General features: G+C 43.7%; 1 long non-coding RNA gene across 1 annotated transcript; it reads right to left on the reverse strand.

Moving 5' to 3' along the window:
• Positions 1-12,297: 12,297 nt before the first annotated feature.
• LOC129182680 (uncharacterized) lies at positions 12,298-45,263 on the reverse strand. The gene is made up of 5 exons (XR_008570680.1): positions 45,038-45,263; positions 26,932-27,091; positions 24,409-24,640; positions 18,600-18,770; positions 12,298-12,984 (listed from the first exon to the last, which is right to left on the reverse strand). It is a non-coding gene; the product is annotated as an uncharacterized LOC129182680 (long non-coding RNA).
• Positions 45,264-72,089: the final 26,826 nt, after the last annotated feature.

Consider the following 72,089-nt stretch of genomic DNA (forward strand, 5'->3'; position numbering starts at 1 on the left):
CAATCACCAAACGGTCGCTGGAGATAAGACAGATAATCGGTGAAGTAGTGGTGACTGTGGGGTTGGGAAACACATTTGCTCCACAACTGGTCTGTGTTGCGAATTTTGAGGACTGCATTCTTGGATTGGCCAGTTCTGATGCAATGTCTTGCTGGCCATGTTACCCTCTGCCCAGCATTAGAGCTGGAAATTTGGACGCCAGCTTAGTAAATGGTGGGTAGATCCCCTGAAACGCCGGGTGGACCAAGAGTCGAATGCACCAGAAAACTACAAAACCGTATGGAGACAGCTCATGACTTTGCTAGGAAACAACTGCAGGATGCTGGGCTGAGACAAAAGAATAACTATGACGTGCATGAAAAAAAGCTTTCACTGCTGGAGAGCTGGGGTGGGTGTACAACCCCCAACGGGTGAAGGGCAGATGCTCCAAAGCTAGACTGTGAAAGGATGGGGCCTTGAGTGTTGAACGCACTGGGAGATGTTGTGTACAGGGTCCAACTCCTACCTTGGAGTTGGAAAAACAAGCTGGCCCCGTACTGGAGCACCGGCCCCCCTGTAGGAGTGTAGTGGCTCAGGAGGTAGAGCGGGTCATCCTCCCAGTCACTGCTGTTGTTTCCTTGGGCAAGACACTCACCTTGCACCCAGAAACCCCCAGCTCAGCTTTGTTGACCAAAATGCTGATCTACAACCTGAATCTGGTCCTCGGGTGCTACATGATGGGTTCAAGGCAGAATATGCATCCTTAACATTTTGCTGTATATTGTACATGTGACAAATAATATAATAACAAGCCGTAAACCAAGACGTGGAGGTACGAGAGTGAGTGGACATTAGTCCAGAACCCTGTCAGTCTTTTCCATCCCTTCTTGGGATCTCGTCCTGCCTTTCATAAGATGCAGTGCTTCCCCAAGCAGAGGCCGCACTGTTACCTCCACAAGACCGTGGAGGCTGAGGTGACAAGGGCACGTGAGGATGTTGTAGTCCCCTTCGAGGGTGAGGTGCTTTGAAGGCGGGGCATAATGTAACGAGCTGCACGTGTTTTAATGGTGATGTACAAGATTCCTGAATGCACCTCACTGTGAGCGTGAAGGCACAGGGAAATTGTTCACAGGGAAAACTTTAGGAACAACTTTTTTTTTTCAAACAAAAGGCGTAGCACATTAGCTAGATGAATATTGTCTGTGCATGTGCAGATTGATTCAGGAACACGGTGGCAAAAACAAAGTTGTTGGTGCGGTGTGGAGGAAGATGAAGCAGAGTTACCCTAGGGGAGAAGGCGAAAGGAAAGTAAACAGTTTTTTATAAAACTACTGAAGGTGTCAGCCTTTTTCACAGTCTCAAGTACAAATGTAGACACATGACAACAAGAGACAGACGCTCTTGACAGTAGCACTGCTGTCCGCATCAGCCACATGAAGCTGAGCCTGGGAGTGACACAAAATGAAGTCTTTGGAGTGGTCTAGTCCAAGTCCTGACCTGAATCCTATTGAGATGCTGTGGCATGACCTTAAAAAGGCGCTTCATGCTGGAAAAGCCTCCAATGTGGCTGAATGACAACAATTCTGCAAAGATGAGTGGGCCAAAATTCTTCCCCAGCGCTGTAAGAGACTCATTGCCTCAAGTTATCACAAACGCTTGATTGCAGTTGTTGCTGCTAAGGGGGGCCCAACCACTTATTAGCTTTAGGGGGGAATTGCTTTTTCACACAGCTTTGGATATTTTTTTTCCCTTAATCAAAAATGTTAATTTAAAAACGGCATTTTGTGTTCAGTTGTGTTGTCACTGACTAATATTTAAATTTGTTTGATGATCTGAAACATTTAAGTGTGACATGCAAAACAATAAAAATCAGGGAGGGGGCAAACACCTTTTCACACCACTCTATGTATGCTGTAATTTTTTTCGTATTAGCATTAGTTTACTGACTTATGGTGAATGAAATAAAAATAAAATACATATTCTTGTGAATTTGCGAGGCCATGAATGCTGAATGGGGTATGTGTGGGGATCAAACGAAAGGCCTGCTTTGTAAAGACAAACTAATTATTCATAGATCAGTTTGTGTAGCTCTTCCAAGGCACAAATTCTCTTTCAAATTCATTTTGAAGCAATAAATCATCACATACTGACATATACAATCATGAATTATACAGTAGTTATGCTCACTGAATAAATCTGCTTGCAGACACAAAGACACACAAGGATCAAATATGATTCACACTGTGAAACTATTGACGTCACAGTCTTCGTTTCACATCTAGACTTCAAACACATTCTTTCTTGTTTTTTTATCGCTGAATATCAGCGAAGTTATTGTCCGAGGAGAAAGGCATCTTCCTATCGGCTTTGTGCCCAGTACAATTTAACCGCCATCCCCTGTAAATAGGCCCACTATTACCCTCATGCATTATTTACTGAGGAAGTGTGCCACACCAGCCCTGTCGTCACTGAAAACAATGCAACTCACTGTGAGGACGACAATGGACAGTCGAGCTGGTGCAAGCAGTGGAATCACTATGATGCGTGATGTCATGGACATCAGACCCAGACACTGCCAAACACCAGCAGTGGTGTCATCGGGTCAACATGGAGGGCGGACAGCTGGGTGGCAAGGGTCTGGCGGACGTGAATAGAGAATGTGTTTGCATTCATAGCGCTGATGAAAGAAAAGGCAATAATGGGAAAAAAAGGATTGAATGAGAAGGGCTAAAAAAGACCAGAGGCTTTGAGCAACACGGAAGATCAGTTCCATCACTTGGCCCCCTAGTGGCACTTAACTAAAACGTGCGCTTCAATGGTTGAAAGGCATTTTTTGCCCAACGAGTGTGGTGTTATTTGGTTCCAGTAAGTACCAGCCTACTTACACAATTACTCATATTTATGGTGAGAGGTGGTTATGAGGTTTTAGATGACAATCTTACCATAAGAACCCAGACCATTTAGTGTTTTTGGGGGATAGACAACGACCAAGTGGAACACAGACACACCTGATCAAAATTTTTAGATTTTGCACTGTTGGATCTTAAAGGAAAACTGCACTTTTTAAAAAAACGTCGCCCATTATCCACAGTCCTTATGTGAAACATTAACACACGTCTTTCCCTTTTCCGTGCATTCTAACGAGAGGAAAAAAGCTATCATGAAGCAGCTAACAATGCACTTATTCCACCTCTAAAGCCCTTTTAAAAAAACTCCCCAAAATGCCAAAAGTGTTTCATTGACTTAACATGACTTAACATGACCTGCACATTCCCTCACACTTGAACAAGACCCCGAGCTACTTAAAGGGTTACCGACACGGTTCATCAACTTTGCTTAAATATGTTATATACTGTATTGTTTGTAATTATGCTCTCTTGTTCCATACTTTGAAAGCCAACAGCAAATTCGCAAAAATTACGTTTATCGTTCATAGCGCCACCCATGACAAAATAGCTCGCGGCTCAGCCCCATTTACAGACGAGACGTCATCAGGGTGACACCTCTCAAATAAAGCAGAGTAAACAAACGCTTCTCGAGGTAGATTGTCGACTTGGTTGAGTATATTTCTTCAAAATAGTAGTCATAACAAAATGCATTATGCTTGTTATATAAACATTTATTCACATATACAATCAAACAGGTTATAACAACTCCTTTACTTTCATTAAGAAGCCGATTTAAAACACTGATTGAAGGATAAGCAACTCCAGAGTAATTTACATTTACCATTTTGTGTTTCGAAATCTCCATGTCTTAAGGCTTAAGTCCATGTTCTGCAAGTTCATTATTTCATCTCCAAATGTTTCTTCCTCCTCAAAAACTATTGACACATCACTCAAATCTTTGCTATAATCACTGCAAACATCCTCTGTCTCGTACACCTCATATATTTGTTTACCTGAGCGATAGTGTCACTTCTGGAAATGAGGCTGAACTGCGAGAGCTAGCTCATCATGTGTGGCGCTATGAACTATAAATGTCATTTTTGCGTATTTACCATTCGCTTTCAAAAATCGAACAATGTCGAACATAATTACAAACAACATATAGCATATTTAAGCAAAGTTGGTTAATCATGTCAAGGTCCCTTTAAACTCCTCCATAAAATTGGAGGTGTTTTAAAAGAGGGCTGTGCAGGCAAGCTCGGTGAATCCCATTACGTGCATTGTTATCTGCCTCATGCTAAACAGTTTTTCCTCTATTAAGAACGCAGACCCGACCCAACTGACCCAACGCCGCCCTGTCGTCGTCACGTGACCAGAAGTGAGGCATGACTCACCCAAGTCAACACTGATATTTTCTATTTTCTATTTTTATTGTCTTATACTCCATAATGACTTGCAGAAGTAATTCCACTTCTTGTAAGTCTAAATGAGCCTTGGAAAACGGAAGACGACGGACTGATGCGCATGCCTTCTTTCTTCTTCTATGGTTTGGTGTGTCACGTGGTTCCGTCTGTGTGTCAAAGACAATCATGTGTATTATATCGTTTTCACTGAGTGATCCGTTCCCGTCTGAATACAACTATTTACTAATTCGGGACAGTGTGGACGCAATTGTTTTTCAACCCGCCAAAAAAAAAAAAAAAAATCTTAGAAGGGTTCCCGTATGGGGCATAAGAATGAATTCACAGTTCCCACATGGCTCAGTTTACGATCAGCCATCATTTCGACAGGATGAATGAGCAGCGTGCGGATCATTTAGACAAGATCTCAATTATTTACCATCATTTCCGGTGTATAGGCCGCTATTTTTTCTAAACTCAGAACCCTGCGGCTTATACAGCGGTGTGGCTAATTTATGGCTAAATTCTAATCTCCTAACATCTCCTTTATTTTAGAACTACTAATTGTTTAAATACTGTGCCACTTGTGAGTCAGTGAGGAAACGGTAGCTCTTTCTTTGACAGAAGCCAATCACGAGCTATCAGTGCACTCACAACGAGCTTGTCAACCCGTTGCAGGAGGTCGTTACTCAATATAACAGTCTGACTCACGGAGTCATCTTACAAAGAACACTAAACTCATTACATATCAACACTCAAAAGGTGTACAAACATGTACCGATACGAGTTTAAAATGGAAAAAAAAAACTACTCTTAAAGTTTTCCCATAATGCATGCATGCATTCATTGGTGTCTACTGGGGTGCTGCAATGACATCAGCCTCCCTCTGTGGACTCCTCTAGCTACCTTTGGTGGACAGAGGCAGCATTTTAGCGCCATCCATCGATTTTACATGCTGCTTGTCCTACAATGAAATGCTTTGCTCAGACAAAATGCATTATTGGAACACTTTTAAAATGTTTTTTTTTCATTTTAAACTTGTATTGGTACATGTTTGTATATTTATTCAGTATATCTTTTGAGTGTTAAGTTGCTGTGTGGTGAGTTTAGTGTCTTTTGTAAAAATGACATTGTGAGTACGAGTAATGACCTCCTCCAATTTCCAATGGGTTGACAAGCTCGTTGTGAGTTTTTTCATAGCTCATAATTGGCTGCTGTCAAATAATGGCCTGCCTGGTCCTCACGGACACAATACGTCATTTTATGACGCGGACATGTGCAGCTTATTGTCTGGTGTGGCTCATATATGTACAAATCTGTTTTTCCTCTAAATTTAGTGGTTGTGAAGCATACACCAGAATGTTAATTCCTGTTAATGATACACATTGCCTCAAATGACTGAAGTATCAAAGTGATTTGAGAATCAATCATAGAGCATAAAGATCTGGTATCTGAGGTATTGTTACTTCTGTATCGGTCCCTAACAGACACCCCTGTTTGGTTGGTCTGGTGTGAAGATTGTTAACAGCTTGAGATATGCAGAAATTCAGTTTGAAATGAATGTTTTGGCTTCCCTCCATATTTGTGTAAAGTACAAGTAAAGAACTGGAAACCAACTTGCTCTGTATCTGTGGCAACTTTTCCCCTTTTCTGTTTCATGTGGATACTGGAACAACAATGTATATTCACAGAGCAAGGCCTTTGATGTTGCTACATTCACAGAGCCGTCTCAAACCAGAGGAGAGAAGAGAGGGCAAAAAAGACATCGGAAAGATGCTTTTGCTCTTTTTCTTCCTCGCTCACCACCGCTCTCGCTCACTGGCAACGCATCTGACGTCTTTCGGCAAAAGACAAATTCGGTTTCGCTTGTTAAATCGCCAGTCACAGCTGCATTTTCTTCTCTCTCTCTCTCGCTTTCTCCCTCTTTGTGACTGAGCTTCATTTCTGCGGATGTGGGTGTTGTGATGGTCGCTTCCATGCTTTGCAAATAACAGTTCACCCTTCGCAAACACCCTAAGTTTCCGCTTTGCCAGAGCCTTGCACATGCCAGCACATCCTTTAGAAAGCCTTGAACTGACAACAAACGCAAAGCATTCTCACTGCTGAGAGAAAAGAGGGGCCAATTCGCAAGCCGCAGCGTAATCAAACTACATCTGACACTGTTTGTTTCTCTTAGTGAGAAGGGAGTGTCTTTATCTCAGAAGACAATATTCTTTCCAGCAGTGGCCTGCACAGAAAAAAAAGGCGAACAAAATGAAGTACAGGCACTTCAACTTTTAAAGTGACATGTGGATGCCAGCAATGTGAGGACAAGCCTTGGTTCAACATCCTCTGACTTTCAGAATGTCATCTAGTCTATTCTAGGTGAGGTAAAGGTGAATTAAAACTCTCTCCATCTCATGGACACACACAGTAAGGCGGAATGGATAAACGGAATGGTTCCCCCTACTGGTGAAAAATCATTTTTATGTTTTCCATGACTGTAACTGAAAACGTTGTCATAATAAATACATAAACAACCCTGAACTAACTCAAGAAATAAAAATAATGTAAATCCAATTCATCCGTTCCAGAAAGCCAAAAATCCATCCATCCTTTTTCTATGCCGCTTATCCTCATTAGGGTCGCGGGCATGCTGGAGCCTATCCCAGCTGACTCCGGGCGAGAGGCAGGGAACACCCTGGACTGGACGGCAGCCAGTCGTAGGGCACAAAACAACCATTCATAGCTATGGACCAATTAGAGTCTCCAATTAACCTAACATGCATATTTTTGAAATCCTAACTATGCGGCCAACATGCTAACTATGAAATGATAAATGAAAAGGATAAATTAAGTATTTTAAGGGTCCCTGATATGATTCATCAACTTTGTTTAAATATGTTATATATTGTTTGTAATTATGATCTACATTCAACACGAAGCGAAAGGTAAATTCGCAATAATTACATTTATATTTCATGGCGCCAGCTCTCGCAGTTCAGCCTCATTTCCAGAAGTGACATCTTTTGGGTAAACAAACATGTCGGTGTACGAGACGGAGGATGTTTACAGTGATTATAGCAAAGATTTGAACGATGTGTCAATAGTTTTCGGAGATAGAAACATTTGGAGATGAAATAATGAACCTGCAGAACAGACTTAAGCCTTAAGACATGAAGATGAAGATTGGCCGCTTTCAAAACACAGAATGGTAAGTATAAATTACTCATCACTCACACGAGTTGCTCATCCTTCAATTATTGCTTTAAGTAGACTTCTTATTGAGCGTTAAGGGTTTTTATAGTCTGTTTTATTTATTTATGTAGCTACACGTTGAGGATGAATGTGTGCCGCCGTCACCCCCCACAGTAAACATACGCCTGTCAAAAGATGCCTTTATAACATGTATCATGCTTTGTAGCCTTGTCGCTATTATGGAATAGTTTTAAGACATTATGTAAACAAGACATGACTTACTCGCTTGTGCCAACTTTTGACATAGTGGTCCTTCTTTGTGGTCTTGTTTTTTTCCTGGCGGAATAGCATCCTTTTTTAAAATGCGTTTATACCGTAATTTCAAGCCAAAAGCTTCTTGTACAGTTTGTTCCTGATCACTGCAAAGGGCAGAACTTGAGGTGGGCGTCCATCTGTCTCTCTTTCTCTGCACTTGCCTTGTCTTAAAATAAACTTACAGCGTCACTCGGATTCTATGAACGTCCAGCAGCAACACAACATTTTGACAAGCCGCGTGCCACAATGTATGCGAACAGGAGAATGCACACAAACCACGGCAAACATTGTGGCATTATTTTTTTACTTTTAACTGAAAAACACGCTAACCGGGGCGGACGCTAACCAAGATTCCACAGTATGTGGAAAATATGCGCATTTATTGAAAATGATGGAAGTGTGCAGCAGGGATTTGTGTGTCTTTATGGATGTAAGGCTTGGTGTCAACACAAAAACACCTTATTTGTCTGACTTTTATCTGTTGTTGGAATACTGGGAGGCTTCAAAGGTGAGTGTTGTTAATGTCTATATTTGCAACTAGTCATTTGTGTTCACATAGCCAGCAATTATAATTGTAACCTGGAATGCGGCATTCATTCGATTCATTCGAATCTCAGAGAAATGAGCTTCCCAGCGATGTTTAACATGCTTTTCTGTGCAAAAAGGGGACGGTGTAAAACTCTAGTTTTATCATGTTAAAAGTGCTATCCCCCGTTGGCTCCAAATAACACGTTTTTTTCACCCAAAAATATAAGCACACCACTACTGGCTAGAATATGTTACCAATAGTGGTTTCAGAGAACAGGCTGTACAAAAAAGAAATGCAAAAAAACCCGCTGCTGCAGTCCGCAGGCAATCGCTTCACCTCCACCCCTGCTTTTCCCGCTTATTGCGACGGCAGGAGGAGAACATTAAAGGCACAATCAAACACAAGTCACCAGAGCTGTCGCTGGTGCCTGCAGAAGGCAACTGAATCTGAGTGCTGTCCTTCCCACGGGCAAAGTTTTTCTTTCAACTCTCCTTTCAGCAACGTGCAACAAAAATAGCTGCCGACCACAACATCTTCAGACGTGGCCAGGTGTTTAAATTTTCAGACTAATTACTATGTTTCGAGTCGTATAATATCTGGATTTTTTTTTGTGAGTAAAGTGAAATTACACTAAATTTACATGACATTCAACTGAAAATGGAAAACATGTACTGTTTAGGATGCAAGCAATATTTGGAATGTTTGACAACAGGTCTCAAAGTGGAATTTTGTGAAAACACGATACAGTGGAACTTCGGTTAGCGTCCGCCCCGGTTAACATGCTTTTTGGTTAAAGTCGAAAATGTATGCCACCATTTTGCCACGGCTTGCGTGCATTCTCCGGTGTTAGCGTACAGATGTTGTGTTATTAATACACTGTGTGACTCCATCTGCATTCTTAATACAGCCGTCCCTCGCTATATCACGTTTTTACAAAAAATTATTTAATAAATCATCGATGTTTAGTGGTTGACTACGGCATATTATTCATCAAAAAAATATTGAAAGACAAGCTATTTGTAGCATTGTGGTCAATAGGCATCAGTAATGTTATGAGACATGACTTCACACTGCATGGACACTGGCTACTGAGCCAGCAGAGCCGAGCCGACATGCTACGGCTCAGACGCACATGCCATGGCTGCGATCGAATGAAAAAAAGGTTCTCCTCTCCTTCCGTGTGGAAGTGGTAAGATTTTGCCTTCTTTGTCCTTCTTCCCCACTCCTTTTGGAACACTCTCTTGAGCTTAGAAGTAAATTGGTAAGGAAGGAAGTAAATTGGAGAGGCTAACTAGTTAGCTCGCTAGCTTGCTATGCTAGAACCGGCTGTCTGTTACAGTATGTCCCTGAAGTGATGTCCCTGCAATGTCATGTAAACAAGGAATAATATATATTAATAATAATGAGCGTAAAAGTGACTAATATGGTGTTTAATGTCTAGAGGGCTCAAATAATGTTAAAAGTCGTATTTAGAAAGTCATAAACAGGTTTTGTATGCTCTAGCTATGAAAATATTACATTTATTAATATTGACTCCTCCTTGTGAACATGTACTAGCCCTTTCATGCTTGAAAGAAGCCATCTATTGCGTCCAACTTAAAAAGCCCTCTCTGAACAAGGAAGGAGGTTTACGCCATCACCTACTGTCTGCTTATGATCATGTCCTAACATCTCCCCCTGGAAAATTGTCAAGTTCTATGGGAACTATGGCCACTAACAAGCTGTTTTGCCACCAGGCAGGTGAACGTTCTATCGCTATGCAAGAGGGTCGCCCACGGGCCACACACCCACCAGGGACATACAGTATAAAGAAGGGTACCACACACTTAAAATTTTGAACTGAAGAAGCCTTTTGGCATAAAGGTGAAACGTCTTCAACCAATAAGAAGAGTCCAGTTGCCTCGATTCAACCTTTTGTGGATTACTATGACCTGGATGACTGAGAATCTACACAGACATCATGAGGACACTTTCTTTATGGCTGACTGACAGTGGAACGTCATTAAAGTGCACATTTTATGTGCTGGGTCGTAGCAAATGTGACTGTGGCATGAAATCATTTCACTTCCTTCCGCATTCCAAAAACATGCATCTTGGCTAAATTTCCATCCAGTGTTTTCCCAAGGTTTACAGCTTTGGGGGGCTGGGGTTTGACTATCTACAAGAGGCAGATGGCAGGAACAAAACCTTTCTTTCAGTCCGCAAGGGTAACAAAAAGCAATGAGGCGAAAAGGTGCACACCATGAAGAAGCAGTCATGAGATAAGGGAAAAATAACAGATGAGCTGGAAGGCCAGGAACCACAGGGCATACCTCCAGGAGACACCGGCTGGGACAGTCCACGACTGCAACGGAGCACAGCAGAGTTCATTGTGAGAAAACAGAAAAAGCAACAAGACCACAAAGAGCTGAAAGGTAGTCACCGCTTGTGCGTCTTGGAGACATCGAAGAATCAACCGGTGTCTCCCAGCTGTCAGTCAGCATTCGACATAAATTGAGCCTTGCCAAATCAGCTGCAGGTGTGCCCGGTGGTTCCGCCTCCAGCCGGGGTAGGAGACTAGGGAAAAACGTGAAATAACCACAAGAGATGGCAGGAACAAACCAAATGGAACAGCAGGAGGCGTAAAATGTACAATGTAATTGTCAGCGACACAAACACGTGCACATGCCCGCATGCAGCAAAGCCGACTGTGTGTGGGTTTGGGTTCACAAGCACAGAGACAAACACAGTGGAAACCGCTTAAGTTTGTCCCGCATCTACGGCAAATATTATTATTATTAATATTATTATTATTAAAAAGTAAATAAACAAAATAAGTTGATGTTACCATACAGTACATAGTCGCCCGCTTTTCTAGACATAAATGTTGAGACCCGCAGGGGTAATTTCTATTTCCATCATCATGAAAGTGAAAATGGACATCATCAGAAGCATCAGCAGAGGTTCTGAGAGAGGAGAAACCACCAACCACCCAAAATTGGCCGCTCTTTTGGCCTAACTGTGACATCAAGCATTAAGGATAGAGATGGTATCCTTGACCATGTTAGAGGATCTGCTCCTATTAAAGCGACAGTGATAACTGAGCAACATAGTGGTCTTATTATTGAGATGAAAAAAGCTGCTTGAAGAAATTAACTAAATTTGTCCTTTGTCATACTTAAACTGCGCAGAAGAAGACAGTTCAAACAAAACCACAGCAAACAAGTGGAAGGAACAGAAGCGATAAAAACTTTATCAGGCGCAAGGACGAATTCTAGGTTAATCAGAACCCGCTGATGTGGAAATATCGTTGGAGAAACTTGTTTTTGCCTCGAGCCTTGAGCAGACAATCATAGCAAAGCGTAGTTTGTTCTTCTTGCAAGTCAGTGTGACATTAATGAGTATATTTGCAGAAAGGCATGCCTATAAACATGTTATGAACAAATGGGACAATGGTGAAAACTGACGTTACATTTCCCGCCTTTGATCATGTAAATGATCTTAAAATATGCATACATAAAAGATGTCAAAGTTTAAGATAAACCTTCACAAAAATGTCTTGGAAATTGCATGTCATTGAAGACATTGCTTTTTATATATTTAAACAGGGCAAGCAGAATATGAGGAAAGAACGAAATATTTACAACAAACTTGTCTGACCTTGGATAAAAGGGTTTTGGACACAAGCACAAAAGCCATAAGTTTTTAGGCTAACACAGGTATCCCACTTCTGACACCAAGCTGTGCTCTTATTCTCTTTGTGTTAATGGTGACTTAGGAGTTAATTTAAGTTCAACTGGTTGCCAGCCAATCGTAGGCCACATGCAGACAAACAACTATTCACACTCACCTTCATACCTTAAGACAATTTAGAATGGTCAATTAACCACAAAACCAAAAAAAATACTCTTTTAGCTAAATTATTCTTTTGTACAGGCTCTTTGTGGCACATTTCAGTGAGGTTTGGACCCCGGGATGCAGAGACAGAGGCAGACGAGCAGTAAATGGCCTTTAATAAATGTTCAAAGAGCGGCGAAGTCCAAAAAACACCAGAGGGAGGTAAGGCAACACAAATTGCCGGTGAAAACTAGAATAACTGAAGGCATTGTGGGAAAACTCAGGGACTATCAAAACTTACACACATCTGAAGAAAGGCAGGTAAACATAATCAACAAATACGAAACAGGACACCCGTAATGTGTACAGGGATACACAGAAATATGTGGAAGTACAAAGCGGTCTCAGAAAAGGATTGCACCTATGTAGAATACAGTGGACTTAAGCAGTACAGTGAAATAAAGAACTACTAACTACTGATCGGAAGCAGGTGTGCCCTACAGCTCCAACTATAACTACAAAAGCGGGACACAAATACGGTTTGAAAAATTAGAACTTTGCACTTTTTAATGATATTGCATTCATTACGGAAAGCCAAAGGACTGCATCACAGCAGCTCAGAGAAGACGATACTTTGATAGAAAGAGTGTCTGTTTAGGAAGGAGCGTCAGAGAGGGAGGACGTAGCAGGATTTATGTGACAAAGTTCTGCAGTAAAGTGATATATTGTTGGACACCTATTAGGTGTTTCTTACCGTGTGCGTTTGTGTTTCGCTGTATTGTTGCATTTTTCCAGGTTTTTGTTTGATTGCAAACATGTCAAGGAGGTCACTCGTTCAAAGAGGGAAGAAATCGTCTCAATCTAGAGCTTGAAAGTAGCTCTGGAAAAAAGAACAAAAGCACATCTTTTAAATGTAATTTCCATCCATCCATCCATCCATCCATCCATCCATCCATCCATCCATCCATCCATCCATCCATTCATCCATCTACTTCTGCTTGTCCAGGGTCAGGTCGCGGGGGCAGCAGCCTAAGAAGAAACGCCCAAATTGCCCAACACTCATGATCATAGGTGAGGGTAGGAACGTAGACTGACTGGTTTGCCTTTGGGCTCAGCTACGTCTTCACTACGGTGGACTGATGCAGAGTCCGCACATATCCACCGAGCCATCCTTCCCTCACTTGTGAAAAAGATCCCAAGATACTTGTTAATATTTTTGGGTGTCTGGAACGGATTTCAGTTTCAGTTTTCCGCTGGCCTTTTGGAATGAATTAACAATAAAAACCACGGTAGCACAGCATGTATACACTCAACAACATGTTGGGTTGGGTTAAGAGTTAATTGAAACCAATAAAACGGTTCTGTCATTCACTAATACCCCTTTTCCACCGTGCCTGGTTCAGAGCTTTTTTGGAGGTGGTTCTCAGAGCTTTGCTTTTCCATTGTCATGGTTCCACAATTGCTTTAAACTGAAGCTGTCTTTTTTGGTTAAACTCTGGCTCCAAAAGCTTGCTGGGCCGAATTACCTCCGTCTTTATTACATTGCATTGCAAACTAACAAAGGAAAACGCTCCGAAAACATGGACACCTTCTCTTGTCTTGTATTTATATTTTTACCTGAAAATAGTGTGCAGTGTCATGGACTATAGTGAGTTGTGTGTTTTGATTAAAAAATGGTCAACACTTGAAATGTCCTCCTATTTCCTGATTGGAGGCGTAACCCCTGTGACGTAATGACACGGGCCCCCAGGACAACGGAAAATGAAACTGGTGTTGAATCAGTTTGCAGGCAACACGGTTCCACGCCGGCCTCAAACTTAATCCAGCACCAACACCAAAGTTCGCTACAGTGGAAAACGGGTGAAGTAAGGTTACTTAGTCATTTTTGTTGTATGTAATGCGTAGCCTGGGCCTTGGTTATTTGATCGGCTCCCATCGTCACAGCAGTTGCCCATCTTTTGGATAGCAACAATATCATAAATGCTGTATTCTGAACCAAAACGTTTTTGTGATGTTTTTTTACGACCTGAGCTTTTGTACCAGAGATGATACTGTTTGGGATAATCCTTCATTAATCTTTGGTCTTGCAGTGTTTTCACAACCACTCAAGATGCTAGATTTTTGTTTTTGGTTCATAGCTTCGTAAATAGGCAATTTTTATCCCCTAATCTTCAACAAGTGTTATGTCCGTCAAGCTCTCTTTGGAAAAACAGACTGGATGGTCGCATCATTGGACGCAAACTAACACAGGAAATAGAGGACACTCCTTGTCTACCCACACAACGGACCTTGAGACCTTTGAAGAATAATATTGGACTGAAAAAGCAATGTTTTAAAATATATCTACTTAAATACCAGGAAACAGTCTTCAGATGACACATCAATCAAATCTCCCCCAAACTGTGGGTGAATGTTTATGTAAGTGGTGTCCATCTGAGATAAAGATCTTAACATTGCTTCGTTTCTTTGTCTGTGGGAAGACGGTAGGAAAAAAAATCAAGAACAAAAAGCTTTTTTGTCGCCTCTCTTTTTGTCTCAAATCCCAACGTGAATGTGTCGGCGAGCTTGTGGTATGCAACAAGATGAAAAGTACAGACCATCCCTTTGAAATCCTCCTCAAGTCAAAATTACCATTTCATTTCAACTCTAGCCAGGAAACAGAGCGTGGAGCCACTGTTAACTGCTTTAGGCGTATCGTTATTTGTTGTGTGGAGGAACATTATTGCCTGGGAAAATGTGTTGTGTGGGTGGTAGAAGTAAGCAGTTGGCGCAACCACAAAGAGAGAGATCAGTCCTATTTTCTCCATAGGAGGAACACATAAAAGTGAAAATAATGCCCATTATTACAGAAAAACAACATTAGCCTTTTGTGCTCCTAATAGCGTGCTGTCTAACAGGCGAGGAGTTGCCTCAAGCGCCACAACCGACCGGTTGACCTTACTCGGGTAACTGGATTTTTTTTTTCTCAAGCTCTAATTAGTCCACTTTGGGAGTTAAATGGGCTAACAGTTGAAATAACTGCTTTTTCCACCATCATCACATTAAAGCTTCATTTTGTTTTATTCGGTTGGCTTTATTTACTTCTCAGCTGCAGGGGTTGACCTGACCTACCAGTGGTGGCTGCTGGTCCTTCAAGGAGGGGAAGCTCACTTTTTTCCGGCCTACATCATAAAAGTGTTTATTTATTTATATGTAAATTCTTTCTCGCCCATGATGTGCAGCGTGCTGCACGAGGCTACTGTGTGACCGACCGGCTGTGAGTGTGAGTGCGAGTGACGGGGGGGAGAAGCTGCATCTGCTCGTTGGGGAAAGAAACCGCAGAGTGACAGAAGAGAGTCGCCAAACACAACGCTAGTCCATTTTTAACAAAGACAAAGTCGCTGTGGATCGGTGAAGTCTCCGGATCAGTTCAGAACAACAAAATGAATGGTTTGAACTTCAAGATTGCCGAGTCACTCATTTCACTGTCAATCAAAAAGGGATTCCGCCTCAGACAGATCATCCAATCATCATGCAGAAGTCGAGCGTAAGGGCCAGCCCACTGCCCGATAGACCCCCAGAGATGCCGAGCGTCCGACGGGCGGGACAAAACCCAGTATTTATCCAATCACCATCCAGTTTTGCGCAGCGGAACAAACCACTTTACGCATCATCATCGAAGTCAGTCGACGCTCAGTGTCCGACTGTGTAAAAGCTCCGTGGCGCTGCGGGGATGAATGAGAAGGAAGTCATGTCACTTACTTGTGATTAGGAGCTGATTCTGAACCAAAGATGGGGGTATTCTAGCGCATATTTAGTCGATGAAATGTACACACAGCAGGACATATTTCACCACTTTTCTTTTGTGGACATTTTAGGGGAAGCTGAGCTTCCCTTGCAGTCTCAGAGCAATCGCCACTGGTATATACCCTATGTACAGTTCTAGTCAGACGTTTACGTCTACTCATGAGAATGAATGTCATATCATTTTGGGTTCTTAATGATTTATTTGAACCGTTCGTTTACTATACAACATATACCTTAAATTGAATTAATGGACATTTTATTCCCCAACCCAAAAAGCACTCTTGCCGACGTTACACTGTTACACTTCAACCAATACTTGGTTAAACATCCCCTAAAGGGTGTTTGAGCATGGTCCACAAATGTTCCAAATGGCTGAGTTCTGGGCTTTGGGAAGGCCATCCAAAAAGCTTCATTTTAGTCTGCTTCATCCATTTCAAAACCAGTTTTGAGGTGTGTTCATTTTCGGTCACCGTCCTGTTAAAACACACTGAAGGCATCTGGCTTGACTGCTGCGAATTTGATGGTGTCGGTTTTGGAGCAGGGACTTCTTTCTGGGTTGGTACTGTCTCAGTGCATAACGAAACGTAACACTGGCTTCACCGTGGACAACGATAACCGTGTTCCAGCGGTTTCCAGTTCAGGGTAGGGTTGAGCCTTGTTCACCAATTTCTCCTCACCTGAGGGTGACAGTATTGGTCGCCTTGCAGACCTTGTTGAAGTGGCGACAAAATGCCAATAATTCAATACAATAACTTGTACTTTTGTACAATTGTTGACAGTAATGATTTTGGAATCTGCAGCTTCAGAAGATTTTCCCAACACGTGTAAAGCGACAGTTCTCTGTTTTGAGTAGCTGGACTCAGTCAGTGCTGTCAAACAATGGTTTTATGCTGCGAGTAAGAAGTTAATATGGGGTCAGACTTATTTAAGACTTAATTCCTTCAATCAAATTAAAAGTAATTTATAACCTTTATTTAATATCTGTCTGTCTCTCTCGGTTACAATAAGCCTACCTTGCAGAGCCTCGTCTTTCCATGTCAGTCCATCTGGCTCTTCCTCCGTACTAGGCTTCTGTTGCCTGAGGCATTCACTTATCGGGTCATCCTTGGGGGCCATCTTCTTGATGTATTCTTGGAGGCCTGTTGTTTCCTCCTGGATAGTGCCTGTGACGCTCACTAGTCCTCGGCCCCCCTCTTTTCGCTTTGTGTACAGCCTCGGGATGCTGGACGTGGGTTAGAACCCTCCATGCATTGTAAGGAGCTTTCTCGTCTTGATATTGGTATTTGTAGCTATCCTGTACATCTGTTATGTTGCCTTCAGGTAGTTCAACCCCTTTCCTCGTCTAGCTATCATTTGCCCACACTTATCTAGTCATAGCTCAGTTCAGTGGGTTCGGTGGCTCATGGTACACGGGGGACTGGGTCTCAAATACCAGTGTGACTGTTAACATCCAGGTGTGTGGGACAGGAAGTGTTTCTTCTTTCTCCGTGTTTCTGCGTCATGCGTTTACTCGGTAGTCAAATAAGGTGACACAGGAAAAAAGGTGACGCATACGGCGCGGGAGCGGGGCGGGACACTCTGTGATTTCAGTGGTGTCCAGATCATTGCGGTGGTCTGGGAGCTGTGTCATGGTGGTTCAAGAAGGGTGGGGTTTTGTTTGTGGAGGGACATCTCCCCTGGCCTTGTACTGGATGGTCTCCTGTCGGATGTCGTTGGTGGGTGGCCAGTGGTGGGCCCTTTCCTGCTCTCTTTCCTTCGTGTGGGGCTCACTCTGGGCCATGTACGGTGTGGCCTCCCACTCCCTGTCTGCTTGTGTGGGATGTGGTCCCTCGCCTGGCTTTAGGGGCTGGTTGTCCTTTGTCTCTCTAGTGCCCTCTCCCTGTCTGGGGTCGCTTTCCTGCTGGTCTACCCTGTGAGGGACTCTGGGAGGCTCTGCGGACTGAGACATTACCTCTTATTTTTTGGATTATTTTCACTCAGCTTTCTGCTTTGTGAACCATAGCCTGGTTTTGCTCCAATCCGGTATCCGGTGTTTTGGTGCGGTTGGCCTTCACTTTGCGTCACACAGGACTAGAGACCCACCTCTCAGGCAGTCTTGGTCTGACCAAATAAATCTTACTAACACTTACTAACACTTACTAAATTGAAGGGAAAGGTTTAACAATCCCGATAAAGCAGTGTCCCAAGTACAAAAATACATACAACCAACAATAAAGCCTCATTTTAGGGGGGAATCTCCACTCACAGCTAGTTTTCACTGCTGCGCCGTTCGGGGATTGAACACCAGTATAAACAAAATCTTCAAGTTAAACACTCTTAATGTACAAAATAATCATCAGACTTACTTCGTTCATATGATGCACACGGAGCAATTACCAACTCCGTGCTGTGTCTCCTTTCTGGCGCTAATTGTTTTTCTGTTTTATTCACATACCCCCCATTACAATGGGCTTTGGGAATTAACGATATTATTCTAAAAGCTAGCATAGCACTACTAGCCGAGTAAGCCGTAATGTTAATGTAGAAGGTGTTACTGAATTCCTTCATCAAAGAAAACTGCTGTTTTGTAAAATGGTCTTCTTACGATTACTTAAGAGCAGCTACTTGAAATGTTACTATCAGAAGGCTGTACTGTACAACTGATATTTGTTGTTGTTGGACATTGTTCAAAATATGCAAGCAGCACACTGAATACGTTACTTGTCTCACCTGTGGACCTCCTTTCTTCCTTCATCCTCGTGGGCAAAGAAAAGGAACAGACGAGCGAGCACTGATCACCAAGGACGATTTGCTAGTCCTTTTTCTCTCTTGGGCCCGTCCCTCTATAAGAGTCCATCTCTTCTCTTTCATCGCCTTTTCCTGCAGTCTCTTGAGAGCGTCCTAGCCAACAATCAAAAATACAAACAGAACATTAAAAAGCTCCATAATCCTTTGAATGGAAGTCATTGTAAGCAAACACTGTGATTATTTTTTTTCCTCTTCCTGTTTAATTATAGTTGAGGGTCACAGCAAAACAAACTGATGGTTATGCACTCAGTCAGGAGATTGATTGTTCAATTGATTGCTAAAACTACTTTCCTACTTTTTTTCTCATGCTTTGAACCCTGCAGTGAGTTGGCCAATTTATGACTAAAAACTACATTTCCCATGATGCTTAGAGTGCAGCTTCAGAAAGTAGTAACGTGGACGAGTGAAGTGGAAGCTAATATCACGTTTTGAAGTCTTATGCAGCGACCTCTGACACACCTGAATAAGTCTGATCAAGTGTAGAATCCCTACAGCTTCTGTTTGGACGACTCAGACCGTCATCCGTCCACTATCACCAACGGCAATATATTAAGGCCGGTAAAATTATGGAGTTTATTTTCTTTTTTTATGTGATTAATTCATTTTTAATTTATTTATTATTGTCCCAGGCTTAGTTCCCACAGGACAGCTTTTTTTCTGAATGAGACATCTTGCGAGATCTTGTGACACCCTTAGTAATTACCTATTTTTTGGGCCTCCTGGCACTCAGGGGATCGGCAGCATGCAACCCTGATTGGAGCATCCCTAGAGGCCATGTATGTATAAACATTCTCCGTGTACTGTATACAGTACAGATGGTTCTAGGCTGTGACCTTGGAGCGACACACACAACTCAGATTTCCATCTGCTTACACTTACATTGATGTACGTCTTATTCTCTCTCTCTCACTCCTTCCCCCTCTGTCCTGCTCCTCAGTTCTCTTCCTCCCTTTGTTGTCCCTGTTGTTGTTTCCATGTCTTAAAAATATCCCACCCCGATTGTGTTCTGTACATTTAGTTACCATGGTGATTGCCACATAGAGCAAGCAAAGGAAGCGTGAGTGTGTATGTTCACCTCTTTAATGTGTGTTCATGTGCCAATTGCAGTGCTATCAGCTATGCACAGCTATGCGTCCAATGCTAGTTTTTATAAAGAAAGCACAATTAAAGGAGAAACACCCACCTTCCCGTCTGTTTTGGTCCCTTTATGCTTTGTCTCATCTTTCTCATTTTCTCTCCTGGCTCTCCTTCATCCTTATCTTTCTCCACTAAGTCACAAGGACTTATGACTTTGGGAGTAAAATGATTACCAGTTTTGCAGCTTGAGAGTCACACAGTAGAGGACGGTGTGTGTATTCTTCGAAGACTCTTCCTGAAAGGCCTTTGTTTCCTCAGTTTCACAATTACCACTCCGCGTGAGCATAAGAAACAAATCTATACATGTGCGGACTGAAAAAGGTGCAGCTCAAGAGGGCTGATGGTTTTGGCTAATGGAGGTTACACACATACACACCAACACACACAAGCAAGAGCGGGGATTTGAGATGGAAGCTGTCTCCTCAGCTAGCTGATAGTCTTGCTACAGTAAATCAAGTTGCTACACCAACACCAGTTTCTGATAGCTTGGAGTAACCCCACTTTCTCCTCCAGCAACCAATCCCTTCAAACAAACTTGTCTAATGAAAATACATTCCTGAGTTTGGCGGATTTAGCGGATTTCTCCTTTTGCACTGCGTGTGCTTCTGTAAATGTTTGTGTGCAAGTAGGAAGGGTGGTGGCTGTTGAGGGGGTGAGCAGAACTGGCAGGAGCCCATTTGATAAAATGCTGACACTGGAGCACTGAGCATTTCTGTGTGGAATGAGCTATATATCACCAAACAGCTTAGAAACACCTAGAAGGAGTAGACAGCAAGATATAATAAGGGAGAGAAGGTTGCAGGTAGGCAGTAGTAAGGACAGGAATGGAGTTTGCATGTTCTCCCCCGGTTTTGCTCCAGTTTTCCAGTTTTCTCTCCCAGTCCAAAAACATGCAAGTTAGTTACAATAAATTGCCCATAGTTATGAATGTGAATGTTAATGGTTCTTTGTCAATACGGTATGTGCCTTGTGACTGACTAGGTAACCAGTCTGGGGTCTACCCCCTCTCATGCATTCATCCATCTTCTTCTACTTATCTGAGGTTGGCCTCAGCTGTTCAAAAGCACAGTTTCGTTGTATTATTCCTCTTCCTTGTTTTTTTCCATTATTGTGACCATGCCAATAACTGTGAGAAATGCATCCAGTTCTTGTCCGCCTCCAGTTTCTTATATTGCGTCTGGCATTTTTATATTAATATGACATTTTTCTCTATTGACTTGGCTTGGCTTGATTTGGCTTCCAAAAGAAATTACATCCTCAAAATAACATGGACAAACCTCCAAAGCATTTGACAGACAGACTGGATTCTCACTCTAATGGTTGTTTTTTCCAAAACGGATTTGTTTCATTGTAAAAGTCCTCACGTGCACAACAGTCTGTTCAATTGTCAAAATTGGTCAAGAACATACTATAATATCATGGATACCATAGATGAATCCCTTGGAACATTGGATAAATTGACGGTGCCCACGGTGGATGTCCAATACAACTATGCGTGCTGCTATTTCCAAGAATGGTGTGGCCACTCACATGCCCAGATTTGGCCCATACGACACACAGAAGCTCCTCATCTTCTTGGGCCGCCTTTATTCTGAAAATGAGAGAGGTCTTGCTGGGTCTCACCTACCAAACTATGTCATTGTGTGGGACACTATCAAGTTCCACCAAGTGCTTCTTATCAGGGCCTGGTTCAGTACTCTTCCAAGGATGGTCGTGGTGTTTCTACCACCTTACGTCTTGTTGCTCTACTCCTGTTGCACTTTGTTACTTTATGATTATTGAGTTGTAGCTGTTGGTTAGTTATTTTTGTTGTGTCTTATTTTTGGTTATTTACTGGAACCATTGCTTTTCATTCAGAGGTACTCTGACTACCTGATTTTTTTTGCATGTTTATCTGTGGACTATTGCGCTCTATGTGAGCTGTTCATTGAAGATTGTATCTTTACTAATTTTGCCTCATCTCCGGGGTCCAATCCTACACAAAACATGACATAACGTTGGTTTCCTGGGATGGACATCGCTTTTAAGCCAAGTCCACAAATAGGGTTGATATCGAAGCTTGGCGAAGGCCATTTCAGAAGCCTGCTTAATCATTCCACTTTGGGGTCCTTGTCCTGTTTGAACACTCTTGCGACTCTACTTGTTGATTTGAGGTGACTGATTCCATCCATCCATCCCCTTGTCAGGGATGAGATCCTGCCCCAAGTGGAGGAGTTTAAGCATCTAGGGGACTTGTTCACGAGTGAGGGAAGGATAGAACGCAAGATCGACATGCGGATTGTGGTGAAGAGGGAGCTGAGCTGAAACGCAAAGCTCTCAATTTACCGGTCGATCTACGTTGTTACCCTCAGCTATGTTCATGAACTTTGGGTGGTGAACGAAACGGCAAGATTGTGGGTCCAAGCGAAATGAGTTTTCTCCATAGAGTGACTGGGCTGTCCCTTAGAGATAAGGTGACAAGCACTGTCACATGGGAGAAACTCAGAGAACTGCTGCTCCTCTGCATCGAGAGGAGCCAGATGAGGTGGCTCGGGCATCTGATCAGGATGCCTCCTGGGGGGAGTGTTCAGGGCATGTCCGACCAGTAGGAGGCCCTGGGGGAACGTTGGAGAGATGATGTCTCTCAGCTGGCCTGGGAACACCTTGGGATCCGCCGTAAGCAGCTGGATGAAGTAGCCGGGAAGAAGGAAGTCTGGGCTTCCCTGCTTTAAGCTGCTGCCCCAGTGACCCGACCTGGGATAAACGGAATAAGATGGATGAATGGATGGAAGCAAGTCAACTACAGTAACCCTTCATTTATCGTGCTTAATTGGTTCCAGACCCAACTATAATAGTGATGTATATTGATAAGCAAATTTTTTCATGGTTAGAGCAAAAAAAACTGCTTTACGGTCTTCTAAACACGATTTTAAGCATTTTAACACTGGAGCTGGACGAAGAAGCTGGGGAGAGAGAAGTCTGGGCTTCCCTGCTTTGGCTGCTGCCCCCATGACCCAACCTCTGAGAAGTGGAAGATGAATGGATGGATTCCCCTTAGTTTTGCCAGTGTTCAGGAACAGCTCTCTATATTCATTTTCCTGTCCATCCTAAACCCCCCCACCACAGAGTCATCAGACAACTTCTGCAGGTGGCACGATCCAGAAAAGGAAATTGCTGATGATATCATCAGACAAGATGCTGACCAAATGCAGTGTGGTGTGTCTGACATGAAGTAAGTGATCCATGACACTGTGGATGCTGGAACACCCATCTGAAGCACTTTATCACAACAACACAAGAAATGGTAATGAAAGCAATTATGAACGAACACGACTCTCACAGTATCTCCACTACCATGCAAGTGGGAGTGAGCATGTTGCAGCAAAGCCAGCATCATCTGTAGATTCTACACCAACGCGGGGTTGGTAGGCAAACTGTACAATTGCAGGTGTGTCTGTGGAAGTGGTGGTGACTGCTGTGGAAACTGAGGTGTCAAGGTAAAGTGGGTAAGAAACACCAGGGGGTGGTGAGCTGAACCTGTTAAAAAAGCCTTTCAGCTCATTCCCCCTATCGAGTGTGCCCCCCTGTGGGCGATGGTCCTTTGAAGAAAAGCCATTAATCTACCTCATTCCTCCGCACACCTCTACAGCCTAGTTCTGCTGGAGTTTAGATTCCAGCTTTCCGCAATACGAGTCCTTGGCCTCTCTCAGGCACTCTACACAAGTTAACGCTCCTGATCGAAAAAAAAATCATGTGTACCCCATGTCGGTTCAGTAATAGTCACACCTACATGTGGCACTGTAAACAGACCAGCAGACATCACATGACACACCAAAACTGTAGAAGAAGAAAGAACATGTGCATAAGGTTAGTCCACTTGTCCAGCTTGCGTAGACGGACAACAAAGTGGAATTACAGCACTTCTGCGACTCACTTTGGAGTATAAGACAAATAATATCAAGACAATGTCGACTGGGAGTCATGCAGATTGAAATATTTAGATATTGTGTTGGCTAAGCATGCACGGCCAATCGATCTGCGTGGATTTTTTTAATTTGGGAGACCGGTGATCTGCCGATCACTACATATGAAACCGATCTTATCCACTGGTATTATTCACAGATCCTGTCTACCTTCACAAAGATCTAAAAGTCAGCCACTGTCCTCTATTGCGCTGCCAGTCTGACAGCTAACAATCAAGCTAGCTACAATTTTTTATGATTTTTGGCATTCCCAAAATCGCTGCTTTTTTTTTCGTGGAGAACGTAACTCTGTGGTGACCATGAAGGAGAAAGATCTTGACACGCATGGAGGATGGACGAAATATCTACAAGTGGTCGCACTAATTACGTGTGCGGGGTGCACGTGGGGCGCACGACACACATTGTAGTCCGTAAGTGCAACGTATGAAAACAATTTTGCCCAAACCTGACGCCAGCAAAACATACAAAAGACACACGTTGGCCATACGTACGAAGACGTGTGACGTGTGTAAGCTTGTTTTGCAACCTGAAAAAAATGTAAGCGGCCGCAGATTTTGCCGCCCTGGAAGCTGTTTTCAGGACACCCAGAAGGGCCTGAAAACATTGCCGTGTGGACAGGCCCTCAGTCTCACCTTGATTTGGCGCTATATCCTCTCTTTCACCAGATCAGAAGGCCCTCTTCTTCTGGCTGAGTACTTCCTTCACATTACTGGTGATCCAGTGTGCTCCTGGATGGAATGATGATAATTCCCGCCAGAAATTGATGTATCGGGTGATACGATGCTGACTGTATGAATTTCATCTCAAGCTGATTCATGTGAGGCAGGAGGTGGAACGTACACGGTACCGTATGGAGGAGAATTCCTGTGGCAGACAAAAAGGGCATAATCCCACAAGGAAAAGGTCAATGTTAAAGGTACAGAGACGTTTATTTGTCTTGAAGTCCAGTAAGAACGCACTGACGGTGAAGCCTGCGTGTGGCCACGTCAACTGCTACAGTCACGGTTCTCCTCCTGTGTTCTCATCAGTGTGCCTAGCTCATCCATTTTATTTGCCATTTATAAGACCTCAACGCCCCCATAAACGTATAAGGAATCAAGGTCTTGTACTTTCTTTTCCTCTCTTGCACTTCAGTATCATCTTCGCCGTCCTGGCTGTCTTCTCCGAAGCTCAGAGGGCGACTAAGGTCTGCAGGCAGTGAGAGCCTGCAGCTGGTCACGCGTGAAACGGAACATCTGAGTGATGCCCCATGAAAAAGCATGCAGAAGTACACAAAGGCCCGGAAAAAAAACATTAGAGGTTTTTAGCACATTTCCACGCTTTGCTTGACACTCCCTGTAAGTATAAAAAAAGTCACAAAAATATCAACAAACAAACCACAAACGGGTGCTGCTACAGATAGCCGTTCTCATGGCGTCATGTTAGAATGAAAAAGTATCTGCAACATCTATTCTAATCCGGAGCATTATAAGGTCAGCCCTGTATTTAGAGAGTTCATTTTAAGACATCGACATCAAAACACAAGCAAAATATTTCCCTTGACTGCAAACCAACACCTTAGTGGAAAGTAAATAAAGTGAGATGAGCAAAGTTAGCATGTCTTAACCTGTAAACTGGGGATATGATTGCTGGGCTGACTTTCAGGATCTGCATACATGCTGACATGCTCATATTTAACAAAATATCAGACAATCAATATTTTATTGTTAGCCCATAATACCCCATGGTGACACGCGCTTTAAAATGTCCTAAAATGGGCCCTACACAGCTTTGTGTTTGACTTTGAACTCATTAGCTCCCTAAGTCGTGTATACAAAACTCTTGGAGTGGTTGTCACGCAACAGTCGTGTGACTATCCCAAGATATGGCTTCCCCCCCCAAAAAATCTGTAAAAATAAATTTAAAAAATACATTTGAAAATTACATTTTTTAAAAATGCCAGTGTGACAGGTAAATACATATGAAGGAGGTAGCTAATTTCCAAAAGCTTTTGTTTTCCATTAATCGTCATTTTAAAGTCATTTAACAATTCTAATGCATTGATAGGGTGTCAAATATTACAATTCTACAGTTCTTACAATATGTATGTCCGTGACGTGCGAAATCCTCAAACCTGCCATGAAAAAAAACAATAACATAAAATAAATATTATTTGTCCACTGAGCTGTATCATAAATGTATTTTCTGTTTGATTCCAATCATTTTTTAAAACATTTTCACTGAATTTGCAAATTTCACTGAATTTCCTGATCAAATACAGGACAGAAAGCTAAGATGAGGCTGCCGCGAGCGTCTCCTGTCGGCTTAGCGTGCGAGCCCTGCCTACTGTGTGAGTGCACTCAGTTGGATTATGGCGCCTGCCAGTTTTTCTGTCGCCAATAATATTATGTTGCAGAAACATTTATTATACACTATGACTTTCTACAACCCATGTAATGCCTTCAATGTAAATCATTATTCTTGCTAATCAGACAATAACATCCACAGAAATGTCATAACGGAGCCACTTACTCGCTTCATCTTGAGGTATGGGGGCGTGTGTGACGTGGAAGGGGCTTGTCACTGCCGTCCATAGAGAGGAAAGGCCATCATTTTTGACCAGCACAAGCTGCCAGGATAGAGGACTATATACCCAAGCTCACCAGTAGGTGATGAGACTTTTACAACAAAGTATCAGAACTTTTCCTGGAGAAGGAAAGGCTGCATGTACTTCATATAAAAGGGTTCTCTTCTTTTTCTTGTTATCCTCTTAATGAGCTCCAGTCCGGACATCACTAGTATAACTGCTGTTTTACTGTGCATATGACAATAAAACTCTTGAATCTTGAATACAGAATATGTATATTCTGTATGTAACATCACAGATCTTTGACATTAAATAGTATTTTTAAAAAGCAAACAAAAAATGTGGTAAAAGACACTTAATACAATCTTCCATGGCTCATGATTCAATATGTGAATGCCTTGTCATGCTTTCTACCCTCTAACAGACTAACTAACCTCTACTAGTCATTATGCCTGCCCACAAGCTTTGTGCTAAGATGAACTAATGAGCTCTTTTACGATGCTGTGCAATCAGAAATGCATAACAAACCACGTGTCTCATTACTGAACAAATGACAAATGGGGAGGACAATCAACATCATGTGTCTCACTGTTGACTGTCGTCCACTTCTTCTCCAGCTGTTCCTTGTCATCCTTCAGTGTCCTCTTCAAACAGCTCTGTTTCCTCCTGGGAGCTCAGAGCACTGCCAGCCGAGCCACCTTGTCGACAGCTGGCTCCCATGGTCGGCCATCGCCATCTTTTTCTGTACCCTGAAATAGAGAGAAAACCACATCACTCCTTACGGTAAGCATACATAACTCTTACTGCAGGTGCCAACAATGGTCAGAAACAAGCCAATGTATTCTCTAACTCACAGCACCACAAGAGAATCAGAGATCCCATGTGACAGCATCAAAGAGCCAAGGTTACAGCCCCTGAATGTGCCCGCATTGAAGTAATTCCCAGGTGTACAGGCAATGGCCCCTTCTCTGCACGCTCCAGTGGGATCAGGAAAGGTCACTTGGCAACATAGGTCAAAGCTTTGATCCAATCAGAGGAAAATCCAGTGACGGGAGGGCTTTTATGTTTGCAGGAAATGGTTGGCTGTCATTTTGTATTTCAGAGGAAACACACTGAGCTAAAGGCAACCAGGTAGTATCCCCAATTATTACACAAAATTGCTTTAGGTTCTTCTAAACTAACATAACATTTATTATTGAACTGCATATTTTATGACCTCCCAATGAAAGCCCTTAGAAAGATACAGCATGTATGCATGCAGCCAGTGAAAAGGCACAGATATTGACCCTAAAGAGCGAGAGTGACCTTGCAGGCTCTGAACATTTTCTCCTCTACACCCCCTCCTCCAATCCCTCCGTCTCTCTTTCTCTTGCTGCATGCACTTGATCCCTGAAATGAATGCCTGTGCCGGAGTGCTTAAGTAAAAACTACATTAGCAAGGCAAATAGCAGCAAGGCTTTTGTTAAAAAACAATGGATGCTCCCAGATATAGCCATCTCTCGCTACATCACGGTCCGAACATTGCTCCCTCACTGTATTGCGGTTTTTCGGAAATGTAGTAATTAATCAGTAACTGCTGTTTGGTGGTTGATTATGGCCTATTATTATTAAAAAAAAAAAGCATATTTAAGCAAATTGTACATATTTTTGCCCGTTTTAAGCATGCATAAAAATGGTTAAATGTAGTAAAATACAAATATAAGCCATTAAGACTACCATTCATCTTGTGAATCTAGTATTGTAGTGATTAGGTTTCAGTAATTGTTCGGTGAGACAAGCACCAGACTTGAACAAAAGGCTTTTATTGCAGGTTTAAATTACCACGCGCCATACACAATAATAATAACATAATAATAACAATCTGTTTGAGCATGTCTGTGTGGAGTGTACATGTTCTCCCTGTGCGTGCGTGGGTTTTCTCCGGGTACTCCTGTTTCCTCCCACATTCCAACAACCAATCCAGGTGAACCACACCTCTCCCCCAAAGTGGGTCGGGATAGGCTCCAGCATACCCCTGCGACCCTAGTGATTATAAGCGGCATAGAAGATGAATGGATGGATAACAATAACAATAATCATAACAATAAAATGGGCTACTGTTGTGGGCTATGGCCCACTTATGGGGCAACGAAACGAAAACACAACACATCCACAGCAAGTTACCAAGGTAAAACTCAACTGTGAACCCCCAATACCACTTCCTGTCCACCACCCGTTCTGCTTCCCTACAAGGTAAACTGTCTTAAACCTGATTTGGTTAGCGTTCGTTTTGATTAGAGTCAGACCGTCTGGAACAAATTCATGAGGCTAACCAAGGTTCCGGGTCACACGGTGGCCAAGTGGTTAGCATGTTGGACACACAGTCAGGAGATCTGGAATCTTTGCTTGGGCAACATGTTAAACTTTTCATTGCTGTCACCCAGACGAGGACCAATCAGTGTGGGTTTCAATGATTGACCAATGAGAGGACAGGATGCTAATCATACTAGGTAAACATGGAGGAAAAAAAATAATACTTGCCGTGTCAGATTTCCCAGAACTATCTCTATCCATCTATCCCAGGTCGGGTCACGGGGGAAACAGCCTAAGAAGGGAAGCCCAGACTTCCCTCTCCATAGCTACTTTGTCCAGCTCCTCCCAGTGGATCCCGAGGCATTCCCAGGCCACCTGAGAGACATAGTATCTACAACGTGTCCTGGGTCTTCCCCGAGGCCGCCTACCGGTCGAACGTGCCCTGAACACCTCCCCAGGCAGGCGTCCAGGAGGCATCCTGACCAGATGCCTGAACCACCTCATCTGGCTCCTCTGAATGCGGAGGAGCAACGCGTCTACTCAGTACTTCAGTACTGTCAGTACTGCTCAGCTTATCTCTAAGACGGAGTCCAGCCACCCTACAGAGAAACCTTATTTCGGCAGCTTGTACCCGCGATTTTGTCCTTTCGATCACTATCCAAAGCTCATCACTATAGGTGAGGGTATGAATGTAGATCCACTGGTAAATTGAGAGCATTGCGTTTCGGCCCAGCTCTCTCTTCACGACAACGGACTATGCAGAGTCCACATCACTGCAGACGCCGCACCAATCCGCCTGTTGATCTCCCGTTCAATCCTTCCCTCACTCTTGAACAAGAACTCCAGGTACTTAAACTCCTCCATTTGGGTCAGGATCTCATCCCCATTCCACGATGGCACGCCAACCGTTTCCGAGCGAGAATCATGGACTCTGACTTCAAGGTGCTGATTGTCACTCCAGCCGCCACACACTCGGCTGCGAACCGCAAAAAGAAGAGACCCAGTCCTGCGGCCACCATACCGGCAGCCCTCAATGCCCGGGCTGCACCAAGAAATTCTGCCCATAAAAATAATTAACAGAATCGGTGACAAAATGACAAAATGAATATCGTGATGTAAAAAAAATGGCTACATGAGTAATTCTTAGCGGCAGAATAAACATATCAAGTAAGTTTTCACTACTTTACACGGACATTTATGTAAGTTTACAGTATGCCCAGATCCGGTACTAGCAAGAGTACACAATCAACACTGGCCCCTTTTACTCTTCTGAACTACTTTGATGACCCCAAATTTGCTCTGCATGTGAATGCATTGCTCACATGGCCACAGCTGCTCGTTGCTTCCCATGTGCAGGGTTTGCTACGCGTTGGCGATGAGTTTTGACAATCTCGTTTGTCGCCTACTGTGTGTGGAAACCATTAAGGATGCACACGGCACTTAAAGTATGTTTGTTGTATTTTGTTGTTTCTGGTAAGATTAAAACTTTTAAAAGTTGATACGTTTTGCGGCTGCAGACAAATTTTCTTTCGTGGCAGAGGAGGCTAAATGGATGTTTTGATCATCGAGGTTGCCGACCCCGGTCTATCTCATTAGATGATGTAAGTGTACCTAACGGTCGGGATAGCCAAAAAACATGTCATTATTTTTCTACCGTCCATTATATTTGAAATGTTGTTTATATTGACAGAATTATATTGAGTTTTATTGGGATCATTTCTCGGAATGACAGGACTGCTGCATTCACATGCATCTCTGTATTCGCGTATGACTGCAGTAAAAATCTAAAAATGCAGAACAAAACACATTTTCACACCAATGTCCTCCTTATGTCCTCTACTAGACAGACAGACACACGAAGACACAAAGTCCCTCCATGATCAAATGCAACACTCGCAAATATCACCACCCATCCCCTCAAAACGCAAACACCGCCAAAGTTAGACTGATGAGACATAAATGAATATGTGGATAGCTGTGATCTCCACCCTGTCTTCTCCCAAGACTGGATATTAGCGACAAGACACAAAATACATTTCAACAATAAATGACTTTAGTGAGGAGGTGATTGGGGAACAATAATTAACGATGAGCATGCAGCAGTACAAAGATGCTCTCCAAAGACTTGCCTGCTGAGCCCCTGGGGACAGAATGGAGCTTCAATTAACTGACAGGCGGATGTATTAGAATTTCTATCATGGGCCTGGGTAGGATAGTGAGATGCAGGACGACAGTGCTTTGAAAACCAGTGTGGTTTCCCCATCAAACACGTCCTCCGGGTCCTTTGATCTGTTGGGTGGTATGTGTCCTTGGAGATACATGTCTACTTCCTCAAAGCTCTTTGTCGCCTGCACCTCATTTTGCCGTGCTATAGCAAGATGAGCTGCATTCAGAATACTCTGTGCGTGCACAAACACACAAGATATGATCATCTAAGAGGTAAACAATAATCCATCCTTCCATCCGTTTCCTATACTGTTTATTCTGTTCAGGGTCACAGTGAGGCTGGAGTCTATTCCTGCTGACTTGGGTGGACAACATCAACTGATCGCCTGTCAGTCACAGAGGTTTGAACTGCTGTTTTGGCTTTATGGGATTCTCCCAAATCCTGTAATATTTGTGTAGGTGTATTGCCCTTTGTCTCCATTTTTCCATGTGCCTTTCTTTTCTTATTGTTACCACATTATTCCACCTGGGTTTTATCTCATATTAGTGTGTTTCACCTACCTAGACGTTGCTTTTTGCTTTTTGTAGGATTAAAATGTATTTTATGGCCTGCCTCAGATTGCTTTCGTCAACTTCTGCTATGGTTGATCACGAACGCTGAAGAGTCGCCACTGTGATTTCGTACCAAGAATGTTGAAGAAGCAAACGTGATCGGTCCTTGTGTCCATGGGATGATATCATGACTCCATTACCAGAACAACAGGCTCCCGAGTTGAGTTGACGATCACGTCCCGTTGGATATCTACATCAAATTTCTGCAGAAACTGCACGTATCTCTCGTCCTCATCTAACACGCTTTTACGACAAAGTTCTGCTGCAAAAGCCACATCCAGCAGATCCAGTCCTTGGGCCTTTGTTGGTAAGTCTCATTCCCGTGTTTATTCTGCTTGCAAATCTACCCGGAGCCCTCGCTTCTTGTGCTTGTTGTGTACTCTGCCCCTGTAATCTGCCAATGAAAATATTCCATTTATTAACATGGAATCCTATATTGCGGAAATTCATTGATCGCGGTCGGGAACCAAGTAACCTCTATCAATGTGGAATGACTATACTGAAAATGATGTCCATTGAGCCTACAAACACTTTCTAAGTATCTACTGCATGTATGGGCAAGGTTTTTGACCCCGGCCCACGTTGGGTTAAAAAATCTGGCCGAGGGGCCGTCTATGTATAGGTGGTCATCAAAGCTCAACATACTCACGGTGCAACGAAACGAAAACACATCCACAGCAAGTTAACGCATCACATAAATCCACTACTACTACTATGTGGGTGATAAGCAACAACTAAGTGCTAAATATAACACGTAACTTAAGATGCTGTTTACAAGTGCCTGCAAGGCATGCTGGGTAGCCCAGCAGCAACAACAATATGAACTATGATCAATAAAACATTGGCTCTCAATCAGTATGTTAACGTCCCTCCTTGTTTGCTTCCCTGACGACCTCAACATCAATCAAGCAAAAGTGCAACAAACACGACAAAATGTTTGGAGCGAGAGTACCACAAGCTGCCCAGCATGCCTTGCGGGGACATGAGGCGTGGGTATAGTGTGTAGACATTTATTTGTATGCTCATGTGCTAGCTACAGATTGCATGTGAGTATTTCCTGTGTGACTCAAGCGTGCCACAACAGCACTGCAAGTCATCTTGCCGGCTACAGCTTAGATGTTAAAAGGCTTAAAAAGGGGAATTTGGAAAGGTATTAAGACACTTGGCGGGCCTGATCTACAGGATGCTTTTGACAAAAATTGTCCATTGAGACAAATCACTCAAAGAAGAGAAGGGAGAAGAACTGAACAAGCAGAATACAAATATAATGGAATACATATACATACAGTATATAATAGAATACAAATATAAATAAGTCACAAGGACTTTAGGAGAATGCAGGAAGGAATGCCACAACAAAATATGAGATAAGAGCAAAAGTAATATCAGCGCCGCACGGGGCATTTTAAATAGCATTATCAAGAATAGCTTGAAGAAAGAAGGTTACCCTCAATATTTCACAGATGGAAAAGAAACAAAGGACAATATGGATGAAGTGGTTAGAGTGTTCCATGACGAACAAATCTGGAAGGAATTATTCCAAACTCCCCAACATGGGGAGACTGGAGTGATGCCACTGATAGGAACCCCAGTTCAATGTTCCTCAGTAGCGTTACAAAAAATAGACATGGTAAATAGTCTGTAAAAAAAGGTCATCAAAGACATTTCAGGACCATCAACTGACATCAGTAATTTATCATTTCAGACTGGAAAATTCCCAGATAAAATGAAAACAGCCAAAGTAGTACTGATCTACAACACTGGAGACACCAATTTATAAATTATAGTCCACTTTTCATACTTCTACTCCTCTCCAAATGTATTGAAACAATATTCAACAACAGGTTAGACAAATTCCTAAGTAAATGTAAATGACTTGCTTTCATCCAGCCAATATGGATGCAGAACAAACATCTCAGCATCAATGGCACTAATTGAAATAACAGAAATAATCACCAGTGTGAAAGATCGGAAACAGTATGCAGCTGCACTATTTATGGACCTAACGAAACAATTAGACACAACGAACCACAAAATCTTATTGAACAGGTTAAAACGCTACAGTATTTGGGACGTTGTCCTGACCCGGGTGAAACGCTACTTATCAAACAGGAAACAATACACTCTTGATCAAAGTTTTAAGACCAGTTGAAACATTGCAAGAATAGCAAGAAAACCTAAGAAGGTTCTGAGTAGAGCTTCAAAATGCAAAAAGAAGAAATGAGAGTGAGACCAAAAAAAGGTTCTGACTAAGCAATTTATTGTAAACAAGCCATCATTCCGTCTTCTATGCCGCTTATCCTCGCTAGGGTCACGGGTATGCTGCAGCCTATCCCAGCTGACTGCGGGCGAGACCTGGGTACACCCTGGACTGGTCGCCAGCCAATCACAGGGCACATACAGACAAATTCACTCTCACATTCATACCTATGGGCAACTTAGAGTCGCCAATTAACCAATTAACATGCATGTTTTTGGGAGGAAACCGGAGTACCCGGAGAAAACCCATGCATGCACAGAGAGAACATGCAGACTCCACACAGAGATGCCCAATGAAGATTCAAACCCAGATCTTCCCGATCTCTCAAGTTTCTTCCTCAGCATTGACAGCTCCTCAATCTCCTCTTCCGCACTGTCATTTCAACCCCACAGCAACACTCTCTCTCCACTCTCGTGGACCCAATGCCGTGTATCGTCTCGTCTTTTGAGTTGGGTGTGTCCTGACACACCTAGTACTGTAATTAGGCGGGAGCCAGAATGAGATTCTGACGGCGTGATACCCTTGGGCAAATATATCACCGTTTCACGGTATTATAATTACAGCTCTAAAATGTGTTATGAAAAAAAAAACATTTCTGTTAACAGTCTAATGCAGCGGTTCTCAAATAATAGGGGGTCCCTCTGGGGGAGTGTGGGAGGCAGGGAGGACTTTCAATATTAGTGCAGACCTGCCAACATGTATGAATTTGACAGAATCGTCATGCAATTTGACTCTTGAATACACTGGATGCTTCGCTGCGCTCCATTTTGTTGCATTTTGCTGCTTTCAGTTTCAAGTACAGATAAATAAATAGGGTCACAAAAACACAGTACTTAGTGAAGAAATAATGAAGAACTAATGAAGAACTCATGAGGAGCTAATGACTAAGGCACATACATTTAGACTAGTTACTGAGGAACTAATAAAGAACTAATGAGGAACTAATGAGTAGAGTAGTTACTGAGGAACTAAGGCATATAAATTTAGAGTAGTTACTGAGGAACTAATGAAGAACTAATGAGGAACTAATGAGTAGTGGTTAAAGTTTGGGTTAGGTAGGTTTGTTCCTCATTAACTACTGTCATTTTGTGTACCTTACATTTCTGTCCTGCCAAAAAATGATTGAGTCTAATAGAACTGGTCTAATAGAACATGATGGAAGTGGAACATATGTATTTCAAATAAATAACAAAAAACTAACTGAATAAATCAGTAAATAATAAAATAAAATGCAGTTCTTAATGCAGTCTACTGTGCCTTATCCTGCAACTCAAGTCACAACACCATAAATATCAATGCAGTACGCTTGGCTTTTTAACGTTTTTAATCATAATCTGAACACAACACACACTGCTCTGAAAATGATCACTAGTCCAGATGTAGGTCCGATAAAAACACAGATGCTTTCAGGCATCACTGTGTGAGCCCCACTGGGAACACCACTGATAGCATCTGCTATGCCATTTCTTTAATTGCATGCCGCACCTTATGAAAATTCAAAACCAATGTCTGACATGTTCTGCAAGTATCAGAGAGAAACCCTCTTGCCCAAGGATACTTTGGCATGATCACAGGAGTATCGAACCCACAACCTTCAGGTTGGGAGACGACCACTCTACCACCTGAGCCATTCCACCCTACAATACCATCTGTGATGATTAGTCCGTTCCAGAAGGTCAGATTCAAACCAACATGGACTCTCACCAAAGCAAATTTTCCCATAGAAAATCATCTAAAGCCAATCAATCCGTTCCAGAAACCCAAAAATGATAACACATAACACATTTTGTAGACAATAATTATCGTTTTACATGCAGAAAATGGTGCAAAAATAATTACAAATGACAAATGAATGGACAACTGAACATTTAACATCATTTTTACCTAGATTTGTTGGATAATGGATAATTTAATGGATAATGCCAAGACCAAGGAGAAGCCAGACCCTGGAGATTCTGTTCTGTCATTCTAGTCTACTGTTGGGGAACATTCCGGATTCCTGGTGAAATACTTTTGTACATTTCCCGTAAGAATTTTTCAGTAGAGATCGAGAAAGCCGTAACTATTAATGCTGCACTTCAGGCAATAAGGAAGTTGAATTTCCTAAAAATAAAGGAATAATTCACAGTGTTCAAACCGTTACTGTTGCATTTGTCTGCGTCGTTGCACGTTTCGAAAAAAAAACACTGTGAAGGGATGAGGGATGATTTTTGGCTTTTTTTTAATGATCAGATATCGGAGGATGAGGCCACCCGCTTTGTTTTTGCAGCAGACCGGAAAGTAAACAAAGCCATGTCAGCCGTGTGGACGTACTTCTGCGCTGTGAATGAAAATAGCCCTACAGCCACTCAAACTGCAAAATGACAGTTTCACGAGGTAGTACGAGCAAAACTGCATTCAATACGACAAATGTAATACTTCATCTTAGGACCAAACATTAAATGGAGTATAAAGCCGTTAGCAAGGCCACCAATGAAAAAGTAACAAACTCTGGATTTTCACAGGGAAGACCAAGCAAAAAGGCAAGATCACTGAAAAGGTAGTCAAATTTATTGCTTGGGACAACCAGCCCATCTTCTTTGTGGACACACTATCAGCACCTCCAAGTCCGAGTCCATAGTTCTTGCCCCGAAAAGGTCAGAGTGCCATCTGTGGGTCGGATTATCAGATCCTGGCCAAAGTGGAGGAGTTTAAGTACCTCAGGATCTTGTGAGGGAAGGATGGAACGCAGGATCGACAGGAGGATTAGTTCGGCGACTGCAGTGATGCAGACTCTGCCATCAGTCCATTGTGGTAAAGACGAAGCTTAGCCGAAAGGCAAATCTTTCAATTTACCGGCTGATTTACGTCCTTACCCTCACCTATGGCCTTGAGCTTTGGGCAGTGACCGAAAAGACAAGATTGTGGGTTCCAGCGGCCGAAATGAGTTTTCTCCGTAGGGTGGCCGGGCTCTCCCTTAGAGATGAGGTGAGAAGCACGGTCATCCGGGAGAAACTCGGAGTAGAACCGCTGCTCCTCCGCATTGAGAGGAGCCAGATGAGGTGGCTCGGGTACCTGATCAGGATGCTTCCCGGACGCTTTCTTATGTGTCCAGGGCACAGCCGACCAGTAGGAGGCCTCGGGCAACACGTTGGAGAGACTATGTCTCTCAACTGGCCTTTTACTTGTATTTACTCGTATGTGGCCCTCAGTGGTAAAAGTTTGTAGGATAAAAGAGGGTGAAAAGAAAAAGGATTGGGATATATTCAAATACATTAGACTGTCCAAACCATGAAAAAAATGTTGACACTCACAGTATAGCCCAGACCTAATACAGTCATTTCCAGAGAGTTAAATTTACTGGTGTGTTTGTAAGTGACCTTTGCAATGAAAGACCTTTTTCTATGGGTGGAATTACGGGAGCGAGTGAAAGAAATAGTAAACCCTCAGCCCCAAACAACCATGTCCTGCAGTGACGGCATATTGAATACCAATCAGAGGCATGGCGTTTGCCAGCCTCAGTGCAGCGCTCATTCCCAATGCACACGGCATAGCTCAATCAGAAGTGCCCTGGTGGATAAAAAGAGATCACTTGCCTGGCTCTGTGAATTTGAGCTAATACCACATTTGCAAGTCTTCAAGTGCAAAAGGGGGTTGAGGGGCTGAGTGAGGAGGTTGCGGGATAAAGAAATGAAGCAGACAGAAGAGTGTCAGAAAGATAGAAACACTGCAAAAGAAGGCAAACCAGGAGATAAACGCCAAAATTAGGCTGTTTGGGTTTGTGGAAAAAAAAGATTATTTATTGCAATACATAAAGCTGTGAATGCCTTTGTGGGGCACTTGCGATGGAAGTGATGCCTGGATGGGGATTATGCTCTTTTCATCATAAAGCCCCATCTGGTATACTAGCAAGAGCACGTCTGTCCAGGCCTCTCGCCCTTTAAAGTGCCGGCTTGGGTTACACATCAATCCAGTCCCTTTGCAGCTGTGGGGAAAATAAAACACAGCAATCCTGCAAAAGCCTGTAAAAGTGTGCACACATATACACGGTATTACAAAGGTGTATGTGTGTGTGTTTATGCATGCAAATAGACAGATGGATAAGCAGGATGAGATATTATAGGACAGGAGTGACATAGATTGGCTGCACACACATATGTATGTACCCCTCCCCCGTTGTCCAAAGTCCCCGCAGAAACAATGGTCAAACGCAAAACGTTTTGAAGTACGTTTGATTGTAAGTTGAAAGAGCCAACCATAATTAAAACCAATGGGCAGTCATGTGACATTAATGAATAGAAGTGTTCCTCATTTTTTAACTAAACTCCTGGTCCAGTGCCAGATGTCTTTTCAATGAATGTGCGTGTGGAGAATAGAATATGGATGCCTGCATAAAATGGCATATCGGATCATATCGGTATTGATATCGGCACGCAAGTGGCACCTCATCAAACTGCATCTATTCTAAAATACAGTTTAGAAATCTATTCATAGAGACCACACATTCACAGTATCATTGCCTATGCCTTGAAATCAAATTAGGCCAATAACGTGTGTCTACATGCACTCTCTCGGGGCCAAAATCAGCTAACAAACAAGGAAAAACGTTTTATGGTGCCATATTTTTAACAGGTATTTCAGTTCGGCACCAGAGCCGTCCTTCAAAACGTCCATTTCGAATATCTCCCACATCCACTTTGTTTGGAAGAAAGTGAGGATTCTCAACGCAAGACAAGACAACATAAAACCCCAAACTTTCTTTTGCGTCACTTCCCTAACCTACAGTAGCTGTTGCTGTAGTAGTACTGCAGTAGTCGGAGTAGCAGCAGTCACACTGGCAGCGCACAACACTGATAAGTCGCACGCTTTGAGGAAGAAAAGCAACACATGTCCTCTTTTTTTGTGTGATGTGCAAACCATTTAGTCACTCCTACATTTATAAGCAATCAGTGCAAAACAGTTTTTAGCAGAAGACGTTTCTCCATTTTTCATTTAGATTAGGGGTGTCCAAAAGTGCTTATGTTTCACCTTTTTACACAATATTTAAAAATATATATGTACAAACATTAAAGCGGCCCCCGCATCCTTTGACTTCTTCTTTCGGTGGGACTTAATCGAACAAGTGTCAAAAAAAAAAAAGCAAACAATCCAAGACCGGTTTCAACAGATGATAAAACTATCATTTCTTTAACGCTAAAACTCACTCAACAAGCAGCATTGACACTTAGCCAGCAGCATAATATCTACATTTTCACATTTTGTGACCAAGATCATCCATGCAGACCTTGTAGATGCCCAGGAAAACCTGATTTGGTCAAACAAAATGGCCCAGGGTTTGCAGTGGTACAAATGTTTTTCCGCCTATCCCAAATAAACTGGAAAAGACGCCCCAGGCCAGCTGGACCAGACACACAACCGTCCATGGTTGTACAGTAAGTCACCATGATATTGATTGTGATGCGTGGAGCACATAGCACATAACATCACCACACAGGCCATCTAACCTTGTATCAACAAAACTTGGAATGTGGGCCGATACTTTACAAATCATTTGGTTGTCTATTGGTAGTTGTCCTGATGCTTGTTCTTGTTTCCCAGGCAGTACAGATTGGTGTCCTCTCGCATTGTGTTGGAGAGGGTCTGTCACCTCTTGCATTGTGTTGGTGTGGGTCTGTCACCTGTCACATTGTGTTGGAGTGGGTCTGTCACCTCTCGGTTGTTGGCGTGAGTCACTTCGCCAGAAAAATAGTTCTTCGTGGTAGCTGCTACAACAACAATGTCGCTGCAGCTTGGTTTGTATACAGCTCAGTTATATAAATAGACTTTTGTTGCCGTTTTTTGGTTTTTTTTTTCAGAGCTTTGTAGTCAAAATACAGTAGGTGTGTCCCGTTACGTGCATTGTTAGCTCCCACATGCTAGCTGTTTTTCTGTCTTTAGAGCACACAGAAAAGGGAAGGATGTGTGGTCATGTTTCACATAAGGATTGTGGGTGATGGGCAAATTTCCAAAATAAGTGCAGTTTTCGTTTAAAGGTACTCGAGTGTACTGTGAACGGTACGGAATGACAATCAGATCTTTCATAGTCGAGCGCACTGCCGCTTTGTAGTTTCCTGTGACATTTCTTTGAAACACTACATTTCCCACAATCCCTGCACATTGTTGACATTTATAATGACAACGAGGAAGAGGAGCTGCTCTGCATGCTGGCTTTGCAAAACACTGGAATACGACGGTGGTATGTGCGGTCATTAAAAGCCAAATGAGACGAGGAAGGGGAGTATGCCATGAGGACAAGGACATGAGAAGTACTGATGCTGAAAAGCATTTCCAGTACTTGTGATCTACTTCTGTGCCTAGCCCCACCCACTACTGCATTATGGGAGTCGCCGCTCACCGGTGGCCGCCGCACAGAGGACACCTCTGCAGGAAAAACGGAGACTCGTGTCACATTGTATACGAGTCCTTGCTTTGTGTGACACTACCACGCCGTAGTAGAATGTGGACTCCGTTGCACCGTAAGAGGTTAACTCCTCTGACGGAGTGTGTAAGCGGTACATCAGTGTATATTTGTCCAAGATAAATTCCAGATCGCTCAGCATTAATAAATGACCATTCATTACAGGGAAAAGTGATTTCGGTCAAATCTCTCCTGCAGATGTATAATTACCTTTCATAGAGGAAAGTGCCTTTCAGCCACAAATGATATTTGATGTCCCGCATTAACCTCAAGGACATAATTCACTTTGGTGCTATGCAGACTTTTAATTCTCCTTTCTAATTTATCTGGGGAGGATGAGGAGGATGCGTCTTCATCTTTTCGTGCCACTCTGGCTCTCAGAGGAAGAAAGCCCCACAATCCTGATCTCATCATCTTCCCGTAGTTGTTCCAAGACGAGTAGGACAACAACAAAGCGGATACGATTACAATGTCATAAAGACGCCAATCTCAGCGGATTGACTGCAACTTTTGAATAATTAGGAAATTTAATTATATCTAAAAATGTAATTTGATTAGTTAGGCATCAAATGAGAGTCTCCCGCTTCGACCAACAAAGTGTTGCCTAGCAAGTAACGAACAAAGAGCTAAAAGACAGCAAGTCTCGGATGGGATGGAGGGGAAATGCTACGCCTGTTGAAAATTGTGCTGTTAATAAACGAGTGGGTCTCAGCTGTTTCCCAAGTCTTCAGCCTCTGGGTGCATTTGTCTGTCTCTTTATTGTGGTACTTCTGTCAATGCTGGACCTTCACTTGTCTGGACAGCTCAAATGACAACGCTGCCGGCAATACAGAGGTAGTTAATGTGAAACAAAAGGAGCCCCAAATCATTGCTTCCACCCCTTCCTCCCTCATCAGCCACTCTAGACAGCCCCAAGGAGATCAAACCTGTTTGTGAGCCAACTCCTTGATTTCATGTCTGTTTACAACCTGACCAGGATGCTGCTGTGTGCTTTAACAGCTCCGTGTGGGCTCCACGTCTCTCTTTATTAAATCAGAGGCAAGTTGGGACACATTCATTGTCCTTGGTTGACAGTGGCTCGGAAAAAAGAAGTTGCACTGTGGAGTTTTACCCACTTTCCTGACAAGTGACAAGCAATTAGTGGTGCCAACAATAACCCCATAATCATATTAGGCATTTCCTGCCTGAGGTTTGAGTGGACACATCTCCTGATGAAAGGCAACCTCCGCGTGACATTTACAGATATATGTTTTTATCTACTGATTCCGCTGTGAAATGTCAGCTGGCTCTCCCAACTCATACTGTGATGTATCTGGATGAGGCAGTTGATGACATGACGCCAAGAGCTGGCTTCCTTTCAGGATTCTTTTGTCAACGACACAACGGACTCTGCATCGGTCCGTTGTGGTGAAGAGGGAGCTGAGCTGAAAGGCAAAGCTCTCAATTTACCGGTCCATCGACCTTCCTACCCTCACCTATGGACATGAGGCTTGGGTAGTGGCTGAAAGGACAAGATCGCGGGTACAAACGTCCGAAATGAGTTTCTCCGTAGTGTGGCTGGGCTCTCCCTCAGAGATAAGGTGAGGAGCACTGTCATCCGGGCGAACCGCTGCTCCTCCGCATTCAGAGGAGCCATCTGGTCAGGATCCCTCCCGGGCGCCTCCCTGGGGAGGTGTTCAGGGCATGTCCGACCCGTAGGAAGCCTTGGGGAAGACCCAGAACACATTGGAGAGACTATGTCTCTCAACTGGCCTGGGAGCACCTCGGGATCCGCCGGGAGGAGCTGGACGAACTCGCTGGAGTGAGGGAAGCCTGAGCTTCTCTGCTTAGGCTTCTGCGCCCGCTACCCGACCTCGGATAAGTAGAGGAAGATGGGTGGCTGGAAGTAAATCAACTACAGTAAACCCTCATTTATCACAGTTAATTGGTTACAGATCTGACAGTGAAAAGTGAATTTCTGTAGAGTAGGATTCCTTATGTCTAATATTTTCATAGAGCATAGAAAACCTGTTTACTATCTTCGAAATACGATTTTAAACATTACTAGAGCACTCGAGACCACAAGAACAAGCATGATCACAATTTGCTGAGGATTTTGTTCCAGTATAGAAAATCTGTTTATGACGTTGTAAATATGTCTTTTAACAGTACAGTAGTAGACATGAAATAACACCCCATAGTCACCTTTACACTCCTATGATTCATTGTTTACACCACATTGCAACTCTTATCTCTGAGCTAACCAGTTAGCCTCAAATCAGTTGTTCTAAACTTAAAAAGTCAAAAACTTACCACTTCCACACAGAATGGGAGGATAACTTTTTTCCACTCTTTCATGTCGGACATACTATGGTTGACTTCATGACTTCATGCAGTGTGAAAGTAATGTCATGTAAGGTAATGTCTCATAGTGACCAGAATACTACATATCACTTGTATTTATCACTTTGTATTTGTATTTGACTACTAACAGACCATAGTCTACCACGAAACAGCCATCATTTACTGTATAAATTCATTAAATTTGGAAAAAAACGCGATATAGCCAGGGATTACTGTACTGCGCAAACGTGTCCAATGATGTATTGGATGATGTATGTATATGAATAAAAATAAGGATTTTTGCATTTAATTAATGGACATTTTATTCACTGATACAACAACACACAACACACACGGGTGAAATAAGTGTAAAAGGTAAAAAACGGAATTCTAAAAAATAGAAATGGAAAAAGCGCAGTTTGGAAAAATATTTTGTGAAAAAATAAAATGAGCCTGCTCGTAGTTCTCACTTTGTTTCTCATCTCAGAGCAGATGAAAACCCATTTTTTCTGAAGATTGTGACGGTGCTGATTAGGATCTTACAACTTGACCCTAAACACAGTACAGCAATCACTTTGTCGCGATGAGTCCGGTTGTGTTTCAACAAAAAATGTTTCAGACAAACATGAACTCAAATGACTGAAGTCTCAAAAGTATTGATATTTGACTTGAGCATCGATTCCAGAGCATGAAGATCTGTTATCGGAAGTATCGATATTTCAGTATCTACCTGATATACCTGCTTTTTTTTTTTTAACTGGAAAATCTGATGACACCGGCATATCGTTGCCGTGTAGACGGGCAAACCGCTTCTTTCTGAAAACGTGACCGTCACGTGACCAGAAGCGACAAGCCGATAAGCCTCTGAATACGTCGACTGGCATTATACTCCAAAACGACTCGCAGAAGAAATTCCGGAAGATGACTGACGTTATGCGCTTGCTTTCTTTCTTCTTCTACAGTTTTAGTGTCTGTGTGTCGGTTTCACAGCGCCACAGGCAGGCGTGCCTGATGCATTACATTGTTTTCACTCAGTTGTGTTCCCGTCTGGATGCAACTATTTACGATTTTTTATTCAACCCGCCACAAAATAAAAATAAAAATATCCCAGGAGCTTTCCCGTGCGGACAGGCCTTTAATCTCTTTAATAACATTATTTTGTTGATTTATTGCGCTACTCCAAGTATAGAAACAGTGGAAATGAAGTGTCAATAACTCGAGAAGGCAATTGCCGTTGAAATTGCGTGTGAACGCTGAACCTGAAGTGAAATGTTGCAGGGAATATTTGGATGTGTAAAATTCATAGCTTGAATGAGCTGGATTCTTGTGCTGTTATTAAAAATGTGGAATTTCTGGAAAAGTTGGACTTTTGGGGACGTGTAAGTCCGAATGTCCTGAAGGTTTTTTTTTTTTTATCTTGGAAGATGTGAATTAGTTATGAAATGTGCAACTTGTAAAAAAATATCCATTCATTCTCAATGGGAATTTTGAGGCAGAAAATGTGAGACTTTGAATGAGCCGAACATTTTGAATGATGACAAATTGTCTCTCAAATGACAGAATATGAATGATAAATAGAAGAATTTAAGTGCAGAATAAGAAATGCGTGAGGGTTGGTCGTTTTGAGTGCAACTGTAGATATCCTGTCTAGAAGTCAACGGCAACGCTACATCCATAAATGCCCATCCAGTCCAAACAAAACAAAACAAGAGTATTGAGCCAGTATTCTATCCAAACATAATTACAAAAGCAGGCAGCGTCTTCTTTCCATGCTGACAACATACATTTCATTGTGAAGTTGGAAGCCTTGAATGCGACCTCTGTTGAGTTTGTCAAATGGCATCCCACAGAGCACCCATGATACGCAGAATGGAGTTGAGCAAGGGAGGGAGTAAAGGAGGGAACATATTTTGTGCTAAAAAAGCTTAAAACTACTGGAAATAATAAATTGAAGGCCTCGCCAGCATTTACGATCTAACATTCATTTTAAATACGTCAAATTTGATCGATCGTAGTAATGCGCTTAAGAGGATGATGACCGTAACGGCTACCTGCAGTGCACTGACAAATGAAATGAATGCGCCCCCACCAAGTCCTCCGTCCTTCACATAGCAAGGGTTTCTCCTTTGGTCAGATGGGGGAAAAAGAAAAGAAAAACCCTCCCTGCAGTTTGGGATAAAAGGCCCAACTCAAACTAACACCAGGAGAGTTTTTAGCTCACTTTGCTACCTGCAGTTTCCCGTATATTAGCCTTTCTTGCGCCGAGTTCACGTCCCGCGGTGAAATTAACACGGAAGGACATTACGTTAAATGCTTCTTGACATTTCCAGGCCTTTCATAACATTTTGTTTTGCTTTTCACAAGGCTTATTGTTGCTCTTGCAGATTTGCAAGAAAAAAAACACCTGCAGGAGTGTTTTACCATTTTTGCGAAGTGCACCAAAGAAGCTGGACAGCTTCAACTTGGTACACAAACACCATGCAAGTCCTATAAAAAGCAGTGTTTCATTGCTGTCTCACTTTAAAGAATATAAAAATTGAATTAACTCTTTCAATTAATAACGGGAAAGAAAGACGTTTTATCAGCATAATAATTAAGACCCCCTACCTGGCAGCCCCTGGATCCACGACCCCCGCTGATCGTGCATTGTTAAACCATGGCATCCCATTGACAACATCCCATAGATTGTCAGTTTTCCCTTGGTGGTCTTAGATTTCGCCTGTCCTTTCTCGGAATTGTGCAACCGGAATAGGTGCGTCCTGCCCTGTTCACGCTGCAATGGTAGTTCCTCAATCTGATTGGACGACGAGAGAGCGAGACTTCATCAGCAGAACATCCTTGTCGTCATGACAACTTGCCAATATCCCAACAGGGGTGTGTTTGTAACAGGCTGGACTGGCAAGCAATGGTTGCATTCTTGCTTCCGACAGCATTCCGAATCGTTTTGCATCACGGTTGCCGCACCACTTGCACCCCCCCTCTCCGTAATCTTTTTACTTTGGCAACCCGGGGTATGTATGGACTACAACCACTACGACCAGCTGTCCCATCACGGTTTAATAGCCCAGCGTCTTGCTCCGCAGGATGCCAAATCGGCTTAAAACTATTCAGCATGCGGACAGACATCCAAAGACGAAGTGACAAACTAAAACAAAACTCATCAAAAATGTCACACACGAAAATGAAAAAAAACACAATGAGAGCGTTTTGAAGACCATGGATGACCGAGGAAGATCTTCCACTAATCCAAGAGGACTTTGTCATCTTCCACCACCATCCCACAAGCGTATCCTTCACAGGAACATCTGAGAACAACTCACGCTAAACCAGAAAGTCTATCAAACCACTTTGTCTAACAGAGAAAGGATTAGCAAGATGTAAAAGAATAGAGGGAGAAAGTGACAGACATGCAAAACACATTAGCATATTTTCAGCCATGCTAACCGAAGTGCAAACAGATGAAGGTTTGCTGAGTGCGGTGCTGCTAGCTTGCAAGCGAATGAATCACAGGCGGCTAGTTCCCAGGGTTCTTTCCAATTACCTCCTGCCGAGCCAGAGATGATGACCTTGGCCAGCTGAGACAGAGGACCCTAGCATCCAGACAGCTTTCATGACTAATCCCCAAAACAATGTGCGCCGCAAGGCTCCCTACCTGGCCTTCTCGGCTTGGTGGTGGCCATTGAAAGCAGGTGATGAATGGAGCGTAGCTGCTGGAAGCCAGACTCCCTGGGTAGCAGATGAGCCCTGCGGGGCCTCACGGCTGTTGACAACCGTCCAGTGTAGTGTTCTTCTAGTTTATCAGCGGTTTTGGTGGATTTTGGCAGACCTGCCTAGTTCGGGTAATTTGCAGTTGTGATTGGTGTGTGTCCATGCTAAATGTGTGAGTGCCATAATAGCAGCGCCACACACCAAGAATGTAAACAAAGTGGACAATGTGTGTCATGTATTGCAGATACTATTGGATTTTTTTTTTTTTTAATTGTGAGTTTTGGTGAGACATTTTTGGGACAGTTCTCGGACATGTTTATTTATTTCAAACATGTCTTTGGTAGAATACGACAATTCTGCCAATTGACATTTTAGGCCAGTGACAAGGAAGCATGAAGCTGCTAAATAAATGTCAGTGACGACTGTGGTACAAAAAAAGAGAGAAAAACTGGATGAGATGCCACTGAGTGTGAAAAAAAAACTTTCGTCACGTTAGCAGCATGTCCAGAAGTAACAGCTGGATGCCAAACTCTTCAGGGGACTGCAGCTAATTTCAATGCCTCTTGTCAGGGAGGCTTGACGTGATTATTGCCCCCTGCTAGGGCAGGGATAGTGACGTTGTCTGGCGCTGCCAAGGACGCTTCAGCAGCACCACAGGACGTCCCTTTCACCGTCCCAACTTCAGGAACATCGTTCTGGGAGCAACAGCGGGTGGGACACATTCACCAAAGAAGGTCTGTGTGCTCCTGGCTGTTTTTGGACATTAGGGGTGGACGGATCGATCCAAATATCAATAGTATTTGGTGACATTTGGTGATTAAATGAAAAAGTTCTACTTTTCTCAAAATCGTCTCGTTTCCTGAGTTGGGTGTCTTGTGACATCCGTATTTTCCAGACTTGCAGAGAAAGCCTGTCTTTCCTCGTTTTTGTTGGGGATCCATGGTTGGGTTGTGGTAATCGATGTAAGCTTCCAGGTTCTCCAGGTCCACCTCTTTAACCGCGTGTACAGTAACTAGCGTTACTACGCATTTGCGAAGAGCACAGTGCAGTTATCAGTTATTTTTGTCCCCTTTTCCGAAACCTTGCTCTTAATGTTTACTGTGTGTGGGGTGTCGCCATGTTGTGCATTAGCGCTCCATCACATCCAATCCTCCAACTCACAGTATCGGATCAATGATGAGATGGATACTGTGTCTGTTTACTTTTACAAATATCTGTGGGTTTTTGTGTGTTGATCATATTGTTACTTGGCTGATATTGTTCTAATGATATATTGTTTAAACTCACCTCAGAGAATAAGCCCTTGAACACAGGATGACTTTGGTGGTCAAAAATAGATGATTTGAATGAGAGCTCACAGTAATTTGTTTTCGTGATTTGCACTATGTAATAAAAGGGAACAGGAGAATAATGCTATGCTAATGATAATATTTTTTGCCCATAAGAAATCATGTAAATCCAATTAAGTCGTTCCAGAAAGCCAAAACATAAAACATGTTTTTATACTTTTACTTGCAGAAAACAATTCAAAATGCATACAAATGCATATAAATGACAAACGAAAGGGCTAAAAAAACATTGACCAAAAACGTGATTGTTGACAAAGACACAGTGTGGCAGTGAGAGCCAATCAAAAACCACCTTCCTGCTTTGCTATGACTCATTTCTGGGATTCAATGGTGTTTCTCACCTTCTTTTGGGAGTTATTTTGCAGCCGTGATCCAAAGAAAAGCTGAGACTCATAGACGGGTGATGGAGGTGACTTCCACTTCCTGTTTCTATGCATTAGCATGTTAACAGTCTGCTAACAAGAAAAAATACCCGAAGAACACAGTTGCCCTCACGGAGTGTATTAATAACACGGCAAGGCGCGCAGGAAAATGTACACAAACCAAGGCAGAAATTTTTGATGTTACGTATGCTAACCGAGGTTCCACTGTGTTGTTAAACTGCTCCCAAATTAAAATCTTTGTTGTTTGCCAAAATCGTTTGTTCCGTATTTTATTCTGCTCATAATCACAATCAACAAATTAAACGCAAAATCGAACAAGCTTGAAAAATGTCCGGCATGAGTGTCGATGTTTGCAGTGTCACCCACTCCCGGTGTCCTTGTGTGAATGAGGCCTCCCAAACCGACAACAGATGTTGTGTTAAATTCACCACGTCAACGAGCAGCCACTTTAAGGCACATTTGTTTTTTAATTCATTTTACTTCCGAGACAGAAGTACAACTGTTATTTGATCTGCTTCAGGAACATCCCCTCCCCCGCCTTCTCTTGAGTGCAAAGACTTTCGCTCAAGGCTCACATGGACAGCCTCTCTGCCGACTATTGATTGTACAATATGAGAATAACAATGTATGCTTCAATGCGAGTGTGATTTCTTTTCTTTTTTTCTTCTCACCTTAACAGGTTTTGGAAATGATTTGCTTTGGAACACTTGAACACTGACTAACAAGCGAAAGCATACAATAACTACATTGAAAGGAGTATACATCACAGAGCAATGATTGCATCAATAAAACAGTGGTTCTTTATTATTGATGTGCAAAGTAACTCGTACAAAGCAAGAGGCCCCATGCAATATGCAGCGTAGCCACATGCATATCAAATCAGACTGAAGATGCATTTCTACTTTGACCACCCAGGAACAAGATCAGGATGAGCCTTTTGGGATACGCGGGGCAGATTTCTCCAAACCGTACCACGCAGCCGCTCAACCCCCCCCTACTCCTGACTTTTTGCGCTATCTCCCTGGAGGCAAAGGGGGTAAAATAAGACTTCAAAGCATCTGCAAAATAATCCTGACACAAACTCATTTCCTCATGTTACATGACGGGGGGAGGCAGGCTTACCAGACTGGTCCAAATCTGGTGAGTCTCAATCTTCCTACCTCATTGCAAACGTCTTGACACAGCCATTAGTGTATGTACATTCTAACATCAACGTAAAAGAAGCAGGGGGGGATATTTTCCTGGGTCTATCTGGGGGTCATACTGAGCTTAGATGAGGTGAGGGAATCGGATCTGAAATAACATTTTTAAGGAAAACTGCACTTCTTTTGGAATTTTGCCCATCATCCACAATCCCTATGTGAGACATGAACACACGTCTTTCTCTTTTCGGTGAGTTCTAAAGATATAAAAACAGCTAAAAAGAGAACGCTAACAATGCACGTAATGGGATACAACGACAACCTTCTGAAGCATCCTGCAAAAACACTGCATTTCCATAATGTGACCTGCATATTAACCAAGCTAAAGGGACTTTGTTGTCAACATTGTTACACCAAAGAACTGCATTACTGGCATAGTGACACGTTCTCAAAGTGTTAAACCTTCCATTATACACCAGCTATGTCTAGAAGGATTTCATGTGTTTCTAATTATAGTAGAATGAACTCATCTTGAGAGTCTATGTTCATAATGTTGTTAGTCATGATGACAATACATGACGAATTACAGAATAATCAAATGAAATACCTTGAAACCTCTGATTTTAGAACATTTTTTCCCCATAGGAGGCTGCGTGAAAGCATTCCAGGGACATACTTTTGCCATGACAGTGTTCCCTTGTTTATCGCGGGGGATGGGTTCCCAAAATAGCCTGCAATAAGTGAAATCCGTGAAGTAGACAAGTATATTTTTTACAATCATTATATATGTTTTAAGGCTGTAAAACCCCTCACTGTACACTTTATACACTTGGACACAAGAAATTAAGTGACTCACGCGTATTTCACTCATATGACCTCATGTACCTCGACCTGGCGCCGTTCGGCTGTAGCGTTTTTGTCTCCTTGGTAGAACATTGCTCCTGTCTTCATATTTTCCTCACACAGTCAGCTTCTTCTGTTTCTTCTATTGTTTACAGTATTGGTGGTTAGCAAGCAGCTCACACGGTTAACTAGTTTGGTAGCCATGACCACGACAGGAGACGGCACGAAGGAGATTCATTGACAGTGGTCTACAGCCAATCAGGACGCAGAAGACAATGGACGGTGCAGACAGAAGAGGGAGAATAGAGAGACACCGCTGCCTCCTGCTGAAGCACAGAACTACAACACTCAACTTCCCACAATACAGTTCTTCTTAAAGGGCCAGGCTTGGCCTGTAACAGCGTTCATACACTGTAAAAAAGGCACTCAAACTGCACTGTATACAATAAAAGCTTTATTAACAGTAAATAGTGTGCTTTAAGTGGCATTTCAACATTCAACATTCTTGTCCCTTGTGATAAAGCTGCAAGCAGTGTTGAATGGGCCCTCACGCCCCCATGCAACACGGGTTGTCAGGCTAGTTGGTGGGACGCAGAGCCTGCAGGCTTCTAGGAGAAGGACTTCAGCCTTACATAACGGTCCTTTAAGGAATTAGCCCTTAATTAAACGGCTATATTTGTCTCTTGTGGACTTTTCATAAAGCTGCAAGCAGTGTTGAATGGGCCCTCATGCCCCCATGCAACACAGGGTTTTAGGATGGTTGGTGGGACGCAGAGCCTGCAGGCTTCTAGGATGAGGACTCCAGCCTGGCATAACCTTCCTTTAAGAAATTAGCCCTTAATTAGGGGGCTATATTTGTCTCTTGTGGACTTTGCGTAAAGCTGCAAGCGGTGCTGAAAGGGCCCTTGCACCACTGTACAACTTGTGGCTTCACACAAGTCGGCGGACACGTGGACAGAGACCACGCAGGCTTCTAGGATGAGGACTCCCGTCGAACATAACCATCCTTTAAGGAATTGTACCTCCATTAGGGGGGCTACATATGTCCCTTGTGGACTTTGCATAAAGCTGCAAGCAGCGTTGAATGGTCCTTTGAACCCCTGTGTAGCTCAGGGTTTCACGCAAGTCGGGGGGCTTGTGGAGCCTTCAGACTTCTGGGGGGAGTTCACTTGCCTTTCATTTCCATAATGTGAAGTGAGAGGTGGAGTAGGCCTGGGACAATGACAAATTTGTTGGACAATATATTGTCCCACAATAAATATATATATACTGTATGTGGGACAATAAATACCACCGGAAACGATGGTTCAAACCCAACGAGCCAGCTTCCTGTGTGTTCTTGAACATGGGTCACGCTGACTTTTATGTCATCTGCCAGATTTCATGTCGATCCATGAAACCGGTGGCAGGTTTCAGGGGCAAAAAGTGAATATGGCCGAGTTCTGAGTGAGTTTTAAAGGTCCATGCTTGGGACCATCAAAATCTAACATTTTTTCTGACTCGTCTACAATTTTGGTGAGTTTTCATGCATGTTTAGGACCCCAAATGGCCAACCAAAGATGAAGAATATTAAACACAAGAGCCCTCACATGACATCATGGATTTTGTGACTTTTGTGACATTTTTCCCCAGAAAAATTGAATTGCACGAACTGTCTTTATATTTGCTCATTTCACATCAAAACACAGTACTTACAATGCTGCAAAACCTGCAGCTGTGTTTCACGTTATTGTAAACACGTCTTGCAGCTGGTTCAGCTCAGGCACGCCTGTGCTTGCTCCACATTTAACGTTCATGTTGAAAGCACAAACACTATAGGTTAAAAACAGCATGCAACCACAGACACTGTGTGTGCATGTGTGAACATTCACCCTAGAAGCTGCACAAGATGACTTGGCCCCAATCTGGAACTGGTTGAAATTCAATCAAGATTTGACTTACTTATTATCAAGATTATGAACTGGCTTGGGATCTAAGGTTTTTATTTGGAAGCAGTCAAGCGTGGCTGGACGCATTCCCATCTAATGACTTATTCATTTAAATGTTCCCAAAAGATTTGTATATTTAAACAGGTCTGGTGGATTGTGATGAACTGGGTGTAAATAATAATCTTTATTTGATGGATAGTAAACTGTCACTCACACAAGATGCTAAATGCACTATTTAGCCATCATGCATGCAGTTGTTGCTAGGGGATCACTCCTAGGGATTGGTTCATGCGGCTTATTCTAATGGGGGTTCTGCGTTGCATACATGTTCACCCACATCGGCACTGAGATTGTGCTTCACATGGAATTTTAATAAGGAATCCTTCCTCCAGAAGCAACAATTTACCACCTAACAATAGAAGTGTTTCTGCATATGTTACAGGGTCATCCGCATGATCTATTTCAATCACACAGTGAAATGTGGTAAGATTACTAATCACGATTAGGTGATGGTAATATTGGATCAGTCTAGGATGCAATATGGCTCATGTAATGAAAATGGGAAACAACCAGAGATGCACCAGATTGTAATTAATGCAAACTATATTGAGAGTGGATACCTTCACAGCACTACCTCTGCCCACACCATCTTTGCATAAAAATGATTGTACCGGTTTATATAAAGTATGTGCATGTGGAAAGAAAAACAAAATATGACAGATTAATGACAAAAATGTTGCTTAAAAATGTTTCTTAGAAAACCAAGACTTCCTACTGGCTCCTACTGGCTGATGTATTCTATGAATATACAGTATATTGTATTGTTTCTCTTTGGTTGTCTTTTCCACAGACAAAGTAACCAGGAAAGTAACTTCACATATTAGCAAGATGGCACGGTGGCTTAATGTCAACAATATTGGAGGAGATGGATCAAATTGTCTAAGTTTCATCATCTTTAATCAGACCAGAATTCAAAAACAACATCGTAACAAAACAAAAAAAACTAGGCCGTGAATGTCTGAATAGGCTAACTTTAATTGTACTTTTGTACATTCACACTCAGGGTCCCCACAGGTCTTTAAAAAGTCTTAAATACAACTGGCAGTTTTCAAGGCCTGAAAAAGTCTTAAATTGTCTGGGATTTTTGAAAGGGAGGTATTAATTTAATATGGGATCAAGCTCTTTGGGACTTTACCTGTAGATCCTGAAAATAGAAAACATAAATGAATGATCATATCAGTGCCCTCCCCTCCAAATTGTTTGGTTAAGATGGCTGCGGTTGTTCAGCTGCTGCTGTTTGCCTCCAGTAACTCCCTCTGCTGTTTTGTCCGCATTACTGCAGACACCGCACCGATCCGCCTGTCGATCTTGCCTTCCATCCCTCACCCTGAACTTCTCCAGTTGAGGCAGGATCTCGTCCCCAAGCCGGAGACGGCACTCTTGTGGCATACCTTTTCTGGGCGACAATCATTGGCTCAGACTTGAAGGTACTGATTCTCATCCCATCCGCTGCACACTCGACTGCAAACATATCCAGGGAGAGTTGAAGATCACGACCCAATGAAACCAGCAGTACGACATCATCTGCAAAAAGCAGATACCCATTCCTGCAGCCGTCAAACCGGATCCCCTCGACGCCCTGGCTGTGCCTAGAAATTCTGTCCATAAAAGTAATGAACAGAATGAACGGACTAAGATCTGACATTGGTCAAACAGGGAACGAACCGTCTGAATTAGGTGGTCCGGTACCCCATACTGCAGGAGTACTCCTCACAGGATTCCTCGAGGAACACTTTTGAATGCCAAAGTACAAAAAACCCAAACGCATGTAGACTGGTTAAGTAAGTAGTCTAATTTTCACCAGGGTTGTAATACATGAATTATCTACTCAGGGATGGGTGGAGCAGCCAACAAAACAACCGTACTCATTTAAGAGTATTGAAAAAGATATGTGATGTTACACGTATCGGTTCGTATTGGAATCGGAAATTGAGAGTTGGACAGTATCGACATATCGGTTATCGGCAAACAAGACAACATCGGACATCCCTAATTTTAATCACATTTTTGAGACCCAGACTTCAAATACCCTCTGCAACATTGATGACATAGTAGATCTGCCATCCACAAAAGCCGCATTGAAGGTGAATCCTTCAACTCAAGTCGCATTTGTGATTCCTCCTTTGTGAGCGATGATACAGAGATCATGTCCACATCGTTGTCCAGGCAGGAGCCACGGACGGATTTCTTTGGACGTTCCAAACTTTTCTGTAGATTTGGATTTTAGATTCAAGAACGGCCGATCTGGCATGTCGACATCACAAAACATACCCGAATGCACCAAGAGACAAAGCTTGCTGAAACGTGCAAATATGATGCAACTGCTGTGGCACAGGCGTTAATAAGCAAGCATCACTGCCCAAAAGAATCAGGCTCACCTGATGGTTGTTCCGGTTGAGAGAACAGTATCAAATTCAAGATGGGGAACTACCACACTAAGCTGAGGAAGGCGGGATTCCTAGAAGTTGGCATGAAATACCTTCCTCGTGTGGAGACACCAATGGTGACTTGCAGGCTTCTGATACGTGTGTTTGTTGTGTGACAGCAATGGTGACAATCAAACAGCAGAAAAGTCACATTTTGGATCGATAACTGTTTGGCAGCCCAGTGACATGTTTTGCCGTGTTGTAACTTTATTATTTTGTGGTAATCACTTCCAGTTGTTCCTGTTTTTGTGTTCGTCTCACTGTGTGTCTGAGATGGGATCGGCGCCGCATGGGGGCCTGTGCCCGTTCACGAATATCTCCCTGGCATCAGTGGTTGGTGTAGCGCATTCAGACTAAGGAGTTATTGTCAATTTATTGCTTTCAAACTTGTATTGTTTCTTTAAGTAACCTCAAGTCAGTATTGTGACAGTTTTGAGGATAAATTGTCTTGATAATATTTGTATATAGTTATTAGTCAAATGAGTTACATTTGTGTACTTCCCCACATAACTCATTGAGTTAACCAGGGTGTTTTTATGCTGTTGGTTTTATTAGAGTGATGGGGATGTCGGCAATGTGATTATAGTTATTACAATTGTGTGCATTACAGTTCTTGTCATTCTGTTCAGTATCATGGTTAATAATTTCATTACTACTATTAATACTAATATGTGTGACTGTTCCAATGCAGTATTACCACTGTGGTTAATTTGTCCTCTCCATCATGGGCTTTATGGCCGTCGCTGATGTAGTCCTGTTTGTTTCTGTTGTTTTTGTCTCTCTTTTGTCCCCGCACTGCACCCTCTCTTTTCTTTTCTCTTCTTCTCTATCCCCTCCTGCTCCAAACATCAAAGTCAAGTAATTCTGTATAACAGGGAAAGAATATCTCACACTTTTCCCTGGCAGAGCCAATCTGTTTAGCACGTAAGGACATTTATTCATTCTTCATGATAAACCGGTCGTGTGCTTGATTTAAAAGCCTTGTGAGGAGTGGTGTCATCTTTGTAGTGTCCATTGAACCAGGCTGATTATATTTGGATGTTTTGGTTGTACGGAACACCACAAACAAAAGCGGATCGGTAACTGGAAAGTTTGAATGTTGTCAGAAACGTGTGCTCATTCAGAAAACTGGCTGTAAAATATGTCTTATTCTAAATAAATTCAATATTAATTAAATGTACATTGCTAAAAAATATTATACACTCAGCAAATGTAATATAATACTGCAAAAAGAATTGCATTTTTTTTTGTCTTTATCAGTCAGACAAGAAAAGCCCATGAGAGAACATGTGGGTGAGGACCAGCGAGATCCCTAATTAAGCCAAGTGAAGAAAGAGAATCGGTTTAGATTCATGGCCATCCCCGACCTCGGATCACTTGGTGCATCTGAAAAAGACCTGATAGAAACAGCATGCAGCAGAAAATTGAATGCTGCTGCACCCCTGTTGTTTGCATTTTCTTCACTGTGCTTTCTGCTCCCACACAATAAACGGAAACAAGGTCAAATCATCAAGAATCAATGTCTGGGACATCGCAAGCCTCATGGAAGGATTCTCTGCATTTACAGTAAACCTTGTCACATTTTCATGGCATCACCTTGCCAGGGAATGAATACCATTGCTGGACAAGCGGGAGTTTCACAATCATCCCTTTCAGAATAACTAAAAGTCCTTCGACACAAAATAGCGGCGCTTTCCCTTTAAGAGCCACGACGAACAAAAGACAGTGAAACAGTGTGTACAACATCTGTGATGTGTAAAATGGTAATGGTTTCATTTTATTTGAACAGGCATGCAAGTTACAATGGAATACATCACATAGTACAATTGGCAGTTCCACATGTCTAAGAGGAGTAGGAAGAAGCAAAGTTTATTTAATCCTGCCCCCCCGTGCGTTTCACATCAACTGCAATACATTTATTCTCTTCCTGTGTTTCATACGTGGTCTCTTTAATACATAGAAAAGTGATAATGTAATATAACAACGTGTTAATATACAGTAATTGCCAAGGTTTTTCCATAATAAATAATATATATTATATAATATAATATATATAATATAATATAATATAATTATATATTATTATATATATAATCATCAGTATAATAATAAATAAATAATCAATATAAATAGACATAACAGAACAAGTTGAAGACTCTTCTTCCTTGTATTTTGCAAACATCAACTGCGTGTATTGTTTCTTGAAATCGCTCAACTTGGTGCTTTGTTTGAGTTCCTTCCTCCATCCGTTCCATAATTTGATTCCACGTGCCGAAATGCTGTGGGTTTTTAGCATTGTTCTCGTGTAGAAGTGTCACGGTGCGGTTAGGTGCCGGTCTGGGAACCCCAAATGCAGAGGCTGGAGGCAGGTAGGTGAGTACAGAATTTATTCTGTTCCAGAACTCACAACGAAAAGCGATGGTGACAAAACTGATTCACCATGAAAAAATAAAACACAAATAATGCCGGTTGGAGGCAGAGTCTGCTGAGCGCTAGCAAGAGACTGGAAACAGTACGAGGCTGAAAGACACACACGGCTGGAACGTGGGGTAGCGAAGGAATAATCCGGCGTTCTCCAGCTGTCCGTAGTCAGCTTAAGTAGTGGCGTAGGCACTCAATAACAGGTGCGTTCAGCAGCTCCGCCTCCAGCCAGGAACTAAGGATCTGGACAGAAAACACAGAAAAGGCACGGGAGACGGGGGCAACGAGAGAGAGCCCGTGAAACGTGACAGTATTCCCCCCCCTTAACAAAGGGCGCCACCTGGCGGCCTACCTGGCTTCTCCGGGAAGCGACTGTAAAACTCGGATAGTAATTGGGGATCCAGAATGAGGGCACGAGAGATCCACGAGCGGTCCTCGGGGCCGTAACCCTCCCAGTCGACCAAGTACTGAAAACTCCTGCCCCTTCTTCTCACATCCAGAATGGCCTTGACCGTGAATGCGGGATGGCCGTCGATGAGCCTGGGAGGAGGAGGAGGCACCTCCGGAGGGCTTAGGTCGCTGACACTGACTGGTTTGATGAGGGACACATGGAAAGTAGGATGAATTCTGAGAGAGTCCGGGAGCCTCAGCATGACGGCCGAGGGACTGATGACCCGTTCCACAGGGTAAGGACCGATGTACTTGGGTTGTAGTTTCTTGGAGTCCGTGTGCAGGGGTAGATCGCGAGTAGATAGCCACACCCTCTGTCCAGTCCTGTACTCAGGGGCCACCGACCGATGTTGATTGGCCAAACGCTGGTTCCGCTCGGCCGTACGTGCCAGTGCTGTCCGGGTATTCCGCCAGGCTAGGCGGGCGCGGCGCAGGTTGGCTGACACGGAAGGGACCGCCGACTCCGCCTCCAGCGAAGGGAAAGCTGGAGGTTGGTACCCGTAGGCCCTGTGGAAAGGTGAGAGGCCTGTGGCTGAGCTGACCAGGGTGTTGCGCGCATACTCAATCCACGGCAGATTGAAGGACCATGAGGCTGGCTGCTGGTGGCAGACGCAGCGGATGGCGGATTCCAAATCTTGGTTAGCTCTTTCTGACTGGCCGTTAGTTTGCGGGTGGTAGCCGGAGGACAAGCTTGCTGACGCCCCCAAGGCCCTGCAGAAGGCCTTCCAAACTGCCGAAGAGAATTGTGGTCCCCGGTCTGAGACCACATCGCAGGGAATACCGTGAAGCCGGAAGACGTCTTTGACCAAAAGTTGAGCTGTCTCCAGTGCCGAGGGGAGCTTGGGGAGGGCGACAAAATGGGCCATTTTGGAAAACCGATCCACGATGGTAAGAATGACCGTGTTGCCATTGGATGGTGGGAGACCCGTCACAAAGTCCAGTGCCACATGGGACCACGGTCGGGAGGGGATGGGCAGGGGGCGCAGCAGCCCCGCTGGGGCTTGATGGGACGGCTTATTCCGGGCACAACTAGCACAGGCGGCCACAAACTCCTTGACGTCCGAGCGGAGGGAAGGCCACCAGAACCGCTGAGACAGGAGGAAGATTGTGCGTGATACTCCCGGGTGGCAAGCCAGCTTGGATTCGTGAGCCCAACGTAGAACCTCCGGGCGCAGCTCTGGGACCACAAATAGGCGACCAGCGGGGCAGTCCCCCGGAGGAGAGGAGTCCTTGGTTGCCTCCGCCACTCGTTTCTCCACGTCCCACTGAAGGCCTCCCAGGATGCGGGACTGAGGAAGGATGGTCTCTAGTTGAGGTAAGTCCATAGGTGGGGAATGCATCCTGGAGAGTGCATCCGGCTTGCCGTTCTGGGATCCAGGGCGAAACGTTAGCGTGAAGTCAAACCTGGCCAGATAAAGTGCCCAGCGCGCCTGCCTGGGATTAAGTCTCCGGGCAGATCGGAGGTAGGCCAAGTTCTTATGATCTGTGTGTACAACAAATGGGACCTCCGAGCCCTCCAGCCAGTGCCTCCACTCCTGCAGCGCCAAGACGACCGCCAACAGCTCCCTGTTGCCAATATCGTAATTACGTTCTGCTTGGGTCAGGCGGCGTGAGAAGAAGGCGCAGGGGTGCAGCTCGTGATCGATGGTGGAGCGCTGGGAGAGGACGGCCCCGACGCCGGTATCGGAAGCGTCGACCTCGACAACAAAAGGAGAGTGAGGGTTAGGGTGAGCAAGAACCGGAGCAGAGGTGAAATAGGACTTAAGCTTCTCAAAGGCGGAGTTAGCGTCTGGGGTCCACATAAACTGAACTTTAGTAGATGTGAGCCTGGTCAAAGGTTCTGCAACCCGACTGAAATTCCAAATGAAACGACGGTAAAAATTTGCGAAGCCCAGAAACCTTTGAAGGTGCTTACGTGATGTAGGAGTGGGCCAGTCAACCACTGCCTGGATCTTGGCAGGATCGGCTCGGAGTTGCCCCTTCTCCACAATGAACCCCAGAAAAGAAACGGATGAAGAGTGAAAAGTGCACTTCTCTGCCTTAACAAAAAGCTTGTTCTCGAGAAGTCTTTGGAGGACTAACCGGACCTGCTGAATGTGTTCTTCGAGAGAAGTGGAAAAAATTAAAATGTCATCTAAATACGCAAAAACAAAACGTCCAAGCATATCACGGAGGACATGGTTTATGAGACCCTGGAAAACTGCCGGAGCATTCGTGAGGCCAAAAGGCATAACCAAATATTCAAAATGACCCAATGGTGTGTTAAAGGCAGTCTTCCACTCATCCCCCTCGCGGATGCGGACGAGGTGGTAAGCATTGCGGAGGTCAAGCTTGGTGAAAAAATTTGCAGAATGCAGAGAGTTAAATGCGGAATCTAATAAAGGAAGTGGATATTTGTTCTTAACTGTGATATTATTAAGGGCGCGATAATCAATGCAGGGGCGGAGTGACTTGTCCTTCTTTTCAACGAAAAAAAACCCAGCGGCAAGTGGTGAGGAGGAGGGGCGGATAAGACCGGAGGCAAGTGAGGAGGAGATGTAATCTTCAAGTGCCTCTCTCTCGGGTTTAGAAACATTGTACAGGCGTGAGGAAGGGAGAACCGCACCCGGGTGGAGATTAATACAGCAATCATAAGGGCGGTGGGGGGGGAGTGATGTGGCTTTATCTTTACTGAAAACCTCTCTGAGATCATGATACATGTTAGGAACCAAGGTGAGGTCGATACTTTCCTGCGAGGAGGCGCGAGCGGCCGCGGACCGAGGCCACACCCCCTTGCAACAGTGCGTGTGGCAAAACACGCTCCAACTAACAATGGCAGGTCTGGCCCAATCTATGTGCGGATTGTGTCTGCCTAACCATGTAAGCCCCAGCACCACGGGAGCAGAGCGCGAGGGAATGACAAAAAATGTCATAATTTCACGGTGATTACCAGCCAGACGGAGTGAGAGGGGGCGTGTCTTGTGAGTGACATTAGCCAGGTGACGCCCATCCAGGGAACGAACCACTTTAGCTGTTGCTAGCGGAACTACAGGTATAGCGGAATTAGCAACGAAAAGCTCATCAATAAAACAATCGTCCGAGCCCGAGTCGATAAAAGCATTGATATCGACATTGATATCAGACCATGCGAGTGTACCTGGCAGCTGCAACCGGGTGGCCGCTGGAGCAGCAGGAGGCGGCTGCGTAGTCCGTGAGTCCATCGGCGAACTAGGATGAAACGAGGGGGAGGTCTGGAAGCGTTGGTGGCCAGGACGAATGGGGCAGAGGGAGATGGTGTGGTCCGCTTGTCCGCAGTAGATGCAGAGGTGAAGCCGCATGCGCCGCCTCCTCTCTGCTGGGGTGAGACGGTGCCCACCGAGCTGCATGGGCTCCTCCGGCGCCAGCAACGGCGTGGTTCCCGTGGTGGATGGCGGCCGGTTGTCGAGAGGGCGCTCCTCGAAAAGGCTCCGGTCGTAACCTGGTGCTGCTCGACGGGACAGGCGGTCCTGCTCCCGGTGGTCCAAACGCTTCTCTATTCGCACGGCCAGAGCGATCAGTTCGTCGAGATTCCCCGGAGTCTCCAGAGGGATCATGTGGTCCCTTATCCGCTCAGCGAGTCCGTCAGCGAACACATCCAAGAGCGCGGAGGGGTTCCAGTCGCTCTCCGCCGCGAGCGCCCGGAACTCGATTGCGTAATCCGATACGCTGCGGCGACCCTGGCGCAGCCTCAGGAGGGTCCGGGCCGCCTCGCGGCCTGGTTGATCCCGCTGGAATATCTGCTCCAGGGATTTGGCAAACGCGGAGAAGGAAGAACAGATGGCCGATCGCCGGCTCCATTCTGCCGTCGCCCAGGCCGCCGCCTTGCCGGTGAGATGCGACGTGGCGAAGGCTACGCGAGCGCGCTCCGAGTGGAAAGCGGCCGCTTGCAGCTCGAAATGCAACTCGCATTGGGTCAGGAAGGTGCGCACGTCACCAGAGTCCCCGGAGAATCGCTCTGGCCTGGAAAGCTGGGGGCACACGACCGTCGAGCTGGACTCGGGGGCAGGAAGGAGCGCATGATCCGGAGCGGCGTCAGCGGCTTGTGGTGGAGTGAGAGCCGGGTGACCCTGGAGGGCGGACAGCACAGCGTTGAGCTGCGACTCAAGTGCGGCCACACGAGCGTCTTGTCGCTCGGCCAACCCCTGCACACTGGCTCCAAGTGCACCGAACTGCTCCTCTTGCTTGGTGAGGCGCATCGCTTGGAGACGAAGTGATTTCTTAAGGGGGTCCATGTCACCAGGTTCCATAATCTGGCTGGATTATTCTGTCACGGTGCGGTTAGGTGCCGGTCTGGGAACCCCAAATGCAGAGGCTGGAGGCAGGTAGGTGAGTACAGAATTTATTCTGTTCCAGAACTCACAACGAAAAGCGATGGTGACAAAACTGATTCACCATGAAAAAATAAAACACAAATAATGCCGGTTGGAGGCAGAGTCTGCTGAGCGCTAGCAAGAGACTGGAAACAGTACGAGGCTGAAAGACACACACGGCTGGAACGTGGGGTAGCGAAGGAATAATCCGGCGTTCTCCAGCTGTCCGTAGTCAGCTTAAGTAGTGGCGTAGGCACTCAATAACAGGTGCGTTCAGCAGCTCCGCCTCCAGCCAGGAACTAAGGATCTGGACAGAAAACACAGAAAAGGCACGGGAGACGGGGGCAACGAGAGAGAGCCCGTGAAACGTGACATAGAAGTGTTTCAAGGTTAGTTTTCCCCTTAGATCATATTTCTCCTCTCTTGTAGAAAATCATTCGATGACATGCTGTTAGCATGTTAACATTGAGTATGAAAACACTATGTAAGTTTATGCCTTTGAAAATAGCAAAAATGCTAACATGTTAATGGAAGCACACTTACAATGCTAATAGATAGGATGTTTTTATCTTTGAAAAAACAAAAAAGCTAACATGCTAACACCTAGCACGTTAGTGTTGAATATTTATGTAAGTTTATACCTACAAAAATACTTAAATGCAAGTGTGTCAAAACCTTTGACTGGTACTGCATTCGAACCCTTTTTATTAGTCTTTGCCATGGGTGTCCCAACTACGGCCCGTGGGCCAAATGCGGCCCGCCATCCATTTTTAACTGTAATTAAATATAATGGACTATGGCCCGTGCATAACATACCTAACTGTTTCTTCATACTTCAGTTAGACCAGGGGTGTCCAAAGCAAGGTCTGGGGTCCATTTTTATTGGGCTGCATCACATGGTAGAAATAAAATTTATCAAAAAAACTGCAGAAAAAATGGGCAAAATCAAGCCTAAGGCACAATGTAAAGAGAAAAAGCTTGAATGTTGACACTGTTACCTCAAAGCTTGTCTGGAATACACTATGTTTTGCTCAACCTTTTCACAAAATATGAAAAAAATATATATACATATATCAAAGTGCCCCCCTTGGTGGAAAAAGTTTGGACACCCCTGGTCTATGGAAGCACAGAAGCTGTCAAAGTCGTGTTAGAAATGACATCTCGGTGTCGGTCTTTACCTTCCCAGTAGAGGCCTGAAACTTTTCACACCCGCTGCGGCTTGTCAACACACACACACACACTTGCTCTGTGTCACGTCATTTCTGTTTCTACCTGCTGTGTGAACAGCTGCTTACACTGCCAATAACTTCCTGTATGTTCTTGACCGTAACTTCCTCAACTTCATGTTATGGAGTGTCTGGCACTGAAAAGTTCTGAGTTCACACAGGATCGTATCAGTTAATGCAATCAGCAGGGGGACATTCCGTCAACCCTGAGATGAGAAAACGTCTGGGTTTTCCATTCCAGAAAGAGAGGTCAGAAGACTTTGAGTCCATGGATGAGTATCTGACCCAACGCTACTGTTTTTCTCACACTCCATAACTTGGACAACATCCTCCAGCCATACATATCCAATATCACACAGCCTGGAGATGCCCTCACATCAGCCTGTGCGTTGCCAGCTGGAGTTTCCTATACAATGCATGCAGAAAATATAGGGAAAGCCACGATGTGTTGTATCTCCAGTTTTAGTACATTTACTTACGATAAGCAAATTGGTCCAACATAGAAAGTGGCTGGTAAGAAAAAAATTAATTGTTACTGGGGGAAGAAAAATCAAAACCTTGATTTTATATATATATATTCTTTTAATATATTTTATATTTTTTTAAATAATTAAAAAAAATGCATATTTGTTTTTCTCATGACTAATATAATCTAATAAAATCCGAGCTGTATCACTTAAAGGGATACTTTGGATTTTTTGACATGAAGTTGTATGACATCCCCATCAGCAGCGTAGTGCATCAACATTGACTTCCCCCCCCCACTTCATCCAATGAGTTTTGGTCGATTTTCAGTGTTGAGGGAAGTACTTCCGGCTAGTTGCTGGGGTCTCTTAAGCAAAGAGCTGTGCTTCTCAAAACAATAAGCATTCCAAAGAGTAATACATTTATTATCCTCGAAAAAGTCAGACCTCACAATCACTATTTTTCTATTTTCGCTAATTGTTACTTTTTTCTCCATTGTTATCACATTTCCACCACCTGCTTCACGGTGTTTACTGCTGGGATAGTGAAGGTAAACATGTCTGACTATGAAACAAACGATGGTGACACGCCTTTTAAAGCTGAAGGGATGCCTACATGAAGAGGAATACGCGGATGTCGAACTTCATCAGATAGAGTTAGAACAGGCACAGAGAGAGAGGAGGGACGGAGACGTGCTGAGGCTGGAACCACAGCTGTAGACGGGAGTAGACTGTACCTATATTCACTGTTTGCCATCTTATTTTGACTGTTTTCCAAATGAGGATAGCGAGTTCTTACCTGGGGTGTTGGAACGGGAGAACTCTTCAAAACGTGTTTCTTCCTCTGTCTTGGGCGTGTAGGAACATAAAGGAACCTTCTCACTGGAGTGTCCTGGCCACTTTTTACACATTCCAGCCAATATGGCAAGAAGCCATAGCAATGTCTGTGACAGGAAAACGATGGAATATTTCGGGCTATTCAGACACATTCTTGCTGTTACAGCCCAGATAATTACAAGTCCACACCATTTTTTAGATTTTTTTTTGGTTTTGACAATGCCACACTAGTCTAGCTCTCACTTGAACTCTCTCGCATCGCAGCGGTCTTCATCCGCGCATGGAAGCACTGCGGAACGAGTACACAACAATGGACAAGCGGCAGCGCCCAGTGATACGAACAGAGAGAAAAATAACGCCGATCGATTGTGGCGCTTGACTTTTACGTGGAAAACTGTTTTGTGAGGGTTGGTTGGGTTCGCCTGCAGAGGTCATGATGTGCTTTGGCTTCTTCCTGGGGTTTCGGCTGGGAGTCAGGATTAAATAAACTCTACTGTACTCCAATGTAACCTCGCATGCATGTATGGAATAAACGGATGCCGCTCATCCTCACTCGGGGGTATGCTGGAGCCTATCCCGGCTAACTTCAGGCGAGAAGCGGGGTACACCCTGGACTGGTAGAATAAACCAGATTAAACTAAACTACATTTAGTGTTTATCGTACTGTTTATATTCGAGCCGGCTGCACATTGGCTGTATCCCCTGCTGTGGAGAAAACTTGCTCTGAAGGAGTGGAAGAGGCTTATAATGGAAACAGTTTGGTTTCACCATTTTTCACACCTCAGTGTGAAGTCCCAGTTTAATTCAATTCTATTGTTGACCAAACACCGTGTGCCGCCAAATCTTGCGGGCAGTATGATACGTAATGTTCAAGAGCATCCCGCCTCCCTGGAAGGCGATGACTCAAAGTAAATGTCTTTCCTTGCGGAATTCACACAATGACAATTTTCTCTGGAAGGCATTGCTTTGTGGTGGAGTTGCTGTGAAATGGCTGCCAAGGTCAATGCCAAGTAGGTTCCTTTTGAATGGGGAGGGACACGGGGATGGTCATGCTCATGGTTTATTTGTTTGGCTGGAGCTGTTCCACTTCCCCACTCAAATAACTCAGCTTTAATAAGCCCACTGACAAAATGTAGGTGTCTTGCGGAGGGCTTTATCCAAATAGATCAAACTGCTTCACTCATCGAAAGTTAGTCATACATTGAAATGAAGCCAATTTCAAGCCCCAATCGACCGACACAATTGTGAATCAAGGCCTATTTTGACTCTGGTCAGGCATTGACAGCTGTGATGTGTACGTGTCCAAAACGACACGTTCTTCTGTCTCAAGGAATGTGATGAAAGGTGTCGCTTGGCTATACATGCCAATGTCTCTCTGAGTTTTGGACACAGATCCGTGCGGACACACGTTGATTTCATTTTTGATTTCTTCTTCACTTGTGACTTTGTCTTGTGACTTGCTGTCTTTTGTGTGTGTTTTTTGTCCTGTTGGTCTTGTCTGTCTTCCTCACTCACATTCCGGAGCCATTCCACTTCCCCATTGTTGGGAGGGGTCAGGGTCGTGCCAGCCAACTTATGTTCCTGTCCCAATCTCTTTCAAAGTTCTACATCGAGGTTGAGTGTGTCTCCAATGTGTCCAATACACAGGAGGTGTCATTTTCCAGTGAGTCAACTCAGTGAGCAAACATGATTATCATAATTACAAGACTGTATCATGGATAGAATACACATAAAAATACACACAGAGACATTAATTTTGTAGTGAAGGAGCAAGCCAGTGTTTCGTGCATGGTTGATTAAACCACTCTTAAAGGGCCATGGCTGATAAAGGCCCAAGAGTTACATTTTTAGGGTTTGCATGTTTGCATTACACTTTTAGTTTTTGACCATGAATCAGAGACTAGACTATGTAGACATTGAAACTACTCACTTAATACTGTAGTTCTACTGAGAGTTACATTTTACTGATCGCAGCAGAGTTCTTTACTGGCATTACTAATAAACTCTTCCAAACTGGCTGTGATGCGCTCTGTACCTCCGCTTCCTGTGAAGCACAGACATGAAAGCAGCAATATGTCCTGTGCCATTCACACTGACTTTGTATCCATGCAGACTGAGCAGTTTCACCTTGCTCGACTGAGCAGTGGTGGGTGAGCTCACATGGTCGCTGCATTAAGGTGCTGATGATGAAATCCCATTAGCTGCTCTCCTGTGGATGCAACACAAACACAAATAAGGAAGAGCAGAGCAGGTGGGTGGTTGTCACTTTCTCAATGCTCACTGGCAGGAACAACCTGCCTGTGTACCCACACACTCACAAAGAGAGCTGTAGGAGCACCGGCACATCGCTTCACTACTGTCACTGATGCAAGGCTGTGCACAGTTTGATCGTAGTCATTTATTGTAAGAATTCCATAGCCATAAGCACAAACAAGTAAAGAGAGAAGGGGATGATTCCTTAAAAAGGGTGAACGTGGGAATGCCTGCTCCAATGTGGCCATACATTCGAAATGGATTTCGGTCAGAGGAATTGGTAGGAGCTTATGCGATTTTTGGCATTCCCCAAATCCCTGCTTTTTTGTGTGTGTGTAGTTGTGGTGACCATGAAGGAGTCAAATCTCGACATGCATGGAGGACGTACGAAATATCTTAACGTGCGTTGGCCACACTAATTACGTATGTGGGGTGCAGTGAGGCGCACGACACACATAGGAGTCCAGAAGTAGGACTGACTTTGACATTTTGCCCAAACCTGACACCAGCAAAATGCCCAAAAAACACACGTCCATATGGACAACGCACAAAGACGTATGACGTGGATACGTTTGATCAGTACGTCGCACGCGCGCCTGGCATGCGTTTCTTGCAGGGGTTTTTTTACGTAGACTGGCCGTAGGAGCCTGTACGACCAGTTGGGACCCAGGCTTAAGACGTTCACCAAGTTTCACAGATTTTAGTGTTTTTCAAACCGTGAGTATACCTAGTATACCTTGAAACCGGTAACCAGCCACTGCCTAGTGTAGTATGCTTGTTTTTTTAACATTTTCAATCATAACCTGGCGACAACACGACAACATGACAACACACACAGGAGTCTGCAAGTGTAACATATAAAAAAATTTACATTTTGCACAAACCTGACAAAAGCAAAACGTAAGAAAGACACACGCCATACGGACGACACACAAAGACATGTGAACTGCGTAAGTTTGGGGTAAACCCAAGCATATGATATTTGGGGCAGCATTATGGTTGATATTTGGAGACTCCATGGCCACAAGGCACTTGAGATGACAGTAGCTGCTAAAGAACACTGCGACGCGAGAGAGTTAGCATCGCAGCGGTCTTTGTCCGCACATGTAAACACTGGAACACATACACAACAACGGACAAGCGCAGCGATTCAAACGGAGAGAAAATAACGCAGAGTGATTGAGAGGACTTTTTTGTGGGCAACGTTTTCGTGATGCAAATGTATTACTCTTTTGGGCGCATATTGTTTTGTGACGCAAAACGCTTAAGTTAAAAGACCCCAGAAACTAGCCAAAAATACTTTCGTCCGCAATGAAAACCGACCAGAACTCGGCTCAAGGGACAATTTCATGTAAAAAAAAATCTAAATTATTTCTTTAACATTAATTTTAAGAAAACTGCAATGAAAAAATATGACTGGACAAACATATTATTTATTCATATTGTAACATATATTACTTAGCTGAGTCACAAAACAATTCTGGTGCATTTTGAAATGTTTATTGTCCCCAAAATTGATGCTAATTTATATTATTGTCAGTATTTTCTGAGACCAAATAAAACCACTGTAATGATAGTAATATGATAACAATAATAAACAACAGTGCATCATAATAATGCAATATTTCCTTTAATATGTCATCTTTGAATCTGTAAAGTTGCAGAATTGGCATTTGTGACGTATTTTCTCACAGGCAATTTGTACTTTCTGTCAAACATTTGGCTTTTCAACTGCATTGAAGAGCAGCAGTTCTTTTGCGATGACTTGCTGTGAACGCATACCATTTTGCACAGTTTTGTTTGTATTTACATTTCTGACCAAATCTGACAGTGAGTGTTGACTGCTAGAATAAAGCCTTTGCATCTCGATGTGTATTTTTTTCCTCAGATGGAAAAACTGGGTCGGGTGGATATGTTTGAGGTGGGCAAGGTGGGACACGAGGTATCGTCACACCCCTACCATATGGACATTTTGGGTTTCTTGCATACGGTGACCTCCAAGCGTACTTTTACAGATGAGACCCCAGGTCAGTAGACAAGGCAAAGAACAGTAAAAGTTCTTATCTGAAATGGCAAAAGGTTTTGAACCCGTCTCCCCGCTGTGTCTTGGTCTCTTCCTCCTTGAGTGTTTCAGAGGAGAATGCACAGTGGGCTACATATTTGTGTTGCCATGTGCCCACTTTATACCCCACTCTCCTGCTGAGTGAGGCTACACAGCATGGAGTGGAAGACCATGCCAGAATAGTTATAATAAGCTGTGGAAACTGTGACTGCTTTTGATTTAAATGGTTTCAGATGTGCATTTTGTAGGCACGTGGGGAGAAACAGCTGGCTGCTGTGCCCACTGGTGTGCATAAAAAGAGAGCGTGCTGGATGTCCTTCCCAAACATATTACCTTTTGAGCTTTGCAACACGACCAGTCCAGGCTGCACCTTGCCTTTGGCCCGAAGGCTCCAGCATACTCCCGCGACCCTAATGAGGATTAGCGGCATAGAAAATGGATGGATGGAGATTTGCAACAATTGGCTTAATTCAGTTTAGTGATCATTTCCTTTCAGAAAGTGAAGTTTTTCATGGAATGAGCTCCTATTGCAGAACAGGAACACAACGCGGACGAATGCTCTGCATGAATGACAAGTACAATTCAAGTAAATGGGTGTGTGATTAATACATTCACCTTATTTATATTTATTATACATTCCAGTGATTTTTTGTGGGGGACGGGGGGTCAACACTGATGTGTTCAAGTGTTCATCAGAGTGACAGCCTGGGGGAAGAAAGTGTGTCTGTGCCAGGTTTTTCTGGCGTACAGTGCTCTGTAGCGCCTACCTGAAGGGACGAGTTTGATCAGTTAGTGTCCATGTGGGAGGACCACCTCAGGTCCCGAGAGATTGTGGTTTCCAGATACCTGAAGGTGTCCACATTAGACACTGTGCTGTTGAGGACTGGGAGGGCTGGGGGGTTTCTCCTGAAGTCCTCTGTCATCCTCACAGACTTGAGGGGGTTCAGCTCTAGATGGTTGTAATCACACCAGAAAAGGGAAAGACGTGTGGTCATGTTTCACATACGGATTGTGGGTGATGGGCAAAATTCCACAAAAAGTGCAGTTTTCCTTTCCTGTAAGTGAGTGACGTTGTTATTCTTGCTATTCAAACAATAAACTGCAGAGAAAAGTCATAAGCTGAATCCAACGTTACTATGATGCACCTGAAGGGGGGCGTACATATAAATAAGACTCCAAAGGAGTCAGCGCCTCACCAGCCATGAACGTCACCACATGCCACTGATCAAATGGCATGTGTTAGCGGGTGAGCAAATGTGCCATGGGTTTAGACTTTTAGATTATGTTGAGTGTTAACATATCTGTTGGAATTAAGAACTGGCAATTTATTCTAGTCGTTCTATGGCGCGGCTGCGCTGGGTGTGTGCATGCAATCGTGTCGTGCCGTCCCTGGACTACCCCTTTTGGTCATGCCAGGAAGTCGACAGAAAAAGTAGTACATTCTAACTCTTTTTCTTACTTATTGCTTTTGTGGGCTTGTTGGTTGGCACACTGCAGACAAAAGTAATTTACTTCACAAAGCGGAACTATTGCTGTGGAAAGCACACAAGACGAGCGTTCAAGTTAAATATATACCAGTAGACGTACACACACACACATGCATATACACCCCCCCGTCCCCTTACCTCCACCTGCAGAAGGTGTGGAAAAGAGATAAGGCTGCCTCAAATGTGCAATGCAGTATTGATTTCCATGCCAACCAATCTCACCCAATCAAAAAAGGTCACACTGTGTAGAAATCAAAAAGAAGCGTCTTTGTTCTGGAATTGCATACTGGGTCGCCTTCAGGCAGACAGACTTAGTTTGAAGCATAACGGTTTCATCTGTCAAACCATAGCTGCAGACAAAATTGGAAAACAATGTCGATACATGACCAATGTAATGGTGCGTGTGCTTTCTGTGAGGAAAGACAATTTTTGCATCTCTTTTGAGAAGTCGTCCTCACGTGTTTTTGTGCGAAGAATTGGCCAAAGTACACTAATTACATCGTGGTGTTAGACTGTATCTTATTTTGCCTTCAAAACTCAATATCTAGCCTTTGTCCATCTGCGCAGCGCAGTAAAACTTGACAAACAAGACAGCAATTCAGATCTCTGATGATTTCACCGTCGTGTTTGTGCCGTTCCATGCTGAGTCCGAGTCACCCTTGCATGCGTTAATGAGCTGATGCTGCGTTTAGTGGCCTTCACTACTTGCCTTTGGTGCACGAGTGGTGTCGAGCCCTTGTTCTGCTCCCATGTCCCACATACAAATACCCTCTCTTCGCACACAATCAAGGCAACACTTACTCATTCGCATCAAAATTGGGAAACTTCTTGATTCTTCTGAGTGCCAGTGATGGATTGTGGAATAATGTGCACCTACAGTATATTGGGGGCTGTTTTTATACGGTGTGTGTTCCACTGCTACATAAATACATCTTATGTATGGCTAGCGATTGTGCCAAAGAGACTCCAGAGCTTCAAAACCCTCTTCCGTCGTCTCGGCCACTTCTTCCAGCTTCTCCCGGAGAATCCTGACGCATTCCCAGGCCAGATTGGAGACGTAGTCTCGCCAACGTCTCCTGGGTCTTCCCCGAGGCTTCCTACTGGACGGAAGTCCTCCTGACCAGATGGCTCCTCTTAATGCGGAGGAGCAGCGGTTCTACCCCGAGTTTCTCAGTGCGTTTCATTTTATTTTTAAGGGAAAGCCCAGAGACGGAGAAAACTCATTTCGGTCGCTTGTCCCAGCAACCTGTCCTTTTGGTCACTACCCGAAGCTCATGACCATATGTTGCTTGTACCAAAAATGAACTGAACCAGAATCCCGAGGTACATCGTACCAACTAGTTTAATACGTACGTACAATGAAAGTGGATAAAACAAGGTACAGTCGTCGTTTATCGCGGTTAATTGGTTCAGGACTGCGATAACTGAATTAGGATTCAATATTAATAAATGGAATATTTTCATAGTTAGAACATAGAAAATCTGTTTATGACCTTCTAAATTTGATTTCCACCATTATTAAAGCCCTGTAGACGTGAAACGACACCCCCATAGTCCCCTATAATACGATGTCCGGTCATCCAGGCCGATGAATCCAACCACTGTTTGGGCTATCACACACGTGTGTCCCACGCTTTGACTAATTAGCCGCCGCCCGACCGACGATCACATCGCGAGCCGCGAAAACTCACCACACCCTGCCAAGAGCCCGCCCCCCAAATGCTGCACCAAACTAAAGCTGTTTAAGGAGTGTTTTGCAGGGTGCAAAACTCATATCACTCTCACAATTACAGGAAGTCCCACGCGGCAGACGTGGTTGTTTTGGTTTTTGAAGGGAAAGTGGGCGGAAGATGGCCCCTAGTTGACAATAATATCGTTTTGTGTCAATTTGTGGGACAATAAACATTTCAAAATGCACCTGCATTTGAAATGCAGTTAAATCAAAGTGTTTGTATGTCCAGTCATATTTTTTATTGTACTTTTCTCAAAGTCACTGTTAAAATCTCGTCCCTTCTCGTTCTCATGGACCCAATCTCGTGCACCGTCTCATCTCAAGAGCTGGGTGTCCGGTGACACCCCTACTAATAATAGACGATAGTCAACCATGAATCAGTGATCATTAATTCATTAATACATTTTTGAAAACACCGCGATAGCGTGAGGGCGCGGTACTTGAGGGACTACTGTACAGAAACAGTTGTTTAATGCACGTCTATCTACTATATGTAGACAACCAGAATGTAAACAATGGAAATTCTCAGTGTGGTTTTCTTCTGAGTCAATTGCCAAGTA

The sequence above is a fragment of the Dunckerocampus dactyliophorus genome, chromosome 6, assembly GCF_027744805.1.
Source record: "Dunckerocampus dactyliophorus isolate RoL2022-P2 chromosome 6, RoL_Ddac_1.1, whole genome shotgun sequence".
NCBI classification, from domain to species: domain Eukaryota; kingdom Metazoa; phylum Chordata; class Actinopteri; order Syngnathiformes; family Syngnathidae; genus Dunckerocampus; species Dunckerocampus dactyliophorus.